The 72,089-nt window shown below is 37.8% G+C and overlaps 2 protein-coding genes across 4 annotated transcripts; both read right to left on the bottom strand.

Annotated features, from left to right (window-relative positions):
- Positions 1-34,525: 34,525 nt before the first annotated feature.
- LOC113292597 (LOB domain-containing protein 16-like) lies at positions 34,526-35,714 on the bottom strand. Its single transcript, XM_026541481.1, has 2 exons — positions 35,279-35,714; positions 34,526-35,115 (listed from the first exon to the last, which is right to left on the bottom strand). The coding sequence occupies exons 1-2, from the start codon at positions 35,570-35,572 to the stop codon at positions 34,723-34,725; spliced, it is 687 nt and encodes a 228-aa protein (XP_026397266.1). The 5' UTR covers positions 35,573-35,714; the 3' UTR covers positions 34,526-34,722.
- A 1,893-nt stretch (positions 35,715-37,607) lies between these two features.
- Positions 37,608-47,476, bottom strand: LOC113296851 (poly [ADP-ribose] polymerase 1-like). 3 transcript variants are annotated; one of them, XM_026545207.1, is made up of 20 exons: positions 47,295-47,476; positions 45,685-45,734; positions 45,384-45,570; positions 44,844-45,030; positions 44,261-44,585; positions 43,237-43,432; positions 42,983-43,147; positions 42,751-42,823; positions 41,853-41,916; positions 41,491-41,745; positions 41,124-41,361; positions 40,907-41,022; positions 40,739-40,815; positions 40,441-40,598; positions 39,438-39,632; positions 39,244-39,352; positions 38,934-39,016; positions 38,677-38,814; positions 38,209-38,391; positions 37,608-37,925 (listed from the first exon to the last, which is right to left on the bottom strand). In XM_026545207.1, the coding sequence occupies exons 1-20, from the start codon at positions 47,439-47,441 to the stop codon at positions 37,878-37,880; spliced, it is 2,994 nt and encodes a 997-aa protein (XP_026400992.1). In that variant the 5' UTR covers positions 47,442-47,476; the 3' UTR covers positions 37,608-37,877. The 3 variants fall into 3 exon arrangements, with proteins under 3 accessions (XP_026400992.1, XP_026400994.1, XP_026400993.1); XM_026545209.1 differs by having other exon boundaries at positions 42,751-42,811; XM_026545208.1 differs by having other exon boundaries at positions 44,261-44,582.
- Between the last annotated feature and the right edge of the window lie 24,613 nt (positions 47,477-72,089).

Here is a 72,089-nt window from a genome sequence, read left to right as displayed (position 1 = left end):
TTTGTTGAAATAGGTTGAAATCCTATTTATACAAGTCATTGAGCGCACCTCTGATCTCGTAGGAAGTGCAGGAAGTTAAGTAGTGGAGAAGTGGAGTTGTGCGGAAGGTGGTGATCATCATGTTTCCGTTATGAGGAAAGACTGGTCACACTTTCACCCACTACTCTCATTACTGTTAACCGTCCGTCTCGTAATGGGCGCGTTGCACGCCGCATGCTGTAAGCCGCCAGACCAATACCCCAGTGAGCATCCCCGAGTTTGTTACATGTTTGATGTCTCGAGTGAATGGGTCAAGTCTTGAGACTCGCCGCTAAAATCAGCACATAGTGCTTTTAGGTTAAATAATCAGTTATTTGTGAAATCAATATTTGTATAACATCGCTTATAATCGATGTACATAAAGCATCACTTTTAAACAAGCAGGTGAAAAATAATCAATGTGCAGAAAACATCATTTTTTTAGAGATCGTTTAGTTAGTCGCCATTTGAGCGTCTTAGAAAAGGGAGTGTGACCAACCACTTTTGGGTGATCGTTTGAGAACCCTATGGGTGAGCTACTAGTTGTTCGATCAGTCCTTGTGGAGGAGGGGAGGCCGATGATCACATCGTTACCCTTTGACCTCCTGAAAATAAATCTACACCATCCAACTTGGCTAGCGAAGTTGGATGTACGAGATAATTTGCGGCAGTTTCATAAAGCCGCTGACTTATTTTAGGGTTTAAAGAGCGCGCGATCGCCATACTTTTGGCAAACGGTTTGACGTGCTCTTGGATTTCTATGTGTATTTCAGTCAACCAGGTATAGAGATGGGCCGCCAGTGAACGCGCCATCATCTTATTGGCCACCTGGAAATGGATCCAGGTCGACCGACTAGGCTGGCGAAGATGGACGAACACGATTGATTTGCGGCAGTTGTATAACACCGCTTATTTAATTTAGGGTTTTAAAAGTTGTTGTGTGGGTAAAATACCCGATGGCCACGTGTCAACATCTCAAGGGATGAATATATGATAAGATGATGAGATATAAGCATCAAACCATCCTCTAAAAAGGAGAATTTGTCTAAACCAAGGAAACTGCACAATCGTTACATGAATGACGCGTGTAAGGAAAGGTCTAATCTGCTCAGACGGTCATGTTTGAAAAACAAGACCGCATTTAATGAAGGTTAAAAAAAAGACGTGGGTAGCCCTGCATCGTGACGGAAGGCTCGGACGATTTATACTGCGACCATGGGACGATAGAGCACGAGGTTCTCCACAAAAGAGCAGCACGATCCAAAGAAGAACGAGATAACTCGGAGGTAGAACCTAACAAGCCATCACGAGGGACAGTATAGAACCAGTCCAAAGAAGCCAGAGCGAGGGAAGACAGCGCACTTAACTCGGACGATCAAGCCACTACGAGTTTATTTTGCCTATAAATACCAGTCCATGTACAAGAGATGGACAACTTATGTAATCTTAGATGGTCTTTCTACAGAGAATTCCTGAGAGAGATCTAGAAAGAGAGAAAGTGAGATATCTAACAGAGATTTGTAACTCCTTCAAGGGTAAGACCTTATAATCAATAAGAAAACATCTTCTTCTCCGTGGATGTAGGTATTCATGGCCGAACCACGTTATATACTTGTTTCAATCTTTACATTTCATGCTCTTTACATCTTGTTCATATTGAATCTTGTATGTTTAGTAGTTTGTAGTCCTTAATTTCACTTGGATGTAGCCATCAGAAAAGATACAACTACATTTTGGCGCTAGAAACAGGGAGGTATGAAGATCTATTCTACCTCCCTAATAACAACTCTATAGTTTTCATCATCTCCATGAGAGAGATGCTTATTTGCAATACAAAGTAGATTTCTGTTGAAATAAATGAGTAGAGCTCGGACTCAAACTCGATCTTCACGATCTGAGAAGTCTAGAAGAACCTCAAGATCAACAGATCTATGTTTTTCATTAAATTTCTATGAGATTTTTTTTATTATCAAGATTTCTTTGTCTTCCCCAAGAAACTCAGGAGAGTTGTAGATCGGAGTAAAAATGGAGTTTTAAACACTTCGGTGCTCAAACAATCTCGTCCATGAAATAGTTGGGAAGAAATACTAGTCAGTAAACTACATAAGGAAAATATCACCTTATGAGAGTTGAAAAGACAAATTTTTCATGATGTTCTTTATCAAACTCAACAAAATCCAAGATCTCCTTCTTAAGAATCTACATCTAAGTCAAGGGGAAGGATTAATGAGTACATAATCAATCATCAAACTCTAAGTTTGTTCAAAATCAAAAGTTAAAAGATGATGAGAGATATTTCCTAGAATGGGAAAATATGCTCAGTCGTCATACTTTGGTTTCTCCCCTGAAGAGGCATAACGTGTTGAAAGGAGTGTCTTTCTCGAAAAAAGAGAACTGATAAAAACACTTTTTCTTCATCATTAAAACCTCATGCAAAGAGGGAATGTTTTGACATTTTCGATGTCTCCAAAATTTACTGCAAAGTATTCCTGAACTAAACTGTCCAGTCTGAGCTATGACTTAGTAATTGCACGTGAACTGCAAAATTTAGGGTCCCACTTTTCTGAAGAAAAGACAAATTAAGTATTATTGCATATGCTGCGGGGAAGGTAATGGTGACGCGACAATCCGCTCACATGAGCCAAGGTGAAAATGGTGGAGCCCAACCAGGAGGACTCGACGATTTGGAGCCAGGCGAGGCTCTGATGAATGGTGAAGTCCCAGGCGAGGGACAACCCGATGACCAGTATCAGGAAGGATTAACTGATAATTCTAGATCTGAAGGTGAGGGAAACCCCTTCGAGAGACATGGTGATATTCATCTCACTCAACCAGGAGGGTTGAACCGCTTGCCGAGACAAGCAGTGAATGATGAGGCCAAGAAGGACAAACCTTCAGACCTCGGCGATGCCAATGCTGCCATCGCATCCATCCTGAAAGCCAAAGAAGCTCAGGATGAGAAAATGAAGAAACTAGAAAGGCGTAACCGAAGGTTGGAGCGAAGAAACCGCAGGCTAAAACACAAAGCAAAGAAGAAGGTGCCACTCGCTACTGTTGAGGAGATCCCAGAGGAAGAAAACCCCTTTGAACAATTACAAGATGACGAACGAATTGACATCCCTGACACCTCTAACGAGGAAACAACAGATCGCTTTCCTAAGGAAAGCCTAGGTGCACTCGACCACGAGGGAAGCACATCTGAGGGATCATCAGACGTTGATCCCAAACATCGGCGAATCAACGAGATCAAAGCAAACCGTGAGTCCGAGAACCTCGCGGTTACAAACCCTAGGCGAGGGGAAAACTCGAGGTCAACTCGTTCCAAAATTGTATCATATACTGAACAATCAGATGATGACTCAGGGCGATCAAGGTATCGCCACCATGAACCATCTTTCTCGCCCGAGAGAGCTCTGGGAAGAAGAAAGAAGGCCGAGACGAGGCTAAATGATGACCAACTCCAAGCCCGTCTTAACCGACTTGAGGCAATGTATAGAGAGGCCACAGGAAACAAGAGATCAAGAAGCTGGGCGTAGTCGTGCAATAAGAAGGACAATCCCCCTTATCTGAGAATCTGCTAAGGTTGTCATTTCCAAGGAAATGCTCCCTACCGACGTTCACATCCCCGTTCACCGGAACGGGAGACGCCGTTGAATATCTTAGAACTTATCGTATGACGCTAACCCAATTGGATCACTATGATGTGGTATTGTGTAAGTTTTTTCCTTCCAGTCTAAGGGATAAAACCCTAATGTGTTACAACAATTTGCCCAAGGGTTCAGTTGAATCGTTTGCTCATCTATCCGAATTATTTTTAGAAACATATATTCATAATAGCCGAATTCGACCAGAAGTCGACGCGCTATTCCAGATGTCTAGAGGACCAAATGAGTCACTTCGCTCCCTGGTGGCACGATGGAGAAAATTATGTGCTGAGATCGGAAAGATCCCTGAGGACTACGCGATCTTGGGATTTAAAAACAGTCTTAGGAGGACATACCCTCTCTTTGTCCGCATGTATGAAACCATGCCAAAGAACTTGGGACGATTAAGGGAACTTCAAGAGGATTTTGTGGCCTTGGAGGAACTCCAAGATGGAACCTCTAACAAGGTGGAAAAAGGAACCAGTAGAGGAGCAAATATGGTAGAACCACATAACCCTCAGGCGCCGGCCCAAGGAGCTGGGCTACCCAACAGTGGGTCAACCCAGTTCAACAAGCATCAGACTGGAGGGTGGAAAGGGCGAGATCAGGCCCAACAAAAGAAGAGAAAGTTTGTAGAGCCAGTCTACACGAAGTTGAATATCCCCATATCTGAAGTCCTCAAAAAAATCGATGGACATCATAAAATCACTTACCCATGGAACAGAGGTCAGCAGCCAGAGCGAACTAAAAACAGAACTGACTTCTGCGAGTTCCACCAATTCCACAACCATACGACGGACTCGTGTAGAGACTTGAAGAAAATACTTAGGCTGTAATACCATATCACACTCGCCGATCACCACTCATGTGCGATAAGGAAATATTACAGGGCGAATCCACAAATGAAACTTCAGAGGTGATGAAGTTTTCAGTATGGCTAGAGAACCTCCAATCGAGGAATGGATGAAACTACCTATCGGCTTTTCAGCCTCGGAAGCACCTGATGGAGGACGAAACCACAACGATCCACTAGTGGTCACGATGGTATTGCACTACCCGAACACGAGGGCGAGGAAGCACACACTAAAGTACTACCATGGGAAATGCCCAAAATTTTGATCGATGGAGGCAGTACCGTCGAGATATTGTTCTATGAAACATTTAAGCAAATGGGTCTAAGGGAAGAGTGTCTCACACCCTCTACTTACAACATATTTGGCTTCAATGGGTCATCAACCCTCCCAAAGGGTGAGGTAACATTAGAAATCCGGGTAGGAAAAATCCTCACCTTAACCACTTTCTGTGTGGTAGACGTACTATCACCTTATACAACCATCGTCGGGCGGTCCTGGGTCCATGGGATCAAAGGGGTAGCCTCGACTTACCATCAAAGGCTCAGATTCCCTACGCCGGATGGAGTGGTAGAAATCATCGGAGACTCGGGCGAGGCAGAATATTGTTATAAAGTGGAAGTCTAGAATGGCGAGAACAAGGTAAACTCCGCTAGAGCGAAGAAGAGAAGATCCAAACATGCCAAGAACCAGGACGAGATTAATGCCTATATAGACATTACCAATGAGGCAAGGCGTTCAAACAACGAACCTATAATGAATGAGAATCTCTCATTGGACTCACCCATGGGGCCCATACAGAACCTTTCCGACATATGAGAACTCAAATCAAATTTCTCAGCCTCGGAGCCAACCAAAGAAGTAAACATCCAGACACCCGAAAATCTGGGTATGGTAAAAATAGGAACCCTCCTCAGCAAGGAGGAGGAAGAGAAGCTAATACAAGTGCTAAGGGAATATTCCGATGCCGTTGCATGGTGCATGGAAGACATGCTAGGAATAGATCCAGAAGTATGATGTCATCACCTCAAGATCGAACCAAAGCACAAACCCATGCGACAAAAGATGCGTAAGGTGGCACCAGAATACCATGAAACCATCCAACAGGAGCTGAAGAAAATGGAGGCCTCAGGGGTGATACGAGAAGTACATTATTCAACATGGATATCAAATATGGTAATAGTACCAAAGAAGAATGGGGGAGTAAGAATCTGTATCGACTTTAGCGATCTTAACAAGGCTTGTCCCAAGGATAGCTTCCCACCCCATAACATTGACCAACTCGTGGAGGCAACCTCTGGATACGGATTGCTATCTCTCATGGACGGATACTCTAGCTATAACCAGATCCCCCTCGCCAAGGAAGATCAAGAGCACACTGCCTTTTTCACCCCTCATGGTTTATATTGCTATACTAAAATGCCATTTGGGTTAAAAAACGCAGGGGCACTTACCAAAGAATGGTAGAAAAGATGTTTGACGGCTGGATACATAAAACCATAGAGGTATATGTAGACGACATGCTTGTCAAAAGTAAACTTCCCCAAGATCATGCAAGTGATCTCAAGGAAATCTTTGCACAAATGAGGAAATATAATATGAAAATCAATACCGAAAAATGTGCCTTCGGAGTAACCTCAGGACAATTCTTGGGATATTTGGTCACCAAACGAGGAATCGAGGTTGACCCCGAGAAGGTGCGATCCATATTAGAGATGCCATCCCCGGCAACGGTCAAAGACGTACAAAGACTAAATGGTCGACTAGCAGCCTTGGGAAGGTTCATCGCTAGATCGTCTGACAAGTGAAGGGACTTCTTTAATACCTTAAAAAAGGGTGAGAAATTTTCATGGACCAGTGACTGTGAAGAAGCTTTTCAAAAAATCAAAGAACAGGGTGAGAAATTTTCATGGACCAGTGAATGTGAAGAAGCTTTTCAAAAAATCAAAGAACATTTGGAAAACTTGCCAATCCTTCAGAAGCCAGACCCATGAGAAAATATCTATATCTATCTACCATCGACCAATAATTCGATCAGTGCAGTACTTACCCGCATCGACAAGGAAGTAGAGCAACCAATTTACTTCATCAGCAAAACTCTGACGCCAGCAGAGATGAACTATTCTAAAATCGAAAAGATGGTGTTGTCTCTGGTCTACGCAACACAAAAGTTGCGCACCTACTTCCATGCACACACTGTGACAGTCATCACGAAGGCCCTAATAGAGTCTGTACTCGATCATGCTGACAGGGCAGGTAGGATCTCTAAATGGGGAGTCCAAATCAAGCAATTTGGTGTAAAGTACCAAGCCCAAACAGTAATTAAGACGCAAGCAGTTGCGGATTTCCTGGATGGTTTCCCATTAGATAACACTGACGAGATCGAGGAAATCCAAGGAATGGAAGACAAACTAGAGGACCCTCCCGAGCTGCTTTGTTCCGAGGACCCAAGCCGATGGGAAGTCTTCGTCAATGGGTCGTGTAATTCAGAAGGTTGCGGCATTGGAATGGTTTTCACAACCCCAAACGTCCGAAGAATCGTTTACAGCTTAAGGCTCGAATTACCCGCCACCAACAATATAATTGAGTACGAGGCAGTAATACATGCCCTCCGAGTGATCATCGCGCTGGGCATCCATAATGTACGACTCACAAGTGATTCACAACTCATTGTACGGTAGATAGATGGAACGTACCAAGACTCGGATCCATGCTTGCAGTGATACCTCCAACTCGCCAAGCATTACATCGGGCATATACCAAGCATCACGTTCCGCCACTTAAATAGAATCAACAACAGATATGTTGATGCTCTAGCATTCATAGCTTCCATGACAGTAAACCCCGAGGCTACAAATGTCAGAATCGAAAGGGTTCTCCTCCCTTATATCCCCATAGAAGGAAACATGGACATCCTCGCTGTCGACTCGGTAGCACAAGAAGAGATCCCACCCGAGGATGACTGGAGGACACCAATCATAAAATATCTAACTAATGGGCACCTCCCCAACGACCAACTCGTTGCACACAAGATAATATCAAGGTCGGGGAATTATCAGCTCCGAGATGGTGTTTTATACAAACAATCCTACCTAGGACCTCTCCTTAGGTGTCTCTCATTCACAGAAGGCCATAACATACTGAAAGAAATACACTATGGATCCGCATGAAATCATAGCGGAGGACAATCTCTCGCTCACAAAGCGAGGCTCCAAGGATACTTTTGGCCTCGCATGAACGAGAACTCAAAATAAATGGCATAAACTTGCATCGAATGCCAAAAATTTGGCAAGCAAAGGCACACACCTTCAATGGACTTAAAGTCTGTCCTAATCCCTTGGCCATTCGCCAAATGGGGGGTTGATATTGTCGGACCCCTGAGAGCCGGTACCGGACAAAGAAAATACTTAATCGTGGCCACGGATTATTTCACTAAATGTGTGGAAGCATCGGCTCTGAGACACATCAGATATCACAATGTATTTAAATTCCTATTTGAGCATATAATATGCCGCTTCGGTATCTCAGCCGCCATTGTATCAGACAACGGGGACCAACTCCGCGGGAAAAACATCGATCTCCTCTTCAATTGTTTAAAAATTAGAAAAAACAAATCTACGCCCATCTATCCTGAAAGCAATGGCCAGGCAGAGGCCACAAATGAAACCATCGCCGACATACTCAAAGAGAAACTGGATGGATATGGAACAAGCTGGTGTGAACAGCTAAACAACGTCTTGTGGGCCTATCGAACCACCAGGAGGGAAGCAACAGGGATGTCCCCCTTTTCTCTCACATACAGCACAGAGGTAATCATACCAACCGAAGCGATGATACCAACAACCAAGACCGGGGCATGGGAGAAAAACCTGACCTCATACATGATACTTTCCAAGCTGGACGATTTGGAAGAAAACAGAGAGATCGCTCTCCAAACATTAGCAAACTATCACAGAAGGTTGGCTCGGGAATACAACAAGCATGTTCTCCAAAGGCAATTCAGCCCAGACGACAAAGTCTGGCGCGAGATCCCTCCCTACCAACGCGAGTCAGGAAAATTTGCACCCGTATGGGAAGGCCCACTAACAGTCCTCGCTAAGGTAGGACATGAAGCATACAGATTGCTCAAAGCTGATGGCGAAGAGCTTGAATGCCCATGGAACATCAAATACCTAAAATCTTACAATTCTTAATAGGGCCAATCAAAATATCCTAAAGTGGGACTCAATCTCCACTTGTACACAGGTCACAGAACCTTACTAAAATGTACTAAGAGTTTATCAAACTCTCTTTTGAAGATAATAAAATTGCTCCTTTTGTGTTAATTTTTCTCTCTTGTTTCTTTTATTTATTTATTTATTTTTCCTTTGTTTTTTCTTTAACTTCGTTTTCATTTTATTTTTTTGTATGACCTTTATTTTTTCTCATGTGCATATAGATTAAACATATCATGAAAGCCCATAAGCAACTATGGCATGGTGCTAGCCACACCTTCCATTCTCTAAGAATGATACGGGTAATTAATATACCTAAGCTACCTAACACGGACACAGACCTAAGGTAATGCCATCACGATCACGAAATCAGATGATGTCCTCCATAACAGGAGATATCCAGAATCGGGATACTTGCCTCCGGCCGGGGAAATCATCACTAGACCAGGGGAAGAAAGTGCAGCCCACGAGTCACCAGAACTCAGACACAACAATGTCTTACAATAAAAACGACTATTATTTATTAAAACAAATAAATTACATTTACATAACAAAGGACAAGACAAGAAGAATCGCGTTCACACCTCGCTGGGAGCAACATGCCTCGCGGTCCGTCAAAACCTAGTCCGAGTCCAAAACCATCAGCTAGGGCACGAGCAAAATCTCACTTTACATGAATGCCACGGACAGGAGCAATCACCAGAGAACTTCACCCAAACGATGCACCGCCTTTTCACTTCCAACACCAGCCTTCGATGTTACGGCATAAAACATGGGAAAGGTATATATATATATATAGTTTGAAAATAAAGGTAGTATTTTATACCCCAGCACCTCTAGCAATAAAATGTTTCTAAGCCAAAACGCGCAAATACGCACACGGCATAAAGTGTTCCCAAGGCCAATCGTAAGGAGAAACACGATACCAAAAGTGTTTCCAAGCTTACCCGTAAAAAGAAACACAATGGTGAATACAAGATCTCGTAACAGGAATCTCAATCACTAGACAACCAAATAAGGCTAAAGACATTATGCGAAAAGATAGGTCTTTTTGAGAAGACATTGGTGATGATCTAGAATCCGGAGCAGGAAAAGCCGAAGTAACATACAAATGAGAGGACATACCGTCATGATGGAGAAAACATGAACAAATACCTCGACCCCATGGAGGACGAGGAGGAAACAACCTAACATACATAAGAATCTACTCTTGAAAGTATCTGAAGAAAATAATGAAGGGGAAAGAAACTCATACCCTCATCAACAAAAGAACCCTTCTTAAATAGATGTGGAAACCCTTGAAGACCTAACCAGTTTCTTCGAACCTAAGAAGGTCAAAGGCGCGGCAAGCTAGACGATAAGAATCCCGGAGGAAAAGTACAAAAGGAAAAATATCTTGTCCCAGAAAGTTTAAGATAACCGACAAGATTCTTAAGGCGGGATGAAGAAGGCGGACGTGGCGAAAAAGATGAGACATTTACATAGTTTTCTTCCCATCATGCCCTTGGCAAGTTGCAAAGAAAAGGAGCAAAATGTGTGGGTAAAATACCCGATGGCCACGTGTCAACATATCAAGGGATGAATATATGATAAGATGATGAGATATAAGCATCGAACCATCCTCTAAAAAGGAGAGTTTGTCTAACCAAGGCAACTGCACAATCGTTACATGAATGACGCGTGTAAGGAAAGGTCCAATCTGCTCAGACGATCATGTATGAAAAGTAAGAACGCATTTAATGAAGGATAAGAAAAAAACGTGGGTAGCCATGCATCGTGATAGAAGGATCATACGATCTATACTGCGACCACGAGACGATAGAGCACGAGGTTCTCCACATAAGAGCAACACGATCCAAAGAAGAATGAGATAACTCGGAGGGAGAACCTAACAAGACATTACGAGGGACAGTATAGAACCAGTCCAAAGAAGCCAGAGCGAGGGAAGACAACTCACTCAACTCGGACGATCAAGCCACTACGAGTTTATTTTGCCTATAAATACCAGTCCATGTACAAGGATTATGTAATCTTAGATGGTCTTTCTATAGAGAATTCCTGAGAGAGATCTGGAAAGAGAGAAAGTGAGAAATCTAACAAAGATTTGTAACTCCTTCAAGGGTAAGACCTTAAAATCAATAAAAAAACATCTTCTTCTCAGTGGATATAGGTCTTCATGGCCGAACCACGTTATGTACTTGTGTCAATCTTTACATTTCATGCTCTTTACATCTTGTTCATATTGAATCTTGTATGTTTTAGTAGTTTGTAGTCTTTAATTTCACTTGGATGCAGCCATTAGGAAAGATGCAACTACAGTCGCGTGATCACCCTTCTTTGGGCGCGTGATTCAACCCGTTTCTGGTTTTCCGCGGGCAAGTCGATTGACCAAGAATGTAGTTGGGTCGCCGGTGATCACACCAGTACCCTTTTGATTATTCGAGGGAAAATCTAAGCCGTCCAACTAGGCTAAATAAGTTGGACGGTCGTGATATTTTTGAGACCGTTTTTGCCAGTCTTAGCTCGTTTGAGCTATCTTTCAACAGCGCGATCACCCATGTTAGGGTTAGCGTTCAAAGACGTTGCGGGAGTGTTAGATGGAACCGATCGGTCCGAATGTTAGTGGGCCCGCCGACGGTCATCATGATGATCGTCCAGTTCCACTAGGAGTAGGCTAGGCATGCTGACTTGTGCGGCCAAATTGTGTGGCCATGATCGTTTTTAAGACTGATATGGAAAGTCTAAATTTCCCTTAAGGAATTTAAACACGTTCGATCGCACTAACTTTTAATTAAAAGGTGTGTAAACAGGCTGATCTCTTTGTAAGAGGGTGATATAGCATGTGTGAGTATTTACATGCAAATCTTAATACTGAGACTTCGGGAGATTCATGTTACTCCGCTGCGAGTGAACATTAATCGTCATGTCATGCCAATATTGGGAGTTCAGCAGCGGAACATAACATAGGAAAATACTAGGCGCGCTCCGACATTAGTGAGTAATGCAGCTAGGAGCTTAAATACTCATTAGGCTCTATACTAGTGAACAATTCATCGAGGAGAATGAGTTTCAATATAATATGAAGAGAGACATAGACGCTCATCAGATTCTGATATATTCTATAAATTCCCTGTGGAATATAGATATATCAAGGTATACTACTTCTGATGCTGGGTCAGGTAGACAGACTTTTACAGTTTTCGTCCTAAGCTAAAAACCACCATCAACAGAGGCATGATCGTATCAGGAATAAATACGTACGCAAGAAACTTGTGGTAGCACCAATTGAGGAGATGCTCACCCGACATCGGCTGCGCTGGTTTGGGAACCTCTAGCGAAGACCGCCTGATGCACCAGTTCGAGTAGGTCGTATCAGGCGCCCCGAAGGAAGGATGAAACGCAGGGGACGACCAAATCTAACATGGGACGAGTCCGTAAAGAGAGACATGAGCAATCAAAATCTATCATCGGAGCAGGCGTTGGACATACATACATAGAGAGCGGTGATCCACGTGGAAGAGGTAGGTTTCCGGTACGCATACTAACAACCCACTTCTTTTCTTCCTGTTAATTTCCATGCCCCTCAACCAGCGAACACGTAAATGCAACCCCGCAGATTGTATAGGGAGGGAATCCCCTGTAGCACTGCAGTTGGCAGGATTGTGAAAGGGAAACCCCCTGTAGCCTCTGCAACACGGAAGGGTGTAAGTATATCCGTATTAATAGCCGAGAATTCGTAATCCTATTAAAACAGTGATTACTTTTCATCTGGTCCAAAACAAAAACAAATGCGACGCATGTAGCGTCAAGTATTTTCCTGACGTAGTGCGGATTGTGCAAGGCTTGACAAGCCGGCGTAAAAACTATGTTATACTTTAATGAGATACTCTCTCGGCGACCCGGTACTTGCTACTGGAAAAGGCTTTGGATTTGGAAATATTTTGAGATATAGCAAAATTTTGAATTAACAAGGTATATTTTGCACGTAGTGGTAGAATTTAGGTTAGAGTGCTCTTTGGTGAGTCACACAGGGCACTTATAGTCACTTTGAAAATTTGGGATCATGATGTTTGAGCATAGGTAAGGCCTATTCTTATGCACCATGGAAGAATTTTCTATTTGACATATCAGGTGGCATGGAAAATGAGTTGTGTTAGGCCTATTCTTATGCATAAGGTTAAACAATCCCGTTTGACATACATATGGCATGGGAAACGAATTGCGTCACTATGAGAAAACTACTGAGTGACAGAGTTTCTAGCGAACGAAATAGATAATTTCGCCAGCGATAAAGTCTTTATCGCTAGCGCTACCATGAATATCGCTCGATATTAACTATATCGCCAACGTTCGAATTAATATCGCCAACGGTCGACTTTCTAACGCTATAAATACTGCACCATCCCTTATTCCCCTTCATGCCTTCCCTTTCTCATCTATTCTGTTTTTGTTCTTTTCTCTTCTCTAGTTTAACAAAATTCTCTTTAGTTTTACTTCATAAATAAATATGAGTGAAAAAAGAAACAGAGAACTCAAAGGATCTACTAGTACCCTAGCCAGTGGATTAAGTTATGTTGTGGATAAAGAATATGAGTTTCAAAATGTTAGACAAATAGCCGGTGATGGTGCATTCCCTATGCACATATCTGGCCATCCCGAGCCAGTTAATTCAGTCAATCTAAGAGGTGGGTGGTCTGAGTTCTATGGTGTTTGCGTTACTTCCCTCTGCTGTTCAAGAGAGAGTCCGAAGATATCCTTGGTGACATTTATATCATACACAACCTAGAAACCACATGACTCAAATAATTCGAGTTATATTTGAACGATGTTTGAAGACTACAAACACGTTTTTTTTTTCCAAAGATTTTGAATGCAGTAAGTTAGCTTTTTCTTATAATTAAATTTTTAGATTATTATTTTATTTTTTATTTTTTTGTAAAATTCAATAAACTCTTATTATGAATATGTTGTTAACTAGGATCTACACCGTTAGATTTGTACATATTAACGGGAATTCCATGTGATGTAAACTTATTTCCATTTAACATACTAAATTGGGTATTAAAATATAGACGGGAACTAAGAGTTCCCTTATACTCAAATGATGTAAAAGGAAATGATGCATATAGACAAATAAATAAAAAAAAAATATTTAAAGTTGTTGGGTTGAAAAGTTTTTTGCAACGTTATGCTAGGAAAATGAATGAGAACTTGTTAGGAAATAATTAATATTTGTTCCTTGCGCATCATGAGGAGCTCGAACATCTATTTTTGTTGTGGACCAATGTCTGTTTCCAAATGCTAGCTCAATGGTGTTAATCGGTTTTCTTGAAGCATTAGAAGATTTAGAGAAAACACCGAACATATGATCGGGGGTCTCCGGTTTTATCAGAGTTTTACATATCCCTCGACAATTGCTCGACGTGTGTCAAAGATAGTTTTAATGTTTTTTGGGGAGCGTTGGAGGTAATAACAAATATTTTAATTTCACACTATTTATCTATTTATTATTATTTTGACATGGAAAAATTACTAACCAACAATGTTATAAATTCAGTATTGGTGGTATACATATTTTCGTGTTTTGGAACATTCTCTTATCAATCACACCGATGTTTTTGCGGCCATACTGAAGTACAGTTATGATAATTGGCAAGAACAAGCTGAAGATGGTCAATATACTGTTATTGTTCAGAGGATTCAACAGTTGTGTAGAACAAGCCTTAACCTTGTCTCCATGTCGTATAAGTAATCCCTGAATTCGAAGATTGTTTCACCATTTTCTTGTCAACATATGGAGGAATAAACTTCTTATAGATTGGTTCACCATTTCCTTGTCTCTCGAACTATAAATATCGTAAATTTATTAGTTTGTGGCACTAATTGTCAGGATTTGAATGCGGTGATGCTATGTGTTAGTATTCATTCTGAAAACGAGCCATTAGAAACCGCACGGGAGACTTAGGGTGTGGTGACTGGCGAAAAGTGGTACTGGAACGTAAGTGAAGAAGGGACACGAAGGGACCAGTGAGGATACTAGGGTGTCCGAGTCCCTATATCTCTTTACCCAATGCTCTGTCCAGAGTCCAGACCTCCTCCTTTGTGAATGAAGATGGAATATTTCTTGTGGGAAGATTTTTCAACCCAAATCAAGGGACGCGCAAAGAGGAGTGAGGACATAGGGTGTTGAAAATCAGTCGTACACACCCGTCATACCAATCATATGGAGGTGGATGACCTCCGTATAGAATTACGTAACTCCCTTAACACACTAGTGGAGACTGGGGTATTTTCAACCCGCATTCATGACCCTCATTGACGGTCAATTGACCATGGACCGGTCAAGACTGTCTCAGATTTTAAAAAAAAAATCCGGAGCACAACTAGAAGTGCCTATATTGGTCGTAGAATGAATATTTTTATTATTATTTTATTCTTAAGTCAACAACTGACTCTGTGACCGGTGAACCTAGCATTTTCTGAAAAAGCGGGGGTCTAACAACACCACCCAATATTTCGCTTAGCAATCTGTATGGACTAACTCCGAAATACTTTTCTAGAGAATCAACTAGACAGTCAGACTCAATCTAGATAAAAAGTATCTCAAGGAGTTATTATCTCAATCTCTCGATTTGATCTCTACTCAAGAAAATAGAAATCTTCGAGTCTTTATCAAAGAGAGATAACTTGGACGGTACCAAAGACCAATGTTAAAGGATCAATCAACTACAATCAACAATCAAAGGTTGGATTAGAGAAGTTGATGATCTTAACGCACAACTTGTATTATTTCAATTATATAAAATATAATGCGGAAAAGAAATAACACAGACACCAGAAGTTTTGTTAACAAGGAAACCGCAAATGCAGAAAAAACCCCGGGACCTAGTCCAGATTGAATACACACTATATTAAGCCGCTACAGACACTAGCCTACTGCAAACTAACTTCGGACTGGACTATAGTTGAACCCCTATCAATCTCCCACTGATACAAGGTACAGTTGTACTCCTACGCCTCTGATCCCAGCAGGACACTGCGTAATTGGATTCCCTTAGATGATCTCACCCACAACTAAGAGTTGTTGCAACCCAAAATCACAGATTTGATAATAAACAAATCTGTCTCACACAGAAAAGTCTATCAAAGGATAAATCTGTATCCCACAGATAAACCCTAGGTTTTGTTCCGTCTTTAGATATAAAATCAAGGTAACAAGAACCAATTGATAATCCGGTCTTATATTCCCGACGAACAGCCTAGATTAATCAATTACCTCTCAATAATCCTTCCTGACTACACAAGCGGATTATCGAGGAATCACAAACAGTGAGATGAAGATGTTTGTGACTTCTTTATCTTGCCTATCGGAGAACTCTCACGATCTCAAGCCAATCAAAGATTGTACTCGTACGATAGAAGATGCAAGATCAGATCATACAAATACGATAAAAGTAGTATCGGTCTGGCTTCACAATCTCAATGAAGTCTTTAAGTCGTCAACCTGATTTTAGAGAAGAAAATCAAAGGTTAACGGAGATCGACTCAAGCGAGCGCACTAGTATCACACAAACGTGTGGGGATTAAGTTTTTTCTCAAGCTTGATGTCTCCTATATATAGCCTTCAAATCAGGGTTTTTCCTTAGTTACAAAGCAATCCATATTCACTGTTAGATGAAAACCTAATTTAGATTCAAGCAAATATCTCTCAACCGTTAGATCGAAAGACATAGCTTGTCACACACACTTGGGTACACGTTTACTGGGTTCGTGAAAACCATGCCCAAACGAGTATGTGTATGTTGGTTCAACATGATAACCCAAAAGGTCAACCATATGAGCATCTCATATTAATATTGTTCTTCTCCACCATAACTAATTCAATTGACTCAAATGAACTAGTTAGAGAGTTGTTCAATTGCTATGAGATCTTATGTAACTACACAAGAAATAATTGAAACAAAGATGATTTGATTCACAGAATCGGCCCATGAACATTATAGCCACGGTTTGAATAAAACATTCCTTAATATTTAATGTTTCATGTTCAGAGCACATCTTTAGATCATAACCACTTAAGCTCACAAACAAGTTCGCGGACTTAAGTTCATCGGTTGAGTTTTCCAAACTCAGCAGAAATTCTCGGTTCGAGAACTTCCGCCAGTTCGCGTACTTAGCACACAAATGAGTTTTGGAAATCCCAGCAGAAATTCTCGGTCGAGAACTTCCGTCAGTTCACGTACTGAGTCTGCAGACTGGGTTCGCGGACTTGGCAAGCCAATTCCACAATCCTCCCGATTACTCTTGATCAACAAAGTTCGAAAACTTCGGTTCAAGGAATACATGGTAATCTAAACTCTCATTCCAATCATTGAGACATTCTCAGAGGACGCTATGTAGCCGTTATTCACAGACCGATTCACGTCAGAGCAATTCTCAAAGTAATTGAAACTTTTCATGACTTGCGTCACTAGGTGAAGATAAACCTGATCAAAGCGAAACGCTTTACCAACACATGATTTCTAGTAAAAGATAAACATTGAATACTCAGCTCGAAATATCAAGTGTGCATGATCTAGTCTATATAGCATACGACTTTTGTCTCATAATAAGTAGGAGATAGAATAGATAGACTTTTGAGTGATAGATAAGTTCAAGTCTTCACATACCTTTTTTTTGATGAAGTTCCACGGTTCCTTGTGTATATCTTCGTCGTTGTCGTTGAATCACCATGAAGTCCTTGAGCTCAGCTACACTTTTCCTATCCTAGTCTGAGACTTAGCTAATAGGCTAGAAATCAAGACTTATAGTTTTGATCACTAACATTGACAAACATGCTTGATATAGCAACGCATGCGAGGTTGACCGAGCTATGCTCTAACAATCTCCCCATTTGTCAATTTTAGTGACAAAACTATTAATACATATGGAATACAAAAAAGATAAACTTTAGTATCTCCTATTCCATAGTCTAATCTTCAACGTTCCTTGAAATCTTCGTCCTTCCAAGTACTCCAATGATCCCAAAGGTTGTAAGTTTAGTATCACCGTTGTTGAAGATCCATAGCTACAATAATGAGAGAAATCGAGATTCTCGATCATTATTATACAATGTCATAGTATCATTATGAAACATCAAAGTCCAATTGCATCACGACTTTAACAACAATACTATGGTGATATGTATCAATCCCCCTTATTCAATACTCCATCTCGATCATGGAAACCACTCCCCCTTACACAATGATCCGAAAACCATATGTATTTGTAGTGTGACCTACAATATTTCTCCCCCTTTTTTTCAATAAAATTGGCAAAGGTACAAGAATGGGATCATAATGAAATTTCCCCAAGAGACATTTCATGACCAAAAGAAAGAAAACACATCATCTTAATTTAGATGCAATCTTATAGCCGAAGCTAACAACATTCATCAAGGAGTTTTAAGATACAAGATAACCTCTTTAAAATTCCACAACCGCACTCCCTGCAAGATATTACCATTAAGCACAAGTTCAAAAGAACTCTCCCCCATTAGATGTCATTCCCGAGAGAACAACATGAGCGACCTTAATTTCAAGAGAAAAGAAGGATTTTTATTGGACACCAAAAACCATGAGAATGATTTTCTACATCCAAATCACAATCAAAATACTCACAAGTAAACCCATGAATATTTTAATTGGAATATGCAATCAAATCAAAACCACAAAAGTGATCAATTTAATTGAGAGTGCTTAACATAAGTAAACTTACGAGGCTACGACTAAGCCAATCATACGGATATGACAAACAAAAATTTCCAAGTACTCAACATAAGGAAAACCTTACGGAATACACGACTACGTTAACCAATAGAACATGATAGTGTAGCCGTTCATACACTCAACACAAAGAATTATGGAATATATGAAAACTCAACTAGATTAATTACAAGAGAACTCATAATTAATCTAATTAGATTTCACAACCAAACTAATCACCGAAGTAATCAATATAATTGTAAAAAGATTTTGCTCGACAAAAGAATACTTTCGGAGCAACTAACTAAACAACCACACAAGATGATAAATTTAGTTCATAATGATCGACATATAGCATCTCATGGAACAACCAACAAAGCCAAGGTTAATCGACTTAGTTGTAAAGTGCTCGACATAAGACACACAATGGAGCCTTCACGGTAAAACATAATAATGGATCAATGAAGATCAATACCGTGGATAACATTCAAGGATCTATTCTATTTTCCATCATAACAACATAATAGACTTTATCCTTGTAACACAAAAGATTTTATCCTATTTTCCATCAAATAAACGATTACATAGGCTTACCTTTTGTATATGTCAAAAGTCCATTCGTCCTTTCATCAATAAGAATACCGATTCATGGACGACTTTACTTTTGACAAAAATATGGGACTTTCAAGTTCCCGGACGCAAACAATACATATCCCATAAATATTGCAATATATCAAACCATTAAAATACTGCAATAACAATCATCCTCCAAATATTTTTAGAACTTAAAAAAATTAACCTAAAAAATAACATAAGAAGATGAAAACAAAAATAGCTATGTGTAGTCACAATCTTCGTTATTCAAAACGCTAGTTATTCTTCCAACTAATCCAAAAAGAAGACATACTAGGTATCTAAACCAAACCAAGACAAACAAGATAAATTCGTTCAGCAACCAGTGATTGAACAAGAACGAGTTCTTCAGTTGCCTTCCTCAGTTCGCCTTTTACGAAACCAAGATTCCTTGTTGCAATCCCGAGTTGTTCTTGAACGACCTTAAAGTCTTTCATGAGATTTCCCATTAGTTGTGAAGAAATCTGAACAAGTCGTTTGTCTTTGTTTTCATGATCAATTGCATGAAAGCACTGGATATTAACAGGACATAACTCAGCATCATCAACCTTGTAACTTCCCTCCATTGTGCACCGAAAAGATTTTTAACCTTTTTGCTTTCCTAGAACTCATTATATATATAAGAGCTTCCATTAAACCCTAGAGAACCTGACGTTCGTGAGGATTGGTGCGTGTACTAGACACACGGCCCAACAATAGACCACAGAATCCCAAGAAAAAAAAGATGAAGAGAAATAAACTAAAAAACATAATCATCAGATGCAGTACCCTGACAGCTTTCCCAAGATGAAAATCCTGAGACTCATGAGCATCCCTATTTAAATAAAATTTAAAAAGAGATGCAACCATGAACATGTCAAGGTGTAATAAGATGAGCATCTTGCTCACCATTATTTACTTCTCCTTTTTCCTTTTCATTGGTGTCTATTAAATAACCTAAATTAGTTGAGGGAGCATTATCAAGAGAGGATTTAGAAGTACATGTGTCAACAGCATTCCATGTGCTCTTGATATTCCGTCTTCGCTTATTTATACAGCTTTTCAGATCAGACACTCGATTGTTGACGTGTAGAAAATCTGAGTTTGAAATATTGAATCCAGAGTCCTTTTTGAGAAGATTAGAACTTGACCTTTTCTTTCTTATGTTCCTTTTTCTCTTTTCAGACTGATTTACTAGATCTGTTACGCTTTTGCCATCATTTCTTCTTCCTTTGTAGAAATCCTTCGAGGGGACATGGCAAGGATCAACCTTATCACACTTCATCCTTTGATAGCGATAGTCCTTAATTCTGACAATTTGTGATACAGGTTTAACAACTTCTTTAGACATCCATGTAAGAATGTTCCAAAGTTTTTCATTCCTTTTCCGAAGACGACACCTTTGCTCAGAGTGTCCTTTGTTCCCACAGAAATAGCAGTAAAAGGACATACGATCAGTAGTACTCTTACAAGCTGCCATTTTTTGGGAAGAAACCTTGTCCTTGCAGGCTGACACAGGTTTTTCACATGAAGAATTATTAACGGCTCTAACAAAGTTAATCTTACCAGTGCTTGGAGCGTCTATTCCTTTATAGACCAGACCACGTGTATCACGATGTTCTTTACATGCTCCAAACATAGGCGATAGCTTTGTAGAGCTAGTGTTGAATCTCCTCAGATTTTCCTCAAGAGATTTTACTTTCTTAAGGGCAGCCGCAAGTTCAGTTTCCAAGGATTTTTCTTTGGCAAGAAACAAATGTTCTTTGTCATTAAAACATTTACGCTGAGATTCATATCTTGCTTCAGATTCTGCAAGCTTGTCTTTCATTATGGAAAAGTTTCGAAGGAGATTATCACATTCAGATCTTTTTAGGAGAACATCTTCCTTGTGATCTTTGACAGTAGCTTTTAAGAGTTTATATCCGCCATCGTATCCTTTAAAGAGTTTTCCCAGCTTTCTGTTTTCTAGACAAAGAGGGCCAATGTATTTTCTCAAACATGTTGTTGACCTTTTTTCTTTCAGGGCATGATCAAACAACATGATATATAGAGAGACTTCCTCATCAACACTCTGCCCTTCTTCAGAATCACTGTCATCTGAAAGTTCATCCAACTGCTCATCAAGCGATTTTCCCAGTTGAGTGCAGATTCAGTTGAAGGACTTGGGTTGGAGTTACTCTGAGTAATATTCAGATTTTGAATCTTATCCGAATGACCCTGAACTGGTATTGCATTTCTTGAGATGGTACTCTTGTCCATAGAGTCAGATCGCTACAAACGCAGTCTGATGAGGTATTTAATGTGTTTGCCTGCTCTGATACCAATTGAAAAAGCGGGGGTATAACAACACCATCCAATATTTAGCTTAGCAATATGTATGGACTAACTCCGAAATAATTTGCTAGAGAATCAACTAGACAGTCAGACTCAATCTAGATAAAAAGTATCTCAAGGAGTTATTATCTCAATCTCTCGATTTGATCTCTAATCAAGAAAATAGAAATCTGCGAGTCTTTATCAAATAGAGATAACTTGGACGGTACCAAAGACCAATGTCCAAGGATCAATCAACTACAATAAACAACCAAAGGTTGGATTAGAGAAGTTTATGATCTTAATGCACAACCTGTATTATTTCAATTATATAAAATATAATGCGGAAAAGAAATAACACAGACACCAGAAGTTTTGTTAACGAGGAAACCGCAAATGCAGAAAAACCCCGGGACCTAGTCAAGATTGAATACACACTGTATTAAGCCGCTCCAACCACTAGCCTACTGCAAACTAACTTCGGACTGGACTATAGTTGAACCCCTATCAATCTCCCACTGATACAAGGTACAATTGTACTCCTACGCCTCTGATCCCAGCAGGACACTGCGTACTTGATTCCCTTAGCTGATCTCACCCACAACTAAGAGTTGTTGCAACCCAAAATCACAAACTTGATAATAAAAAAATTTGTCTCACACAGAAAAGTCTATCAAAGGATAAATCTGTCTCCCAAAGATAAACCCTAGGTTTTGTTCCGTCTTTAGATATAAAATCAAGGTAACATGAACCAATTGATAATCCGGTCTTATATTCCCGAAGAACAACCTAGATTAATCAATCACCTCTCAATAATCCTTCCTGACTACACAAGCGGATTATCGAGGAATCACAAACAGTGAGACGAAGATGTTTGTGACTTCTTTATCTTGCCTATCGGAGAACTCCCACGATCTCAAGCCAATCAAAGATTGTACTCGTACGATAGAAGATGCAAGATCAGATCACACAACTACGATAAAAGTAGTATCGGTCTGGCTTCACAATCCCAATGAAGTCTTTAAGTCGTTAACCTGATTTTGGAGAAGAAAATCAAAGGTTAATGGAGATCGACTCTAGCGAGCGCACTAGTATCACACAGACGTGTGGGGATTAAGTTTTTGCTCAAGTTAGATGTCTCCTATATATAGCCTTCAAATCAGGGTTTTGCCTTAGTTATAAAGCAATCCATATTCACCGTTAGATGTGTAGGACCAGATTCTCGCAACGATTATGTCTCAGCGAAATTATCAATGGAATTGCACAATAGCGTCGTGGAACGGTTTCAGAAAACAACGTCAGCAAATATCATGAGAAAGATGTGATAGTCTTGCGAAAATTAGAGAGCTTGCGAAGTTAACATTTATAAGGTTGCGAGAATGTCGCAAACTATATCCGAAAATAAAGGACAGATTAGCTGTCATCCACTATGTATTTCCTTATAAATAGTCATTCGAGTTGTAAAGGAGAGAGAGATCTTTTTTGAGTGAGAGACAAGTAAATAGGAGAGAGAAAGTTGAGAGTAGAGATCATTCTTGATTTCTTCATTTTCCTTGTAAGAATATTCAGAAATTAATCAATAAAATTAAGAGTGTAAACCTAAAAATGAGTTGATCAATGATAAAATCATACGAGGGGTGTATTGTAGGATTTCCTGCAACTACATAATGGCGCTAGAAACAGGGAGGATTGAAGATTGAAGACTATTCTAGTCGAAGATTAATATTGAGATTTGTGAAAATTTAAAGTAGTTGATTAAGAATTTTTCATAATTTCTTGAAACACTGTTAGCATTGAAGAAATGGCTAGAAGAAGAAATACATCCGAACAACCAACTACTATTAGAAGAAGCAAAAGAATTGCTGGAAGATAAAGAAGTGAAATGGGAGAATCTACTAGAAGGGGAAATAATAGAGAAAATATAATTCAATCACCAATTCAACAAACACTAGTTCAAGAGAGGAATACAGATTATAATAGAGTGAGCGTACACACTTGGCGATCAAATTCAGCAGAAGAAATAGAAGAAGAGCAACAAAATAGAAATTACAGACAGGAAGAGAGAAATCAAGAAGCAGGTGAAGGAATAATTCATGGAGATAAAGAAATTGGAGAGTTAGAAACATTGAGACGAAGAATACATGAGGAAAGAAGAGCTGAGGCGGAAGAGCGTGCAAATTTAACAAGACCAAATCACGAATTAAGGATGGAGAATATTAGATTTCAGAATAGAATATCGAGAAGTATTACAAAATCATATTCCAGATTAACTAGAAGAGAAATGAGGCAAAATTCACCTACAATCAATGTTGGAAACAAAATTCAGGAAGAAATGTCAAATCTTAATGAAGAATATCGCGAAAATAGAGAAAGAATTGATGATCGTTACATTCCACAAAATGAAACTTTTGATGATAGGAAAATTAGAGGAAATCAAGAGAACGGGAAAATTCAGAGACAAAATAACCAAGATGGCGAAGGAAATCAAGAGGATGGAAGAAGAATTTTACATGTGATAGAAAATCAAAGAAATCAACAGACAATTGAAGAAGAAATTGAAAGACATAATGCTGAACAAGCACGTTTAATCTGCGAACGTGAAAAGTTGAGAGCGGAAATGGAAGAGCAAGAGATTCAGGAGACAATTCGCCAGAACAATCATGACAACCGAGAAAGAAGGCGTATACAAAACTGGAATAATGATAATCTCAATGAGGAGTATGATAGAGTGAAGAGAATGGCTGAAAGACAGCGAATTGAGTTGATAAGAAATGCACAAAATTATGGAGGGGAAAATGAACGACATCATCACTTGCGAATTCAAGATAGGGATGAGGAAGAGAATCGCAGAAGAAGACGAGATGAGGATAATGAAGAAGAGATACAAAATTTCGCAAGAGAAGATAAACGTGAACACAGAAGAAGAGAAGCAAAATTAAAGAGACCAATGGGTCAAGATTCAGGAGTAAATCAACAAATCTTGAAAGAGTTAGAAGAAATGAGAGGAATGCTAAATAACAGAGGAGAAGTAGGTAGAAGACAATTGGATGAAGCAATAGAAGAAGCTGCGAAAACTCCATTTACAAGAGAAGTACAATTAGGAGGAATATCACCGAAATGCAATTTTCCCGCATTAACCAGCATTTTTGATGGAACAACTTGTGCAATTCAACACATTAAAGCTTATGTGAGGTGCATGATACAATGGGAAAATCATGATGCGGTATTGTGCAAATATTTCACATCCAGCTTAACAGGAGAGGCGTTAAAATGGTTTGAAGGTATACCAAAGAACACAATAACCTCCTTCAATCATTTGCATACCACATTGTTGGGAGCATATATAAGTAATAATTCCTCACGACCTGGTATAGAAGATGTGTTTGGATTAAAACAAAGGATTGGTGAAAGTTTGAAACACTTGACTAAAAGATGGAGAACCATGTGTAGCGAAATGGCTGGCCGTGTAGATGAGAGATATCTCATACTATCATTCATCAATGCTATGTTTGCAACAAACCTGTTGTATGTCCAAATTTTCAGAGTCAAGAATACAATTACAATGACTGAATTGCGAGAACTTCAAGAAGAATACATTGCTTTGGAGGAAAGACAAAATGAACTGGAATCATATCCAGTTGCGAATACCAGCTCACAAGCAGCGAATGCAAGCTTATTACCCAAGCTAATAAATATAGTGGCGAATACTTCGCAAGTACAACAAGAAAAGGTGACATGTAACAATCAGCAGAAGTTGGTAGCTATGGGAAGTCGAGATCAAGAAGAGTATGAAAGAGAAATAAATTTCTACAATCGTGGAGGAAATAACAAGATTCAAAGACTCGATCAACCGCAAGAAACTTATGGAGGTCAAAGACCAAACTTTAATAGAGGACAAGGAGGTTATAAGGTAGTATGGGAAGAAATCAAGATGCCACCTCTAAATGCAAGTGTGGAGAAGATATGGGAAGCTATAATCTTGATGGAAAATATACCAACACCTTGGAACATGGGAATGGAACCACCTCTAAATCACAGAAGTCGTGAATTTTGTTCTTATCATCATTTTCATGGGCATACCACAAACGATTGCAGAAATATAAAGAGGATTATTTTGAGAATGATAGATCAAGGAAAATCAAACGACTTTCTGGTAGGGAATCCACAACCTCAACCATTACCACCACCACCAGAACATCACAAACTGAATACAATGAAAAAGAAAGAAACATTCTTCATAGAAGTGGGTGCAAAAGCAAAAAATATATTCTGTCACTCTATCGTACATTCATATAAGACAACTGAAGACTTTCATGATAATGTTTTAAGTCGAGTATTCGCAAGAGATAATAATGCAAAATAAATTATGAATATTGCGAAAATTTCGCAACTAGAGGAATGGCAGAAACAGATAATTTCTTTTACCGCAGAAGAAGTTCCCGAAGGAGAAGAGATGCATGACAATCCATTGGTAATAAAATTAGATATTAATCCAAAACCAAAAGAAGATGAGGATGATGAAGCTGAAGATTCATGGGCAATCAATAGAATCTTAGTCGATACTGGAAGCTCTGTGAACATCTTATTTTATCATACTTATAAAATCATGGGTGGAAAAGATGATGATCTTATACCATCAACATATAAGATATATGGTTTTAATGGTACTGCAAACAAGCCTAAAGGGGAGGTTACTATGCAAATCCCATTGAAGGGAATAACTTCAGAAATATCATTCTGTATTGTTGATGTAGAATCACCATACAATGCATTAATTGGTCGACCTTGGCTACATGGGATTCTGGGTGTAGCTTTAAATTTCCATCAATGCATCAAATTCCCTCACCCCAATGGTGTAGGAATCATAAAGGGAGATTGGGTTGAAGGAAAGAAATGATATGAAACTGAGATAAAATCTTGCGAAGGAAGAGCAAACAAGAAGGAAAACTGGCGACACAAAATCAAGGATGTACAAAGAAGTGATAAGTTGATGGTGGATAAAATCGAAAAGAAAGAAGAAGAGATGTTACAAAATCAATGCTAGCTCAGGATAAAAAGGATGAACATACCATTACCAAGGAAGCAGTAGTAGAAAATCATAAAGAAGCAGAGGAGGGAAAAAGTAATAAAAGCAAGAAATATATGAATGATTAAGTTGTTGTGACAATCTCGCAATAAGTAAAATTCTCAAAAATACATTTGATTGAACAACAAAATTGAGATTGCGAAATTCAGATACAGTATAATGAATTGCGAGACTCTCGCAGAGATAATGAATTTTACAGAAAATAATGAGAAAAGAATGACAAAAAAGAGAAAGAGGCGAACCTTTATGGCGTACACCCTAGTTCGCGAATAAAATTTCGCAAGAGGCAAATGTAAGACCTAAAGTACGTCATATTAGGGGGTACCTGTTACATGGCTCAGGGAAAGGCTACACCGCCACTGAAACCTGAGTCATGGAGATTTGGGGTCAATAAAGCCCATCCGGGAGAGGCACCTTGGATTCTCAACTTAAGCATATGGCTTAGGTTGGGCGACTAAGGTAATAAGGACTCTCCCAAGGAGTGCATATCTGATCAAGGCGCCGAGGTACACGGTTGAGTCAAGAGTGTCGAGGGCGTTTGAAGCGTCCTTGCCATTCTTGACAAGTCTTGGATTATACTGCACTCGGCCCGAAGAAAACTCCACTTAGGGTGCAGTCTCGTAACCATATGCCCTATAGGTAAAAGGGATAAGAGGCTGCGAAAACAACTGGTTGTTGTTAAGACTGGATGGGAGGAGCTAACCTTGTATGGTAGAAGTACGCCTCCTTGAAGGGGCAACCAGGGGGAAGATAAGGACGGCACCCTCCATTAGGGAGCTGATAAGTGTCTTAAGACGCAAATGTCATGAGGCTTATTATTCGCAAGGATAATTAAGGCTTGTCATATTTGTGCAACATTCCTGAAAAGGCAATAATACAAAAGAAAAATATAAGATGAGATCAATGGATTTTCGTATGAAAGTGCGAAGACGTCCTGCGATTTCATCGCAAGACGGCAATGTCATGGGGCTTTATTTTCGCAAGAATATTTAGGCCTGTCATATTGTCGCAACATTCCTGAAGAGGCCATAATACAAAAGAAAAAGTTAAGACAAGATCAATGGGTTATTGCATGAAAGTGCAAGGACGTCCTGCGATTTTGTCGCAATGACAAGAGGTGGCATGATAAGACCTATAATTAGGAAGGCAAAATAAGACCACACAGGAATAGGATTTTGAAAAGAAACAAAATTTACTTCGCAAGAACTTGCGAAATTAAACAATAAGAAAGAGTTTATGAAATCTCTCATTTGGATTAAAATAACAGAGGCAAGTATGGGAATGTATGAAATTAAAAAATGCTATTTGTCTCCATATGAGAGATTTACTCAAAAATTAAAGAATTAATGATTATATTGATTAACTATATTGCAAAGAATAATTGTTTTAATTTATGCAGGCCAAAATGAAAGAAACACAAATATACAGAAAGAAGAAATAAATATACAAGTGCTACAAAGAATCAAAGAAGAAATAAAGACTATTTCTTGGTTAATCCTTTATTATCTTCATCAGACTTATTTCCTTCTTCATCTGCGTCAGAATCCTCATCACCATAAGAACTTCCATCACTATCAGATTCTTCATCGTCAGCGTCACTATCAGAGATAATCAAATTGGGAGTATTCTGTGGGATTTCCTCTAAAAGACAAGGGTAATCAGAATGTGGGATATTATGATCATCACAAACCATCTGGATGGTTTGATTGCGAAAATGCGTAGCATCATTCTTAAAATTTTCAATGGTGATTTTGATTTGATTCTTCAATCTAGAATATTTGTCACTGCGAGAAGAAAGATTCTTTGCGAGTTCCTCCTTTTCAGCTTCAAGTTCTTCAATCTTTTCACGATATCTATTTTCAGAATATGCGAACAAAAGACAACCAATTATTAACTTGATGAAAATCTATAAGAAGCAAAAGATTAGTAAAGAAGAGGAATTAGCAACCTTCTCTGTCAGAAATCATGTCTCTAATCAAGGATGTATGTTCAACTTGGAGACTAACATTTACGCCTAAATCTTTTCTAGCATCATCTAAAATTTTCGCAGCCCAGACAAATTCTTCCTCACTACTTATGAGAAGACGAGAACGAATTTGATTTTCCCTTTCGCAGAGTTCAATATTCTTGCGGTTAGCTTCATCTCGCTCAATTTGAACTTCAAGGAGAGCCTCTTGGAATTTCGCCAGAGCCTTGGCACCTTGGTCAGAGATACGATCTTTATCATCTATGAGACCACTAATCTTGGTTCTCAACTCATTGGTTTTCTCTTTGGAATCAATAAGGAGACGTTTATATCTGTTAGCTAAGCCTAAACTGGATCTATGATCAATTTCTAAGAGGCGAAATTGTGATCTAAGTTCATTTAGAGAAAGAGATGAAATTCTATGATTAGAAAAGATGTTTAAGGAATTGTTAAGACGTTCAAGAAGGGTATCATTATCCAAGACATTAGGAAATGAACGAAGAAGGGTAGCTTCATCAGAAAGACCATAAATTACTGCAAAAAGGATCATCTAAATAAGATAAAACAACAAGATGCTTGCGAAATTATTAACAACACATCGCGAAAACATCGCAGGATGATTTCAGAAACGACATAACAAATGACATCAACTTAAACATGATAAAAGTGTGATGATCTTGCGAAAATTAGGAATGTTGTGAATGTTACATTTGTAAGCGTGCGAGAATACCGCAAGCCAGATCCGAAATTAGGGGAAATGTTAGTTGTATCTCACCATATATGAGTTGTCATCCATTATGTAAACACCTATATAAAGAGAAATGCAAGAGAGAGAAAGGGGAGATAATCAGAAAGAGAGACACACTTTAGGAGAGGATACATTCTGTAGAGAGAGAAAGTATAATTGGTTGTATTTTTATTATCTCCTTCTTCTTCCTCCTTCAAGAACCTAGAGCTTCAAATACTCATTAATGGAGTCTCCATGTAATCAAGATGTAATTACAAATAATCATAGTAAACCCTAACCCCGTGGATGTAGATCAAATTGATCGAACCACGTAAATCTTGTGTCCACTTACAATTTTAGCATTCTTATCATCATTTTTATGTTTAAATCTACAAATTATTATAAGGGGTGTGTTGTAGGATTTCCTGCAACTACAGTAATGGGGTCAAGTGACAGTCAAGGCCTGAGTCAGTGACTCAGTCAGCTGTCTAACTCTTGTCTTACTGAGCTGATACTACTGAGTTTCAGGGCTGGATCGTTTATCGCCGGCACTGAGTTAACTCGCCTGAGAGAAAATCCGGACAGAGTTTCCTCTGTTTCATGGCATTTCCCAGACCAATTTTCAGGCATTTCCTATACCGATTTTCAGGCCTATTTTTGGTCTTCTACTGTTAAGTATCCTAACATACATCTAAGTACTACAGCTGAGCTTCGCCACCATCTTATTTTTCATGTACGGTAACATCATCTTGTTCATCTTGGCAATTTGACAGCAACACGACATTTCTTCACTGCTTTAACGAATTAATACAAACCCATTCTTCCTTCTTGTCTATAATCGTCTCTAACTGCAACCACAATCGACGATACTAAATCTCGGTATCACATTCTCGAATCATCACCGTAATTTAATGGCAGTAGCAAACTCTAGATTCTAAGTTTATCAAATTCTCTTATTAATCATCACAATCAAACAAAACCCATCTCTTACGCGTTCTTTTTATCTCTGAATTCCATTAAATCCTTCTGAGTCTGTCTCTGAAATTCGAACTCCACGGCAAACCCTAGCTTCAATTTCTTCGACAACATCTACTATCCATTTTCTAGGGTTGTAATTTAATTCGAGCAGCACCATACGAACTCATCTTTTCTTCTTTAAATTCTTCAAACCATCAAACCCACGGATCCCTTCTCTGTGTTCTTTCCGGCAATGACTGCCACAACTGCTGCTTCTTTTATTTCTCAATTTCAGTTAAATGAATGAGATGAAAACGAGAAGAGTGGTTCTCGATTTAGGGTTATAGTTTTGGGGCTGAATATGACATCCCATAGTCTCAGATAAGGGCCACCCAGATGGCAGCCCCTTAAGTAAGTTGACCTGTCTTTAATGCTTCTCCAAAAGAGAGTTACCCCTTAACCTTGGTTGGGCTCCAGATAGTGTTCGTCCATGAAATGACAATTTTGACATTTTTACTCATTCTTGGATGACTTCTTCTTCTTTTCTTCCTTATGACTCCAGAGTACCTAATAACTTAAGAAAAACGTAAAATAAATAAATTACAAGAAAAGTAGCAAAGAAAGCATAAACAATAGAAATTGAAATCACCTACTGGTATTCCCAAATCAATGTTAGTGGAGACTGTTGATGGTTCATATGCACTGCATGGAGGTTCTGTTAATGTTTTGAAGCCGAATGAGGTAGATTTTGAGAAGCTGGCATATTATCTGGTATTAGTTGGCGAGTTGTCGATATCCCACCAGATCTTCACTGCCCAATGTGTAAAGATGTGATGAGATTTATTGTATTTACAAGCAAGTGCCGTTTTCAGAGTTTCTGCGGCGGATTTATTAGAAGCAACATTATCTCTAAATCAATGTGTTTGTGTGGATCTACAATTGTGTATGACCTCATTCCTAACAGAACAATTAGGGACACAATCGACAGATATATCGAGTCAGGTAATACTAGTTCAAGGAATACAAAAAGTACAATTACTATTGAAGATGTAGGATTTGCTCGTTCTTCACTGCTAAAAATCCCAGCTCCTCGTCCTTGCACTTCAAAAACTGGAAAAATATCATTATGTCTTAAAGCGGAAATTTCGGATGGCATCGAGATGGTATCTGTTGGGTTGCTACAGCAGGCACATGAAAATGCCCAGTCTGCACTGAGTCTTGCGTTAAAATATTATACTCTATATTCTCCCCATTATTGTAGTTATATCGTGTGTATCTCTTCTTTATTACGTATATTTCTTATGTATTATATATATATATATCTCTGTTTCATTATTGTAATGAGGTCTTTCTGATGTCTATGTTTATCATCTTGATCTATCTGAAGATGAAGCTGAATCAACGAGTAGTAAGGTGCAACATAGTGCTGCATTGGGGCAAGAGGAAGTGCAACAAAAGGACCCTGCTTGTGAGAACAAGAAAAAGAAGAAACCCATCTTCTTTGTGGATGGCAAGCCGCTTTCAGATGGAGACCTGTTTTTGGAACGTCTCAAGCTATTGGAGTCGATTATTGTCAGATGCCTTTTGACACTTCAGCCTATAAGGCTATTACAACCCATACTGGAATGGTATGCAGTTGGGAATGAATGGGTTTATGGCTCCCTATAATGGTTACATGGGTTATGCAACTGGTCCTTATGGAGTTCCCTCAAAATCAAAGCCTCTTTGGTGGTTGTGCTTTTCCATGTGCTCCATCTCAGATGAAAAAGAGGAGCATAGTTGCACCATGTCGTGGGAATGATTGGAGTCACATTGATGCTGAGGATGGAGAGAGGAATTATAAGAAAAAAACAATCATGGTATGTGTCTTCTGTTCCGTGTTACACAAAGTAGCATACGAAGCTGTTCATCATGTTGGAGAACGAGAGAAGAACATAAATCATATTTGATATAGTCTTTGTATTGTATATGTACCTGGATGGATTCCATATTTTCATCAACCTATCTCAAGATCTGCAATTTTCATCTACGTGATCGACAATATAACACTCTTTACAGATTTCATAAGGTTGCATATCAAAATGATATTAATTTAACCTAGACTTTTTCCCCATATGGAGCATAAAACACACCCCCTCTTTGCAAAGGCTCTTTGAGGCTAACCTCCACATACACCGTAGTTGTCACATGACCCCTAGCAGTTTTTTTCCTCCATTCTGAAAACAACCTTTTTCCTATATCTTTACAGATATCATTAACCAACTTCTCATTCAATATGATCTGCTTTAGGTTCTTCAATCGAACACCATATTTGGCTGATAAACTTGTGATCTACAATCTCCATATTTGGATTATATTGTTTCAGATAGAGTAGATAACTATTTATTGACCATGGCCAATTTGAGATGACAGTGTTTTCCTTTCAAATCTGAAGAGGAACAAATTAGTTCCCTTAGATATCATTTGGTATCTTCGATAGCTTGTCCATCTGATTTTGACTTATTCATGGTTCAAAGGATTTTTGGAGGTGATCTTGCCTAGTAAACTGTGGGAAAATTCCTCTGCCGCATCTTTCACCACCTTAGGTGAAGTGATAATTCTCCTAATAGTTCTTGAAGAACCAGCTTCAATATTTGTAGTTTGCATCTTCAAAGATACATTATCCATAATCGAGATTTTACTACTTCTACAAACTTGATCTCTACCTTGCAGTTTATAAAGATAGAAAATTGCTAGGGTTTCGAGCGATGGGAGGATATCTTACCGGGTTACAAAAAGGTTAAAGATATACTAGAATATTTTGTCTACCAAAATAAAGATTTTTTTGGCTGTCAAACAGGATTTTCGGTGTAACAGTTTTGACCAATTTTTGAAAACTATTCAAGAGGGAAAGTTTCCTAAGATTACTTTGGTTTTAAACTAGCGATCGATTTGACTCGGATAATCCACTGATTTTGATTGATATTATTAAGATTAAACATCATAGGAATTTAAACAAGATGATCGAAGGTTAGGATTTGACGAGAGACGATGATATGGAAATACCAAGCTTCATTTACTTTGAATCACAAAAGTGTTGAAAACAACACGACTGTTGGAGAACAAGTACGATTGCGATAACTCAAGAGACCAAACAAGGTCTTGAACCACAACTGGTTTTTACAAACTGAATAGCACAGAGATCAACAGGGAATCTGCAAGAAAGATTAGCAACCCATTAGTTTTTTTATTCAGAATTTGAATAAATTTAAATGTGAAATAACACACTCAAAAACTTAGATTACTACAAGCTAACCAAAATGAAAAAAAAAAACAGCAGAAAAAAGCTTCAACATATATTATAAGGTATAGAATCAAATACAGATCATCACAAAACCATTTAAAATCATAAATCAAGAGAAGATGAAGATTTAAAATTTTAACATTTTTAACTGAGTTAACTCAGTTTCCCCGATTCGTAGAGCTCTCAGTAAATCATAATCTAACAATCGACAACAAAAAGCCCTTATTCTTTAACATTATTACGATTATACTCTATAACAAAAAAAAAAAAACTTATTCTTTGACATTATTACGAACATACCTAAGTATAAATTTGACCCCCCCCCCCCCCCGGATATCTCTCTGGCTCGGTGCTGTCTTCCCATACCTTATACTTCCCCACCCCACCTCTTTCCCTTTCTTCATGAGCGACTGAAAGTTTTCAAGATTGCTTCTTTTTTTCTTTTTTTTTTGCTTAAGCAAAACATATAGATAAGATTCCCTCTCCATCTCCGGAAAGAAAGAGTCGCAGGTTACTGGCATAGTGTGCCGGCGTGCAACACACGTGCACTCTACTTGTTTGTTTAACCAAAATAGAATCTTGAGTTTGTTGATAAGTTGTTGTCTTATTCCACTAGTTTACATGTATAAAATCAAAGCATAACTAGATGTTCAGGGGCACAAAATTTAAACTAGAGATTAACAAAACCCAAAATATGAGACTGCTCCAAATTTCAGCCAAAAAAACGGAAGAGCTTCAAAAGTTCAATCCCTGGCTCTTCACATTTGCACACCTGGTTCAGTCCTGAATCCGAACCCACATATTTCCCAGTTTATTATGCTTTCTACTCTGAAACTGCGGCCTCCATTGTGGATGGCCTATTTCTCATTCCAATGTTTTGAAGTGAATTATGGCACTCTCATTTGATCCATGGCGGTTTCTGTGGATATTGCGGAAGTTGATTGGCAAGCGGATGGTGATCCCAACGCAAATGTTGAGTACGCTCGCCGGTTCAACCAAGACCTGCTCACCGTAGATCTAGAGATTCATCAATCTTGGTCCAAATGTCGTAGAACTCAATCTTTAATACACTCTAAATGACTAAATAAAGAGGGGAAAAATAGAATGACAGTGAAATGAAGAAAATAATGACCATGTCTAAAGTAAATAAATGACCATGCCCAGGTTCTCAGATTACAGTATTATTCTTTTACTTTCTATGTACAAGGAAAAACAACACCAAGCTGATAGCCGCGCATATCATCTGAGAGAGAAAGGTGGGAAAAAGAAGTGATAAAATTCATAATAAATTATTAGAAAATTATTTTACTAGAAATCATTCCTCATCATCCTAAGAGCTAAAGCTTGAAGTTCACCCAATTCATTGTTAGAAATCATTCTTTTCTTGTTACAAGATTGATATGAATGAAGATGTTCATTCATATTATAACCATTATCCCTGCCGCTGCTTGTATAATGCATTCCTTGTATTGATGATATATCCATATTATTACTGCAGTTGTTATTGTCAACTGATTCAAGTGAACTTTGAGGAGAAACCGTTGACCGCATATACGTAGCTGGGTAACTCATATGTTGAGATGTTACAGCAGCAGCAACGTTTTCCATCCAATTATGATTCTCTAGTGACCGTGTGTCAGCGGCAACTTTGTTCACCAACTGTGATTTCACTTGCATAAGTTGAGCTTGTAAACATGCCACCTTTTATCCAAAGGGTCCAACTAGATGTTAGTATGAATTCGACATATATATGAATATTTGTTCCTGTCAGCCTAGATATTCTTCCTGGAGAAGAATTCACAAGACGACCGGCTCTTTAAAACGAAACAAAAATAGAAAATGGTAAGCTGTTTTTGTATATTACCTGTTGCTGAAGTGCAAAAATATGAGCAACACAACCATAGACAGGATCTCTAACTCTTGCTTGAGCTTCATAAGCAATTGTAACAACAGCTTCACACCGATCAGGAACAGGTACATGTAATAACAACTTCGAAACATTACTAGCACCAAAAACCTTATGAATCGCCGCAAACCGAGCCGGACCTTGTTCAGAACAAAAATACGGAGCAAACACACAATCTGACGCACACTTTCTTCTCAAAAATTTACAAGCACCACAAGGTGAACCAGAACCACCACCGTTCCCAGTAGCCATTAGAGATGGATAGAGAGAAGAAATATACTACTGTGAATGAAATGAAGAATATTAGTAGTACTTGAAAACTGAAAAGTCTTGCACACGAGCACACTAGGTAAGGGTGCTTTAGCCTGAACTAAGATTTAGAATAGTAGGTCTATGGCACGAATACATAAGTGGGTCTTGAAATTCTCTTGAAGGGGTCTTATAAGTAGTCAAGTGAGGAGACATGGAAGGCCTCTGTGTAAGGTTCTTAGGGAACATTGATACATCAGATAATGGAACAAATTATAATTAAGCTTTTTTAATTAAAGAGGAGTCACTTAGACTTTGTGTTGATTTTCATTTTGGATTTTTTAATTATTATTTTCATTTTTATATAATTTCTGCGCCGAACACCGCCGCACTTGGGAAGTGATGCCTTTTGTTTGTTTTTTTCGTACTGGTTGATGACATCTGGCCATTTTAATATTGGTTCTCATTTATTAGTTTATGTAATTTTACTTGATTAATTAATTTAATAATTATGATTTTTATCATCTTTTTTCTTTAACTTTTGTGTTCAAAAAAAAAGTCAAAAGGAGTAAGAAGTTTAACAAAGCTTTTAATAATTGATCTAGAAGACGAAGAAGAGACTATTCGTTGCTTCATCAGGTTTCCCGGAGATTTTGTATTAACCCCAGTATTATTAAAACAGTATCAGGACAGTCCGATCCCAAAAACACTTCAAGAAAATTAGATCCAACAAATACAAAAATATAAAGCCATAATAAAGCCATCTTTGACTGATCCCAAAAACACTTCAGAGGGCCAGGAGGCTGCGACTACTAACAAAAGCACTTGAAGAGGGCCAGGAAGCTGCGACTACAAACACCCAACGACTGTACCATTTCCCACCATACCATGACAAGCAGAAATGTTTTTACCGACTTCAAGGCATGCAGAAATGTCTTTTCAAATTCCGGACTGCTAGAGCATTTTCATCACAACCATATTTTAATCAATAAGTTCATATTAAAATATGAACTTTTTCACTTGACAAACGTTTTTGCAACTATAATCAAAACTTATCTTATCGTATGTAAAATAGCTGGGTCTCAAAATGCTAGATAAATACTCAAACAGATAAATACTCAAACAGCGCACAACCAAGATATTTTCCCCAACCAGGACATCAAATATAAAATGGGAGGTGTTGCAAATGACCCTAGGACTCTAGGAAACTCCTGAAAATCTAAGCAATCTGCTTCACTATGGATATAAAAGAACCTATGAAACCAGATAGATAGCCCCCACGAGCCCTAACCTCCACATGAGTACAAGACTACTCTGAACGAAAAAGTCTAAATCTAGTTACAAATGGGACCCAAAACTCAACATATTGGGGTCCACAGATGGGGGGTTACATAAATACTAAACGTGCAAGATCTGTACTAATCTACGTTGTGGTTACCAGATTACATCACATGCTTTAGTAACAGGCATACGCGTCTATTGACTACTGCAGATACAAGATTACTAGTACTACCACATAGTTATAACCATACCAGACTGTCAATATATAATAATATAAGAAAAAGAAAAGCCAAACAAGGAATCTCAATTCAAGTGCCCCTTCCCCATACACGAACCTTTGATGCCGTTTAACTTCACAAGATGAGTCAGTAGCTGATGCACATACAATGTATATTGGCACTATTTGAACAAAATGATTCTGACACGGAGTATGTATGGACCTACTTTTACTAGAACTAACCTTTCTTTTCATCTATATAGGTCCAATTGTCTGCAATCTTAAACAATTAATACTACAACTCTAAGTATGGAAAATATTGGAAATCAAACACAAGCTTGCAGCTTGTAAAAAGCTGTACATGCTGTGAACCTGGAGGGCAGTCCCGCTAAACAAAAAAAAAAACTTTTTGTTAAGACAATGTAAAAAGAGGTATTCTGGAAGCACCTTGCCAATAATACCCAATCAGAAGGTCTAATGACGTTTTTTGTGTCAATATCATATGTTCTCAAGAGCCCAACCGAACAAACTCATCCAATTGATCAAATGTAAGTCTCTTTTTTTTGTTTTCATTGACAAGAGAAGTACTATTTACATATACACAAACTTTTTGTAAGCATTCAAAACAGATTTCGACTGATAGATCTCCCAAAACTCCCAAAATGAGATCTTACCAAAACTTGGCATCATTCATACCCCCAAAAAATGGATCTAACTGTCATCCAAAATCCAGTTTCCCACACAATCACAAAAGTACTCTTACCTTGGAATGACCGGGAAAAACGATCAGCAACCTATCTCAAGATCTGGTCACCTTTTGTGTTTAAACCTTACCTTAAGCAAGAACTGCATTTTAACCTGCAAATCAATTAAACAAGAAATTTTTTTATCAAGCATTTATTTAGGGTTTGGATGAGAATCTCCTATAAGAATTTGATTTAATGTTATATTCCTTGACAGGGTGAGCATTTGTTTGCCAGTTGCAACCAACTACCAAAGAGATGGTGCTTGCAAAACTGTTTGGTCCTCAAAAGTACATTTTTATTGAAATTTTTTTTGACAAAGAAAAGAGATCATAAATGTTGTACCAAACTAGTATACACAGCAAACGACATAATGATGTGGAGAAAAGCAAACTAACCTGGGCTGTATTATAAACGATATATTCGTTGTACATCAGCTCAGAGGCCCTAACATTTGATGCAACTGGTTTCCCACAAGGAACAACCACGTCATCCCTCCATTTCACGTGCTCTGATTCCTTTGGTACCATCTTCCCCAGCCCTTTCGTTGAGTGTTTCCCTCCGGGAGGTTTATCCATATACTGATCAGAAAGAAAAAGGAAATCGAAATGACAATGTGGTATAGACAATATTGATAAACCTTTCATAATCACTGTCCAGTAAATGGCTTATGGAGCATATTACACTAGACTCCCGCACGAATAGCCTATACAATACTCCCACCACAAAAGTTCCTTCTGAGTTAAAACCAAGCTATTCCATGTTTGCATGCTTAATAACACATCATGCATGTAACAACTGGGAAGTTACATAAATCGTAACGCGCATGCACACACTAATAAAGATAGACGGCAAGATCAACTCACCGAGGCTTTCTTGAGCTCATGCACCTCTCCCAGGGCGACTTCACTCAAAAGCATTAAACCCACTGGATTCTTTTTGTCAGTGAAGCAATACTGAGCACTCTTACTCACCAGATCGGCGAAGTAGACTCCTTTTCCAAACTATTAATCAAAGATGAGCAAGATAGTGTCAGTATGTAAATATTACGTTTGAAAGAGAGACAGAAAGAGAGAGAGAGAGAGAGAGAGAGAGAGAGAGAGAGAGAGAGAGACAGACAGACCATATAACCAGTTGCTGGAGCTTCTGGAGGAGCTATTCTTAATCCTTGACTGAGAATACCCACAAAGTTTGTCAAACGTGAACCTGTTGACCACAAATTCATCAGCTTTGTGAAAGTCGGTAGCCTATTCATTTCTTGACACAACTTAAGGGTCTGGATGTTGGAAGTCAAGAGCAGTCTATTACTTAATTGCTTGACAATTCCTAGAAAGGACTGGGTAGCGATTATACAAGAGTAGACGTCCTTCGCACTAATTTAATAGAGTAGACGTCCTTCGCACTAATTTAATCTGCTCTGCAGTTTAACTTACCATGCCAAAGAAGCATCCGATTCTTTAGTTTCTGTCTGTAGGGAGCAAACTTATCAACCTCCCCTGCTCGTTCAAGTGTAAAAACATCTTCCAGCTCGAGACCCCAATCCTGAGATGAATCACAAAGATCGTGAGAAAAAACTCAAAATTGGGAAGTGATACTCATCTAATGCAACAAATACGGTGTGACCCACCATGTGTGTGGGGGCATGAGTTGTATGGAGATACTTCTCGACCAGCTTATAATCATCACTGTCATGAGGCAGTGGTTTAATGTTACAGTGGAGCTTCTTATACTTATCATCTAAGGTCTCGTCGTCGTCGTCACCGTTGAAACCAACCAGCTTCGAAGCTATTTCAATGTCCTGAAGAGCTTCTAACATTTTCACCTACAACATAGAACATTCAAAATTCATATAAAGATAATTGTATGCAGCAGCAGTGCTGGGAAAGGACATCGAACTTTGTATGAGAGATAAAAACAACTGCTCGACAAGATTCTTTAGCATACACAATAGTATTAGCAATCAGAATAATAGTCTCCCCAGTAGCCTAACCAACCACTAGCAATAAAAACTGATAGGCATAAAAACCAACTGCTAAATGACTAGCCCAAGGACATTCTCTTCAGCTGATAGAATAACTAGAACCACATACAAAGAGTATGGATTATTAGCAAGTCCGTGTAGACAATATTTCAGGATGAACTCCTAGATGAAAATCAATTACTTTGTACAATTAGACTTAATATGGTCTTTTTCATTCTAGTCATTGATTGCTTCCAGAAACATTCAGCAACAGCAGAAATTATTAACTATCCAGATCAGTGAAAGTTGGCTTCACAGGGCCGGATGTTCTGGACCACCTGCATCACTGGAATCTGATTTAATTTTCAAATGCAATGTGGCAAAGAGGCCCAAACATACCCCCAAACTGTGGAGTCTACGAGTAGGAAATGATAAATTTGTGTTTTCAGGTTCAGGTTTTTGGTTCATTATGAAAATAAATAATCTAATCCGCATACCATGACAATCACTCCCCCGAATGATTGATAACGACAAGTAGTCACAAGAAAACAGACAGGGGAAATATAACAACTCCATTTAGTACACATGACATCAGTAGCACAAACATCATCATTTGAAGTTGATGCCATGGTCTATGGGAAGTGAAAATATCCAAGATAATGGGACAGACCTTCAACTTAAAATCATCTTCGCCTCTGATGACATGGGGATGGATTGAAGGAATCACAGTGAAAAAGCGGTTGCTGGCATCTACAAGCAAACTCTCTTTCATAGAAGAGTCACTGTTGCCACTCAACAGATTCTGGATCTCTGTTAATGCCTCAAAACCTGAGAAAAGAAGTTGAAGAGGAAAGTTTTTTATCACAGTGCATAAAAGCTCGAAAATAAGATCGAAGCAAGTACCACTGCTACACCCAAGGAATTAGTGTACAGCAGAATCATACAGAGGAGGTTATAGAAGAATATACCCTTTTGAATGTTACTTTTGCTCAGCTTTCCCAGAGGCATTTCTGACATATTTATCTCAAATTCCATCATGGCATTCCTGTGTAAATATACAACTTCCGTTAGCGCACCTGGTCTTACAATTTATTGTTTCATACCAACTTAAAAAGGGAATAAAAGTAGCTCAAAACCTGTATGTTTCTACATTAAAGAGCATCTTCATTAGTTCAACTAGAGGAGGAGCAAGGTGGCTCTTTATCTCGTTGAAACTTTTCTTTTCTTTCAATTGTTTGTTGACTCCATAGTCCTACAAAAACAAAATTGTATATATTTACCATTGTGTAGGAAATGTACCGCAAAGAGAATGTGGGAATGAAAAAAAACTCTAGCAAGACAAAAACAACTTACAATATCTAGTGGGAAGAATCTTCCAGGTTGCTTCTGAAAATTATCCTTCTGTTCCCATGATTCCCAGGTATTTCCTGTCTTCTCCAGGAATAAACGCTTGAATTCTATAATTGCATCAGATTTTGACATCTCTTCCAGTTTGGTTCCACCAATCTTATCATTTCCGACACGTCCCCACTTACGGAACACGTGACAGTCGGACCCTTTATCATCTTGGATTACTTGAAGAATATAATAACTTCAAATAACAAAACATAGGATGTGATTAATTTACACATAAGAATAAACCAAGGGAGTAAAATATTGCTCGGCAAGAAAAAAAAGAAGAAGAAGAACGGAATGAACTTTGAATTAAGTCAAAACTAACCTGTTAACTCCAGTTGATAAGTCGGACATGTTTAAGGTCGTATTATAGATACTTCTCCCATCCTCAAGAATGTGGCCTGTATCTTGCAGACCAGATGCTTCATGCACCGCACTTCTTCCCTTGACTTTCACAGTGACAATACTTTTAGAAGCCTTGCCAACAGCTTCAACTTTATATTGATCGAATGGAAGCCTCTTCTGCCTTTTCATACACTCTTCAATGTAACTTGCTCTCACAACAGAAACTTTCATTCTCCTGACCAGATTAGACAAGAAAATCTTGTCATCATAGAAGTTGGAAATTTCGATGAAGGAACGAGAACTAGAAATACTTCAAATTTCAGACTTAAATAGAAGCCCTACCTTGCTTTTTTAATCTCGGGATCTTCACCATCTGCCTCACCACTCACAACTAGGCAATCAGTATCTGCAATAAGATGCAAGTTTACCACTTTAGCCACAAATCTTACATCTTCATATGGAAAAGAGGGTATCCCAATTTAAATATATTTAATATTCTGAGGTGAATATGAGCATTTCTTTGGTGCTCCAGCACATTTTTAGAAGGGCAGGATCCGCTAATCAAAATACCGCGGCACTTAATATCAGGCCCGGTCCTGGGGTTGTCGTGGCCTAAAGCAAATTTTATTTTATGGCCCTCTGTTGGGGAAAAGGAAGCTCTAAAAAGGAATCATTAACCACTGCTAGTTAGAAAAGCATTCCAAGAATGATTGCCCAGTAGTTGATTGTTTTTGTACAGGTTTTACAGCAAACTCGTCAATAATGGATGCAAAAGCTAAGTTTCCATACATTTTTTGTGCATGGATAATCAAATTCATAATATTTGTGACATAAAGAGGATTTTTGACACATATCTATGTGCATCCGTACTACATATCTATGGATAACAAGCAGTGGCGGGAGCTTGACTAGCAGTTAGAGTTACATACAACAACTCATAGTATGTATGACACATCCATGCATTTGCATAAGGATAAATGGGCAGACATGTAGCAACTAGTTTATTTAAGTTGTAAACGGAAATGAAATTCTCCCATATTAGAGTAGCTAAGGCATATGTTGACTTTTCTTAATTTGTGGCCTCCTCCCATGTGTGGCCTCAAGCAATACTTTGCTTGCTTTACTGGGAGGGCCGGCCCTGCTTAACATGTTATAATCTATGTGAAGTACTAAAGTTAGCAGCATCAGTCTCTATCCAACTTCCATTTTAATTTCAGTGCGTGAAGGAAAAGGAACACACCTCTCTTAACCTTCGGATGTATCAGCACACCACCACCCTCAATTTTTCGCTTCCATTCCTCCTGCACAGTTTTCTTAATCAATAGTAATATATATGAGCTAAGTAAATGAAGCTTGTCAAAACAGATATTAAAGGGTTTTCTGGTGCAGCTGCTTCACATTGCCATGTATACAAATCATAAAAGAATAGAAACAAAGTATAAGAACGGTGAATCTAAAGAGGCAACTTCTACCATGGATTTTTTTGGAAATCCAGCAAACGAAACTTTGAGACCTTCCAACGTTTCAACTTTTGATGTCTGAGACAGGACATTCACAGCTTGATTTCCCAAAGCTTTGTTAGAAGATGGGGGAGGTAGAACCCGAATAGGTTTCCTTGCTTTTTGAGACTTGAACCACTACGACCAGTGATACAACGAATAAATTATAAATTTAATCTTTAATCAATTGTATTCAGAACAAGACACATGTTAATCACGTTGAGTACCTGGCAAAGATATTCATTACTTGTTTCTTCAGGAATTCTCCATTTCTCCTTGACACGCTCAGGGGAAGTAGTTGAATAAGAGCACTTGCTCCATGCTGACACATAGCCATGGCAACGATAATTACCTCCAGAATAATGCAGAGGACCGGAGCAAATAGGGCATTTAGTCAGTGCACCGAACAGCATCCCGTCAGCACTTGAACAAGAAAAAGTAAGTAATCAGAAACAAGATCAGGTTCCATACCTGTTTACATGATTAAATGAATTCTATGTGGGGCCCACTCATTTGCAAATTTTAGGTGACAGTGATCTACACCTCGAAGAGAACATCCTTGACATTCCACAAAATGTAAACGTATCATCCTAAAGGTAACTGAGCCACTTGATTGTAATGATATAATCGATGGATGACAAAGTTAGGTTGAGTTTTGGCGAGGATGTCCTAGTCAGCATATACAGCATTGTCGCCCTGAAACAGCACTAAAACCTTCCCCATGTGTGCCCCACCGGGAATATCACTTTAAGCAGGTCAAACGAGAACATCTCCAATAAGGTATTAAACAAAGGACCATTCACATTTATCAAATAGGAGTCGAGCACCATGTCTACACAATTCTAGAGTGCCTACACTAATACAATGGGAGTGCACGGGCATAGATTCCAAGCACAACAGAAGCTCCTTGGCAGTTCTTTAATAACCAAAATTTATGTGACGCAAGACCTTTATATAATAGCCATCTTACGAACACATGTGCCGATCTAAAATTTATAATAGGTGTGCAGGAGCATAGTCAGAAACCGTATGTATTAAGCAATAGTATCAACTATATACAAGCAGAACTAGCAAATGATTATGCCCTACTGTGACAGGAGTTCTCATAGATCAATTAGTTTACAACCTGCACTGCATAAAAGACATGTGAACAGCAAGAGGAAGGCATGCCGTGATGCTTGCTCATATGAAAACATGGAGACAGTGGTAAAATTATGATAAACAAAAAAGTCCTTGCTCAGAGATCTTTACCAGCGATCACGCAAATCAAATTCAGATCCAGCTGAATCTTGCTCATTTGCCTCAAGCATTTCTCGCAGCTCCGATGTCGCCACATGCTTTTTGAGATCATCCTTAATGGCCCATATTTCTTTCGATTGAGCTTCTAGCGTGGTTTCCAGATCAGAAGCTGGCTGTACAGCTTTACTTCCATGTTTTTCACTAGCTCCCCTGCTAGAGGAAACACCTTCTTCGGGTTTAGGAATTTTGAGGACTTGGTCACCAGCAGCAACCATTTTACGTTTTGTCCCAACCTTTGCAGATTGTTCAGCATGCTCTTCATTCTTCTGCCTCTCTGCTTCGGATAATGATAAATATAAAATATCAGAATTGTTCCACACGTAGATGATGGCACCTTAATGATGAAATACTGTCTTTAACAAAATTATAAGATATTTCTAAACGACATTGCACAATGAAGAATTGAAAGAGAAATGGAGAAGTTTACACGGCCAGAAAGGCAATAGGCCCCAAAATGAAAAGCAGTCTCAGGTGCCCTTTAAACCAAAAAGGTAGACCAACAGAAAGATAATGAACCATACAAATAATAGCATACCTTGTTTAACAGTGGAAGCCCCCTTTTGATTCAGTGCACGTAAATTTTGTTGTTCGGAAACTGAAAGCTTATCCCACCCAGTAAGCTTATCCACTTGGGTGGAAGGAGATGATTTCAAGAAACAAGTGGCATGGTGCCATTGCACACCCCTTGCACCTGGCCCCTCAGCCTTAGTTGATAAGCGCACCTAAGCAAAGACCAAATTGAATCATGGTTTGAAACAAAAAAAGATTGGCTCTCTAGTGAAGAAGTAAAATTTAGGTACCCAGGACGTAAGTTCAAAACTCCTCGCACCGCAACCAATGTACTAATGCAACCTCAGAATCAATAACTTGTACTTATGATAAAAAATAATAATTTAAAACTACATTATCAGCTTGCACATCAGTGATTCTCGCACCAAGTCTAGCAAGTAAGCAGTAACGGTTAACTTACAGAATTACTTTCAATAAAACAAGAACTAAAATCTATAAGACACAGTCACAGCATCAAAATTTATAACCAGCATATTAATAAAGATATATAACTGCAAAAACCAACCTCTCCCTTCGGAATTTTCTCACTGCAGTGCCTACATGCAGCACGTCCAGACGGTGATACTTCAACACCACATTCACTAGTAGTGGCAGTTGGCGCACTCGAAGAAGATCCAACACCTTCTACGTATTTCCTTATCTTCTGCTGATCTTCCCATCGAAGCGAGTCTAACCCTTCAACATCATCAGGACTGAAAGCATAATTTGAACAAGGTCACTGAGTTAGTTCTAGGAGGGTAACACGGAAAATAACAAGCATCCCGTTCTTCAATACATCATGATAACCATTAATAAGAAAAACATACGATTTGATCTGGTTTGCTTTCTTGAGTATGCAACTAGCGTGGTTCCACATCTGGTCAAAGAAAAGAGTTGTGTGCATGGGTAAGATCACTTCGTAAAAGAAGTATAAAAAACATTAGAACAATAAGTATCTTAAATAAAAAGTACATAAAACATTAGAACAAGGTTAGCAAGTATAAGTATCTTAAATATAAAGAACGGAACATGGAATTATAATGCCTCATAACATTCTTCATACTACCCAAAAATGATTACGACCTCCTGAGAATTGAGCTACAAATTCCATAAGAGCTCAGACGAAGAAATACCTCCGACACCCTAACCATGTTGCCCATCATGAGAAAAAGTCGAGTTCCATTCTAGACTCTAGACATCTGTAAGACCCACAGAGAATGAAGAAAACCCAGAAGAAGGTTTAGGTAGAGCTATTATAAAGCCCATATAACACCAAAAGAGTCTCAACACAATCTACTTAGAGATGACAACTCCAAATCAACCAACTAAATTATTTCCAGGATCATTGGCAGACTCACCATCATGCTAACTTAATTTTATCTAAATTGTGGTCAGGGAAGAATTGTGCCTTTTCATTTAACTACAAAAAAAGTGAAAACCCATGTGTTAAGTTAGTGTATCGCAAGACTTGATCTAATTTCATCCTGTCTTCTTCAACTAATTTAGAACCAGCAACAATATCTTTTCACGACTTTCCTCCAGTCCTAGCTAGACATGTCAGATCACATTCAACACCCCTCTTCACTTTATTAATTACTATGCTTTTCTAAAATTTCACACTTCTGGCTTAATAACTTCAAGTATGTCAATAAACCGTGATTCCTGACTTTGAACATTCTGCTCTAATAACTAACACTGGCTTATAAAACAATCATCTAGGCAGTTTAAAGTTATTGACAAAATAGGCAAATACCACCAGGATACTGACCCTTTCCAGAACAAAAAATAGACTTCATAAGAATATGGGTATTATTAACAAGATCACGGAAAAAGGTTGCTGTAAAATACACTTCAAAATCATTGTTTAATGTCGTATCTCCCTATGTATGTGGTTATTGAAGTATCTCCCTATGTATTTGGTTATTGGAGCCGAGATTGCATATATTCAAAGGTTAGTGTACTTAAATAATTATCCACTCTAGTACCCCAACTCCAGACAAATATTGATGGGTTTATTATGCACTCTGAAACAACATACACCAATGTCTGACTACATTACAGTAATTACAATGTGACATGTTAATCACGGCTTGCCGTAACTAAAATACAATAGGCATGGTCCTCAAAGCATAAATGTGACAACAAGATGCCAATTTCAAGATTATCTTACTCTTTCTTAAGTCTAACAAACACGAGAAGGGCCAGTTCTTTAAAGTTTAAACTACAGGGATGATCATCAAAAGGCTACTACATCCAATGTAATTCATACTATTTACTAAACCGACCATAGTTGAGTATTACAATAACATTGATCTTAAACCTTCTTTAAACCCTAAAACACCATTTTCAAGGCACGATAACCGAGAATGAAAATAAAGCAGAAAAAAAGAAAGAAAGAAAAACAGCGAATAGGGTTTCACAGGAGATAATGACTTACAGGCATGAATCCATCAAACTGTGTAGCTTGTACCATTTTCCCTAATCTAAGTATTTCTTTGGCAATGGGACTCTTACAGGTTTTGCATGATGATCTCCCTGACTTCGCATATTCAGCCTTCCATGGCTTCTGCGGTGGCGTCGACATATCTTTACTCTCTCTCAGTCTCTCTCTGTGTTGGTTGTCTAGAGAAGGAAATGGGTTTTGTGAACAAGAAAAGCTCATTAAAGATTCATTAATTAAATAAAGAAATTGTTTTATACCGTAAAAAGCTGGTTTGCATTTTGCACGCGTGTTGTGATCTAGATTTTCACCTTTTTTACTCTTGTCTTTCGGATTTTACTAGGCCTAGGGTAATAACGTTGTGTCCCTGAAAAGCCAAACGTCATCCGGTGGATAGACACACGTATTACCCAATAAAAAAGTTTGATTTTGTGCACATTTTCTACTAAGTGTTTTTAAGTTCGGCATCATCTTGGTTTGATTTTGTTTTTCTAAGGAATTTTTTATAAAGTGCACCTGATTGAGGTACCGATTTAGTCAAGTATTCTGGAGATTTAAACATCTTTTTTGTATCTATTCGATAATTTGTTTTTTCGTCTGGGTTGGTCAATATTAGTTTAGTTTATCACTATTAATTTATTTATTTACTCTTTACTTATTGTCATGTTCACCTTTTACATCATTTATCAGGATCGATCAACTCCTAAAAGGGTTATATTTTCCAAGTGTCTTAAGGTTTTTAGGCTGGTGGAAAACCGACATTCTATAAAGCTTTTCGTGTTCGTCGAGCTAGGTTCATAAGCATTACACCTGCTTTCATATTCGTCGAGCCAGGTTCAGGATCGTTGATTCGCTTTCACGATCGTCTAATCATTTAGCCTCCCTACTAAGAAAATGTGGTTAAGGGGTAAATAAGACTTTTAATAGGTGACATAACTGCCACCTAAAACTTAACTGGATGGATACTTAACAAAAGTTATAAAAACGGGGATACTTTCATTTAGTATAATTCAAAACGAGGGTACTCCATCAAAATCATTATAAGAAAAACATTCAAGAAAATCCATAAAGTTATTGATTTTGTTAATAAATCGGAGAGGGTGGAATTAGACTAATAGCTCATGATTTTGCAAACTCTTGTTATGATACAAAAGGAAAATTATTTTATAGGGGTGACCGTCGAAAGGAAGTGGATCAGTTAGAATGTTTGGCGTTAAAAGAAGCAGAAAACACAGCGTGTAGCAGGAATCTTAAGAAGTAATTTCGAGTCGGATAATGAACTCCTTATTAAATATGGGGATAAGAAGCAGACCCCTCTTTCTTTCTTGCTCCATCGTGGCTTTGGCTTATGTACACTGGATCTTCTTTATGAGAACCGAACTTTCGTATTTTAGTTGAGCAAACATATTTTAGGAACCTTTCTTATTGAGTAAGTTTGTCTCTTATACTTTAGCCCTCTCCCTTTTTTAGAGCATGAAACACAATTATAGTAAGTGGGGTACACAACTCCAATTTAAGCATGAGGATAACGTGCTTTGATCAAGGAGGCCTTTCTTTAATACGAGTCATGAGACAAGGTTCCAGACAATGCACTAGTCCAATAAGGAGAAATATAAGCACGAATCCCGAAAATAATTTGAGCTAGGTCCATATGCTTCGAGTACTTTCAGCACCTCTACGGGCAAGAAAGTTATACTCTGCCGAGAGCGGAAAATGGACGGTGGATCTCATTGGTTGAAATGATTGAGTAATAATGTTGCAGATTCTTTAGTTAAGAAAGGAAAAACTGTCGACTTGATTTTTAGTACGTTGAGTATTTTTCTCAAGATATTTCCAACTGGATATATGAGCAAATTCCTTCAGTATTAGTTGATCATTAATAAAAAAACTGTTCAGAATTAAAAATAAAATAAAAAAAGAATTCATTGTATTAGTTAATCATCAAAAAAAAATATTGCTAACGAATGTTCAACTGCAATATCAAATTTCTTTTGTTTTTGTTTCCATTGTTATTTAACGAGAAATAAAAATTTTAACATGTGATGATAGAACTAATTGTAAATATCTTAACAAGTCATATTATATATATATATATGTTGGATTACACTCTTTAAAAGACGTGCAGATTATTTGATCTGTAAACTTGATGGCGTAGCTAGGATTTAAATATTGGAGGGGCAATTGAGTTCTTTCTCTAGGATTTAGGCTTAGTTTGGTATTGTTGCAGCTTTTGTAAAAGCACTTTTATGTTGTGCGTTGTTGTGTTGTGCTGTGAGAAAAAAGCAGTTAGATGTTTGGTAAAAGATTAATTAAAGTTAAAGCTGATTAAAAAAGAAATCAAAGTGTGTTTGGTAAATATGAGATTCAACCATTGTTGTTGTAGCAAATGACAAAAAACAGACATTTCACTCAAAATAGTTTTATTCAATTTTATTTGGTTTAAAAATAATTAATTTTTAACTATTAAATATAAATATATATAATATCAAATTTACTAATTTTCACTATTGTCATGATTGTTAAAAAAAATATTTTACTTAACCCACTTTTTAATATATATATATATATATATATATATATAATTTTCAAACAAAAAAACAAACTAAAATAAAATAATTATTTAATATTTGTCTTCATTTTTATTATTGACAAATTAAATGAAATAGTATACAAAACAGTTTGAAAATAAATATAATAATGTTTAAAAAATAAATTATAATAAATAAAAAATTGATTGTATATAAATTTAAGGGTAACTTTTTCCATTTAAAAATAAGGTAGGGATGAAAAAGATAAATTAAGCATTAAGTTTAGGTGGGACCAAAGCTTATGCTTTTGTAGCTTTTAAAAGCTCCTCCTCCCCAGCTTTTAAGGCTTGGTTTGGTATTGCTGCGGCTTTTAAAGAAGCACTTTTCTGCTGTGTGTTGCTGTGTTGTGCTATGAGAAAAAAGCAGTTAGACGTTTGGTAAAATATTAATTAAAGTTAAAGCTAATTAAAAAAGCAATCAAAGTGTGTTTGGTAAAATATCATATTTAACCATTGTTGTTGTGGAAAATGACAAAAACAGGCATATCTCTGAAAATAGTTTTGTTCAATTTTATTGGGTTTAAAATAATTATTATTTTTTACTATTAAATAAAAATATATAAAATATTAAACTTACTAATTGTTACTACTATTATGATTGTTAAAAAAGACTATATATATAATTTTCAAAAAAATATCAAACTAAAATTAAGTACTAATTATTAACATTTGTTTTTATTTTTATTTTTATTTTTGACAAATTAAATGAAATGGTATCATAAAATATTTTGGAAATATAATATAATAATATTTAAAGAATAAGAAATAAGAAATACAAAAGATTGATTTGTATATATAAGGGCAATTTTTGTCATTTATAAAATAAAATAGGGACAAAAAGGATAAATCAAACATTAAATTTTGGTGGGACCAAAGCTTATGCTTTTGTAGCTTTTAAAAGCTCCTCCTCCCCAGCTTTTGAAAATTGACGAATCTAGGAAGTGTTTTGGGTAAAAAGCACTTTGATTTTTTTTTACCAAACACCAATTTCAAAAATTATTAACATATATAAGTTTTGAAAGTGCTTTTGGAAAAATAAAAGCATTACCAAACTCAGCCTAAAAGTTGAGGGATTTGGGAAGTGCTTTGGATAAAAAGCACTTTTAATTTTTTTTACCAAACACTAATTTCAAAAGTTATTGACATATATAGATTTTGAAAGTGATTTTGGAAAAATAAAAGCATTACCAAATCCAGTCTTAAACTTTGTCCTTTTCTCGTAAGGGAGAAAAAATAATTAAATCCCAGAGTAGTAGTAGAGTTTGACATGACCAGGCCTATCTATGGTTTATTAGCACCTCGAGCCTCAAGGCATCAGATTATAACTTTGTTTAGTTTTGAATAATACTTTATGTACACATGAGCAAACATTTGAATAGTATTATTATCAATTCAATCAAAAAATATCCACATGTAATTTCCAATAGATGTTTCATAAGTAATTTGAGATGAACTATATGTTATCATTGAGGCAACCTTAGAAGCGGCTAAAAAATTCCAGAAAATACCTCAAATTAGTTATTTTAGTTTGACCGGAAAATACTAGATTTAAGAAAATTATCAATGATTTGGAAAAGATAATCTCCACTTGATTTTGACTTGAAATTCTTTTGGGGGCCACATACTATCACTTAGATTATATGAGGAAATATATTCGTTTTCCTAAAATCTTGGGGTGGCCATTCATATGGCTACGCTAAAAGTGTATGTGTCTCCGTCATTGTGTATATATTCCAAAATAGCAGTCCACTAGTGTTGTGGCTTGGATATACACAATCCAATCCAATAATCTGCGGATATGGTTTCCCAATTTCAATTTATTTCTTCGTTCCCATCAAGTATAATATGTATTTGAAACTATCTTCTCCTAGTTTTAGAATACACATTAGTGTAAATTTTTTCCCAAAACCAATTATACGTCCTCCGAGAATTATGTTGTTGGTACAGTTTATTACTTCCAAGCATAGCAACTCTGTTGAATATTTGATTATTCTTCTGTAAATACTAGTATCAACTTCTCAGAGGATTACTAATTTCGTGAATATCTTTATTTCTTTAGAAAATACATATTTTTTCCGAATAATTATATGTTCACAATTATATGTTCACTTTTCATATCAAACTTCCTTTTAGTTTCTAATGTTATGTAACGAGAAATGAAATTTTTAACATGTATGATAATGAGACTAGTGGTGAATTACTTAACCAGACAAATGTATATATGTTAGATTAACACTCTTTAAAACATATGTCCGGAATTTGATTATTTTTTCAATAACAATACTATTAACTTCTATAATTTACCGAAAACTACATTTATATAATCGAGTAACTTATTTTTATTAGATTTCATTTCCATTGTCCATTAAGTTATTTTTACTATAGTAGAGCTTTCACGGTATATTGTAACTCTTTTATTTTAGATTATGTAAGATTTGAATGAAAAATCTAAATTACATACTTAATTCACCTCTTGGTAATGTGTAATTGTTATCGTTTAAAAATTAGGGGGTTGCTTCGAGGGTTAATTCACTTAATGGAGCAAGAGCTGCCAATAGGAAAGTTCACTGCCAAAGATGTCGTTTTCTTAGAATATGACCAATATATTTAAATATTGCAGGTGAAGACAAGCCCGGTCATAATTTTTCCTCTTTAGCGAATATGATCACTAATGAGTTCATTGATGAGGAGCCAGGTTTTGCTATGGGTAATCCGGTTATCTCATCATTTCTCAGATGCTTAACAAGGTAAGAGTATAATATATTATTGCCTTCGGTACCAAAAATATATGAATATAATTGGGTAGCTATTGTTTGTTGGGGTTTAGCATTTTACGAGGTGGACGCTTTGTTATCTTATATGTCAATTATTAGTTTTCCAACTTTAAGTAGTGTACAATATGTGTTCATAATCGCATTTGATGTTGTAAGTGAGACTCAGGCATATCCAAATTCTCAAAATCAGTGTTGATTGACGGTCCTTATTTATTCCAACATTGTATACATACACAAAAGTTAGTAAGTGTTTGGTTATGTTGTTCATAATTTGTGTTATTGATAGAAACCTATAAAGTTCATGAAAAAAATGATAAGAAGAGTACTACAAATACGTATAGAGAGATTGTAATAAGTTCGACTGAACAATCTTATACCTTACCTGGTTGTGTGGATAGTGAGTGCAAATTTAGCATGTAAGAAAAAATGTTTGTGACTGATAATTGTTACGAGTATAGTGACTTCAAGTTTCAAATTTTCGAGAAAAAAAAAATTACAAAAAGTTACAAAACTTTATGTTAAATAAAATCGAAGGCTAAATTTCAACTAATCATAAATGTATCTTTATCATAATTTGAGATATTATAATGACTATGTTCTACTAGAAAATACCACATGAGGCATACAATAAAGTAAGTACGTAAGTAAGTAAGTAAGTAAGTAATGTGCTTACTCGAAGATAAATTTCGCAAGCAAATGCAACAAGTAGATCTCCAGTCCACAACATTCAACTTAAATCCAACATGATGCTTTATATTTTATTAGTTGTCAAAATAAGAATTACACAAATACTAATCATGTTTAACCAAACATATCGTCCAAGACGTATAATGTGTCAGATATGAAACTCGCAAAACCACAGTGTTGTAAGCAACTTTGAGCATACTTTTCACAAACCAATTGAATTTAAAGTTTGGATATTTTAATTGCATACAAAAGATGAGTTTATGCAATTTCCAGATTGGGGTCAAATATTGAAATTGAATTTTAATTTCTAACTATAGGTCGTTATAAATGCATATTTGGATTTCTAACTTTAGACTCTTGTGATGGTCTTAGTAATTGTTTATCCTCTAAATCATGGTGATGGTGATAATTTAATATTATTTAAAGGTTAATTATGTTTGATGTAAGAAAATTAGGAACAAAAGTTATGAAAAATATTCCCAGAAGTCTCGTTCCGACTCGTAACACCTTGATTTCGGATCTCCATCTGGATTTAACCCTAACCAAGAACTCGAAGTGTTACACAGGCAATCATAACCAAATATAAAAGAAATAAATAGTAAGATAAAAAAAATAAAACTACTTATCTCGAATAAAAGTTTGAATCTCTTCTGATGCACATATTCTAAATATCTATGTGCACAATCAACAACATCGCTGAGAAGTGAGTCGTTGCATGTGTGGTAGTCGATGCCTGAACATACATATTAATAAAGACAATTATCCTTATCATTGGGAAACTTTTCCACACAAGTATGCATATCATTCACTGTAAGATCAATAGTTAGAGATATTTTGAAGAAAATTGTAAGAGCATTGTTCGGTTGAACCCATAAGTGTTGGTATGTCAAGGTTGTTGTCAAATTCAGATAACCAAGAATATATGTCTATTTATATTCTACTAAAGTAAGTCTCATACTAAAATTAGATCATGGTACTTGAATGAAGAACAGTGAAAATATCTGCGAGAACTTCATCAACAAAGGTATGCGAAGATTGACTATTATATCTTCTGAGATAATGTCGTATGGATTTAGTGTATGATAAATTACAAAGAATAACTTTCGAGTTACCCAAAATCTTATTTTGATCATCATAATTCTTGTTTGTTCTAAAGGTTTGTCTCTTCTGTTATACGGTCGTTCAAGTACTATTGATTGAGGAATGAGATTGATAAAAACTATAAAATGTTCTTCGTCTCAGACTTTGTAGTTCCGCAAGATTGACATTTAAACTTGATTTAGATTAATTTTGTGAGGTATAATTAATTAGAATCCATTATGCATCTCCAAAACTTTTGAAGTGAGTAAGTTATCCTAAATTGGTAAGGTTTGCTTGGTGTTAGAGCATTGCTCGGTCGAACTCACAAGTTTTGTTGTCTCAAGCTTGTTGTCAATGCTAGATGCACAAAACTACATTTTGATTTCTAGTTTACTAATGTCAAGTCTAGGACTAGGATTAGAGTATGACAGTTGAGTAGCATATATCACTGAATAACTCACGAAAATTGAAGACTGAAGATCAAACGAAGACATTTGGAGAACTTCATCGACAAATGTATGTGATGACTGAACCATCCTATTTACTCATGATATTTACCATTATATCTTATGAGACTATGTCGTATGATTTTAGTAGATTTAATAAAACAAAAAAGAAATTTAAAGTCAAGCTTGTCTTGTTGAATATCTCTAAATATGATTCAAGCAATGAAAGTTCATAAATCATTAGCATCTTAGTTAAGAATAATTATTTTTCAAGAACTATTTTTGTTTTAAGTTGACCATTTGGAAATTTCACAAGCAATGATATTTCATATCTATGGTGATTGAGAATGTTTTAAATCTTTGGGTTTAACGATTAAATATCATCAAAATTCGGTTCTTTCAATAAATTGGTTGGAAGTATCGCTACAATCCGAGCTCCAACCCCTTTTTGAATAATTACTCCAATCCTATGAAAATGAAAATCTCCGACCCGAACATTAGCATCATGACTGTCCATGAAATTACACAACCTTTTCAGGAAATCAATTGTTTCACTACCTAACTCACCAAGGTAAGTAAACGCCAGTGTACCAAAACTATATCCCTGAGTACTACACTTATTGAAGTACTTTGATTGCTTACGAGCAACAACACCACTAATGGCTTGGCCTGGATTGAAGGAACGAACAGGGAGACACCTGTAACATCCAAACACGTATCACGACCCTTATGGACATAGTGTAAGTACGCATATCCTATACAACTAAGTTCCGGAACAAGGTAGGTAAGCATAACCAGTACGCTTACCTTAAGGTTCAGTTTGTGTAAAGAGGGGAGGTACGTATACCCAGTAGCGTACCCCAAGGGCATGATTTCGTGAACGGCTAGAGGTATACAGACTCAGTACGCGTACCCCAGCATCATGAGTTCACGAACTGGTCTACAGTATGCGTACCCCTACACATACCTACCCAGTATGAACTATGCATATGTTCACCAACTATTTTCACAAATATGCTTGGCATTGCTACAACTCTCATAAACACTTCTAAGACAACTTTGTTCACTAAATCACTTTATGTTTGTGAATGATGGTTTAAGTCTTGAGTATTAATGAACATAATTATGCTTATAAGTACTTAAGGAATATTTTTCATAAACTTTATTAATTGTACATGGTTTCAATACCTTGTATCATAGTGTAAATTCTTTTATGTAATATCAAGACGCATTTCTCACATGCTTACACGAATTCTTAATAAGAATTTCATCTAAACTGAAAAAGTGTTTGCATGAATCTCAGGTTATCTTAGCTTAGATTCAGATCTACCTTTTGAAAGTCTATAAATAAAGAGACTCAAGCAACAACGAATTCAAATACATGACACTTATGTGTCCTAGTTGCTTGCTAAATTCGTCCTCTATGAAACCTAGTGTTGATGGTGGATTTTCTACAAAGGTCAAAATCGTAAAATCATGATACTGCATGTTTCTGACCCGGCTTCAGGAACACATGTGACGATTCATATTTTATGATCCGTGAACCGTTTCACGATCTCTGGCTGAGTGAGTGTTCCTCTCAAATCCATGATGAATATGTTTCTCGAAAGACCTCCCCGGCTGAGCGTTCGATGCTGCGGATTTCATCTTGACCTCTATGTAGAATCAAATAATTGGGTGGTTCTCTAAACATAATTGTTTGTTAGAGGGCTTAACGCCTTCAGGACGTCGACACTTCATGTCGTTCCCTGACTACATAGAGAGACCCACCTATACATAGAATAACGATTGGGCGGTTCTCTAGACATAATTGTTTGTCAGAGGGCTTAACGTCTTCAGGACGTCGACGTTGCACGTTGTTCCCTGACTATGTAGAGAGACCGTGTATAGATTCAGGCGGCTCTCTAGACATAATTAGAGGGCTAAACGTCTTCAGGACGTCGACGTTGCACGTTGTTCCCCGACTATGCACCTTTCAGAACGAGTATGATGCTTCAACTATCTCATATATCGATTCTGCAAATAGATTAATTCTACTGTGACATTCATCCACTGAATTCTTAGAAAATAATCTATTATATCTTATTACTTCGTTACCTGAATCCCCCGGTTGGATTCATGGATTAGTAATAGATAACAATTTTATCTCATTACTCTGTTCCTTGAATTCTCCAACTAGATTTCATGGATTAGTAATAGATACTCATTTCATTTTATTACTCTATTTCATGAATCATTTTCCGCTGAATTTCATGAATTAGTAATAATTACTCAACAATCGAGCATCTGGACTATCACCGACTGAGTAAGCCCCAAGAAAATGGTGCAGTGTACTCAACAATGATGCACGAACGAGCACCTAAATGCACGAACGAGCATTCAAAATTATGGACAAATGAGGAAACCCACACAAAATAGGAGAGAGAAAATAATAATAAAAAATAAAAGAGGCGCCTAGGGACCAGGCCCACCGACCGGTCGATCATGCTGCCATGGCCGGTCCCCCACGCCTCTACCTTTATTTTTCTTATTTTCTTATTTTATTTTCATGATCTCATGAAGACTCCTTCATTCAAGCAACTTTCCTTGTTTGAGCAAAACTCACGGTTTCTCCATATTTTCACGGTTTCATGAAAAATAATAAAAGTAGGGAAAGGTGTCACGGGACCGGGCTACCTAGTCGGCCAACCATTCCCTAGCCGTGACCGGTCCCACACCTTGTAATTCTTCATTTTCCATAACTATTATTTCCCTCATTTCATGAAACTCCTTCGTTTGAGCAAAACCCTGGTTTTTCCAAAATTTCTCAAATATTGCTCAAACCATGAAAAAACCAAAAAGTCAAATGGTCACATGACCGACTAGGCTATTCACGAAAATATTAAAATACTATTATTATTTTAATATTCTCAAAATATTGATCAAACGAGCAAAGTTCTACTTCCTCATTCGAGTAAAATCAAGAATTTCAGTCAACGATTAAACTCTTCTGAAAACCCAAAATATTGCTCAAACACACATCAGAAATTACCGAAACTCTCAGTACTGAGACAAGAACATCATGGTGACAGAAATGCTTCCTTGACCGACCAAGGACGGCCCTAAGGCTTGCATGGAGCCGGTCCCACACATCCTTATAATTTTGACCTAATTTTCTCAATTACTCATATTGGGTCCAAACTATTTCCGACCAACTTGGAATTTGCTTGAACGACCATCAACTAATCCCACGACCACCAAGGGCTGGTCTCATGCCCTGTTGGTCGGTCCCTCACTTCTCCATAATTAGGTTTCATCACCTAATGCTCAGACGAGCACTATTCTAATAAGTGATTAAACCAACATTTAATCATCCTTTCACCAACCAGTCAACAAAGGAATTTGGTGCACGCTCAGTCAAGCGCTTGGGCGCTACATGGTCGTCCATCACCCCATGTAGCCGGTCACTCCTTCACTTAGTGGCCTATTTTCAGTAAATCATCAATTGATGAACAATTGATCAAAATTAGGGTTTCGAACAAATGCTTGCAAATCACGATTTTGAATAATTTCAAGCACTAATAAATTTATGTTGATCCAGCAATCAACATCTAGATTAATTATATAATATTTGGTAGGTTACCAATATTTTAATTAATATTTTATTGGGTCATGTTACCAATAATTCGTCGAATTGATCAATACTTGCTCAGATGCTCGAATATTGATCCAACTATCAATATTCAGTAATTTGTCGCATTGAGCAATACTTGCTCAGTTGCTCGAATATTGATCCAACTATCAATATTCAGTAATTTGTCGAATTGAGCAATACCCACTCAAATGCTCGAATATTATCTAACTATCAATATTCCGCTGAATATTGATTCAACTTAACATTCAACAATTCGTCGAATTTACAATATTTGCTCAGACGAGCAATATCAACATCATTCAAGAACTATACATGTTCAATCCATGAACCACTGAGAATTCGTCAATCATGCAAAATTAAACAAATACTTAGACTCACTATCTAATCAAGTCAACAACTGACTAATCAAATACATGTCTGCTTTGCAGACTCCACGTTCGTGAGACATCAATCAGGTCACATGGGGGATATCTGTTAGGGTTTTGGTATGGCGGCCTAAAACACGTGTGTTCATCCACGATGAGAAATGTGAGTAAGTCGCGAAAGCGGTTGAGGGAGTTAGCAAAGCAGTGGGTGGACGATCAATCAAGTCTCCACACGACATGGAACTGAGATTACCACGATCTCTCACTTCCCCATTCTTTCAATAAATAAACCGTCACACTTACTGGGATCAATATGTTTACTATTCTGATAATATAAATAATTCTAAAATCGATGACTGAAAGGACAACAATTCTCTGGATGGAAACTTATTCACAGAACTCAACACTCAGCAGTTCATCAATTTGCAGAAACCCACAACAAATCCACAATCCTTGATCATCATTGATCCCACAATTCTCAGCTTCCCTCCTACAGATAAAATTATCTCCCTCTTCGTGACCGAATTGACTCTAGAAAGGCCTTTGACTTGGTTTAGGCCGGAGTCCTACAAATTGATCTCTCGAACTCAAAGCACTCACGTGCAGTGCATCTGTGTGAGGTTAAGCAGTTTGCTCGGTTGAGGAGTCTCGTCCGCACGGTCGTCTCTTCACTTTCCTAAAAAACCAGCAAATTGTTTTCCCCATCAACAGATTGGCGACCACAGTGGGAGACTAATCTCTCAGTTGCAATCTCACATTTTCACAAAATGGTTGATCTTAGGTCAGGTTCAGTTACAAATCCTAACACAAACAATGCTAGCACTAGCAACAACGGTGGTATTCCAGAAACTATTACTGCTTCCAGCAACGGTGCTGGTGATATCACTCCTCCTCAAACCAACACTGGAAGTCATCCTCTCTTCCGCCAGCATCCTAAGGAAGTCAGAGAAAATCCACCCACCATAGATGATCTCATGAAGGTCCAGGAAGTTCTCGTCAAAAATCAAACTGATATCTCTACTACTCAGAATGAGCTATGCAATTATCTCAAAACTCTCACATACAAAATGTCAGAGAAAACTAAGGAAGGGTCAGATAAAGGAAAATCCAAAGAAACAGACCCTGGAGTTCCAATCCATGTGGTGGATGATGATGAAGCCTGCAAAGCTGCAGAAAATCCACCGGAGAAGGAGTCTGCAGGTTTCATCACTCGTGAAGATCTGGAACGCTTCATGGAGGCTCGAGGAAAAGACAAGACACCATCTGTGCATCGTCATCAACCTCCATATCCTACTGCCACACAAAGGATCCCTCTCCCGAAAGGTTATACTTCTCTAACGTTCACATTTTACAATGGAACAGGAAATGCTCGAGAACACGTCTCTCGATTCCTGGAGGCGTTAGGAGAGCACGAATACAACCTTGTCGTTCGTGTGAAGGAATTCTCGAAATCTCTGACAGGCCGAGCATACACATGGTATAATAACATTGCACCTAGGAACATTGCTAGTTAGGGAGAAATGGTTAATGCCTTCTACAAGAAATACTTCCTCGTCTCTGAGCATGTTACTCTCTCTGACTTGGGAAGAATGGCTCAGAAGTACACTAAACATTCGAACGACTATGTGAAAAAATTCAGAATCCAGGCTTTGGATTGCCATGACCCAAATGTCACTGAGCAATAATTGGTGGATTTTTGCATCAACGGAATGATCCCAGTCTACAGAGCCTTGCTGGAAAATCTCTGGTTCCAAACCTTCTCGGAACTTCATGAAGCGTACACGTGGTCAACAACTACTGCTCCAGCCCTACTAGAAAGAACAAAAGTTGCAAAAGTCGAGGAGCCGCGAGACACCCGAAGCAGTGCCAAGCGCCTGATTATCAAACAATACAATGTTCAACCTTCCATGAATGTTGCTGAAGGAAGCAAGAGGAAAGATGATGCAAAAACATAAGAACGTTCCTCCAGCATCTCATCCTACAAAAGCACCAAGGAAGGACAATCAAACTCGAAATACACAAGCACCAACTCAGCGTCAGCAGAATGACCAGGAAGAACCAGACTTTCCTTTCCCCATTGAAGAGGTGATCGAGCTATTGGAATTCTGGATCCAAGATGGTCCGATCAAACTTCCTCATGTAAGGAGAGAACCGACAGAGGAGGAAGTGAAGAATCCGCGCTACTGCCGCTTTCATAGGTATGTCAGTCATTCGACAAGTGATTGCAGAACTTTGAAGCGCATATTCAAGGAAAAGGACGATTCAGGAGAACTGGGGATTGAAGGGGTACACAAGAATCCTGTCCCAATTAGAACCTTTACGCTCTCTGAACAACCAGTCAAAGAAGCAGTTCAATCATTAATCGAACATGTATGCGAATTGCTTTATCTTTCAAAGGCTCAAAGGGGAGATATGTTCACGACTTTGAGCCACATAGTGTCTGGGAAACGACTATCCATTCCAGAAACGCTCCCTGAACCTCCAGCCACTGACAAAGATATGTACGACTGGGGACTTCGCACCACAGTACACCTGAAAGGAAATTAATTCAAGCGAGTGTTGGTCGATGTTGGCACTGCTGCCAATATCATCCCTTTGAAAACTCTCAGAGTTGCAGGCATCACTCGACAAGAAGCCACTCATCCTCCTGTCTCAGTCAGAGATCACGAAGGAATATCCAGAGACGCGTATGGTTATATCTTTCTCAAGATGAAAATTGGTTCAACCTGGGCGGAAACCAAATTTCATATAATCAGAGAAGATCCATGATATGACATGATCCTCAAACGGACGTGGATTCATGCTGGAGAGGTAATCACAACACCTTAAGTTGCATATTTCTCTGTTGAAGAAAGCTCTGATTCGGAAGAAATAGAAGACGATCCATCATTCGAACATCTGGGGAAAGTTCAAGCTTTGATGGAACTTACACGAAAACCTGAAGAGAGCGCACATGAATTCGTTAAAATATTCCATACTTAGGCAAGTCTTATTCCCCCTCATGCGTCCATATTATAAACTTTCAAATATGCTACCCCGGTCCGGGGACTCAATTTTACTCATAACCAAGCTATCACCAAACGTTATGAGTGGTTAGTCTCGCATCAGCAATATTTCACCAAGTGGTTGGACGCAGAGCCTTTTCGAATCCAGCGTCTCACTGACACAGTCATTGTTAGAATAATGACCGAGCACGACAATCAATATCCTATGTACTCTCCCTTGCGTGAATGTCCACATGTGCCGCAAGACTGGAAAGCTCCACAAACATGGGATCTTACTGTATGAGGAATTCCGAACCAATAGAAGATATTCAGAGCACGAGCAACCAAGCCTAACAAATTTCATGAAGGGGATTTAGTTCTTAAGGCAACTAAACGTAATTTCCATTCCAGAAGGAGCTCTAACTGGGAAGGGCCTTTTATGATTGCTAAGTCGGCGGTTGGAGGATACCACAAATTGGATGACATGAAGGGCAAGACGAGTATACCAGTGATACAGGAGAATTGGCTCAAAGCCTTTGATGACTGAGACATCCGGCATCTTGGGATGTTTTATGTTCAAGACACGAACACTTGAAATACCTAGTATTTGCATTTTAGGATTTTCTTTCGCCTGTATTTTCAATTCCTCCAAAATGTTTGTAATACTTGCATTCAGTATTTGAATTCAGCAATTTATCAAAGTTCTTTTATTTTAAGAAAATCTCTATCAACTCCAAAAAGGAAATCCTCAATCACTCACTTATTCAAAACCAATCAAAAAATCAAAACCAAAATAAAACCTCACATCTCTCAGAAGTTCAAGATTCAAGAGATTATGGAAAGGAAAGCTAAAGGAATCCGGCAAAGTAAGATTTCTGGTTCTCTGCATTCTCCAAGAATTGCAAGGCTGTTTTATCCAACTCCAGATTTTCAGTCAATTCAACAATCTTAGCCATTTTCTCCACCACGACATCACTGGTAAAAGGTATATTGTTCTCTACTGCGTCCTTGATGGTGTTGATCCTTTGACGAAGCCACTTCAAGTTGAAACCAAGTTCTTCAGATTTCTTCAAGTTGTACTCCCAATTAAAGAGTACATCTTGAGTAATAGTACTTCTCTCCCTGGTCCGTATATCATCTATGACACGCAAGATAGTTCCTACTTGCATTGTCAAAAAGTAACTGCGTTTTGGGTCCTTGGGGACAACAATGTGACCATACATTTTCCACAATTTCTCATACATATCAGCATACCTTATGGGAACGCTAAATCCACCAACTGATGTGTGATATGGGAGTGACTCTCCGATTGGAGGATTACAAAAAATCCCTGCATTAGGGTATTCATGCACTATTATGCGGTTCTCAATTATCGAAACAACTTCAGCAGTTGAGGGAACAGTTTCTTCTATTGTTGGAGCGGCTTCTTCAATTATGGGTCCGGTTTCTTCTACCTCTAAAGTGGTGATAACTTGAGCATCATTCTCTTCAACAACTTCTATAATATAATTTTCATGACCCTGAGGTGCAGGATTGGTAATGCCACCATTTTGAGCCATGTTATTCAAATCATCATCATTGGTTCCATTATTCTCAACTTCGGCATTTGGCACCTAATACGAAGATTACATGAGATTAAAGCATGGAAACCAAAGGCAATCATAAAATCCAGCATGTAAGTGAACTAACATTATCTAAGTTCTTTACTATACATCCACACACATGAGAAAATAGTGTGAAAGTCATAAAACACGTTTTTCTAACAAGCTCGTCTGAAGAGATTTTATACTGCCCTGTATAAGACGACGAACTGGGATCAATTGGTAATGAATCTAAGATTTAGTCATATACCATTCTCTTCGTATGGATGTTCTCTATAACATATAAAAATTTCATAGCAATTGGATAAACAAGCGAAGAGATGTGGCCAAAACATTGGACTACATGCCAGCTGAAAATTTTCCGAAGGTCTCCTGGAAGTTTACTGTTTCGCCGATTTCGTCCCCTAAACATGCTCAAAAAGCTTCTTCGTTAAAGCTTGGAAATTTTCTGGGCATGAGAAAGCATGGGTAGATCACGAAATTCCGACATCGGACGAAGATTCTACATCATTTTTGCTAAAAGACTGAGTTCTGAAATTTTCTGATGACATATTTCACTAAAAATTTTCATTCATTCGTATGGATTCTCATTCATTCATTCACAAATCATCAATATTATACTTATATGAAGAGAATACAAAATGGATACTTACTTGAGGAGTTTCCAAGTTGTTCGAAGGATTAATGTGGTCGACACCAACATTGGGAGCACCATTACCTTCATTCGGTCCTGATTCTTGAAGGTTCACCACCATTCGAAGACGAATGAACAACATGGCCGTGTAGGTTTTCCACGACAATCTCCTCCTGGATATATCAGCAACAATCATTATTATTTTATTCAAGAAGTATCATGATTAATTATACAAATGAATACTTACGTCGACTTCATCTTCATCGCTGGACTCATGGGTTGTTGGCTGAACAAGACGGAGACCGTCAATACTTGATGGAGCAAAATTCTGGAACAGCAACAAATATTGTTTTCACGATCCTAATTATACGGACAAAGAAAAGTCATGATAAAAAGAATATTAACAACTCACCAAAGAAGCGACTGGGGACTGCACATTATTCGGTATCATCCTATAATTCCTTCTACTTCTGCCTTCTCCACCCTGGGGACTGTCTTGCACTTCTGAGAAGTCTACCTGAATTCGAGATCTCACAACACAGTCTCCCTACAATAAAGTTAATAAAATAATTAAGATGTGATTATCATGTCTTAGCTGAAATCATAAGGAGAATATTTACCTGTGAACATTCTCGAGGCGTTTTTCTTTTATCACCACTAGAAATATGTTTCAATATTGGTCGATCAGAGATCATGTTAGCATGAGGAAATTTTGTACCAGAGACTTAACATCCATCACAAAGTTATACAAGTGGTCAAGTTGTTGGCGCTAGAAGTCTATATAGCCTGGAGTTACATAAGTAGCTCGGTCGGAACAAGGAAACAAGTAGTCATTTCCTTCCACGTGTGTGCAATCCAAATGAGATTTCAGATGCTCAACCGATGGTTTATTCATTCGATGACCTGGAGAGCCACAAGCATAAGAAAGCAGCAATGGTTAATGTAGCATCAACAGGTTCTTCAGGAATTTTATCTCTCGGCCACCAGTGCTTCAACCATAGAGCATAGAAAAATTTGGGTGACTTGTTGAAATCATGCATCGTAGCTTTCAAAACATCGGATATTGCAGTTTCCTCGGCTGAAATCTCTTCAGAGAAATTACCAGTAATTGGAAGATGCAATAACGCGACTACATCTTCCAAGGTGATGGCGAATTCTCCCCATTTGCATATGAAAGTATGAGTACAAATGCACCAACGAGCAAGCAAAGCCACCATACCTCGTATATCATGATGGATGACTAACTCTCCAGCTGCTTGAATGGCTCGTGTCACCTGTGCACGATCCAGCATATTCCTTACACGACTATAACCCAGCATATGTCTTGCCCATCCAGAAAAATCCGTCAAAGGCTTTCAGGAAAGCTTTAATTCCACATGTGAAGCCGAATAGTGTTTCCCTTGTAAACAGAACCGAATTATCGCCTGAGGAGATACCAATTTGTTCTGAGTAGTACTCTTGGGATTTATGAGGATCCGAAACGAGGAACCTGAGGAACGTACTTCGGGTCTATACAAAAACACGAAGAACTCATCTTCAATATTAAAAAATTCTTAATTCTAGGAGTTTCTTCTTCTTCCCTAGAAGTCCCAGAATCATCATCTCTGGAAGATACATCTGTAACATCCTCACTGGAAGCTTCCTCCCTAGAAATATCATCTCTAGAAGTGCCATCATGGGAATCAGTCATCTTCGCAAAGTTGTTGTAACATCCATATGCAAACTTCATCAGCACGATGAAATTAAAGCACAACAGAATAATTAGGATGCTCACATCAGTGTCTACAAAAATGGTAATTCTCAACTCTTACCTATTTACGGTTTCGCTAGCTGTAGTGATAATAACGTAAAACTTCAAAAACTTGCTAACTCCTTCAACCCTGCGAAGACGAGCAAAAAATTCATTATTTAAAAGTCGACACATGACTTTTCACAAATTATGTGTAATCTCTTCATGTGAACATTAACTGATTTTCTAGCGTGTGTACACACACTATAAAATCACAAAATTCATACAGACATTGTTTCATTACATACAATTGTTTGCTTCCAACAATTACTTAAAAATCAAAATTTGGTTTTTTAACAAAAATTTTAAGCTCACGTAAAAACAAATCATTTTTGACGTGAGTAAATAACTCACGGAATTTTCAAAAATAAAATAAAATAATAAAAAATCTCTTCTTACATGAGTTATTGTAAAAAAAAAATTATTTTGCTCAAACGAGCGTTCGCTTATGAAACGAGGGTTTTTTCTATTTTTGTAAAGGTCCACATATTCCAAATAAAATTCTGAAAATTCACAAACAAAATTTTATCATGAGGTGCAGGTTTATTTCAAAAACATCTCTAATACTAGAGATTATTGTTTATTACTTTAACTACGAACGTACGTTCCTAAAAGGTATTTGTGTGAAAGTTCGCACTTTGAAATTAAAATTTTGATTTTCATGAAACCTCATAAACAAAATTTTCTCTACTGCAACTAGGCCATGTCTATTCGAGAATATATGTATCTCTTTCATATTAGGGATTATTACTCGTTCATAAACTAATGAACGGACAAGCATATGTTTTCTAAAACAAATCTTCATAAAACTCAAGCATACACATACCCATATGAAATTTTGTTTTACGAACAATTCATGAACGAACAAACAAACAAAAAAAAATTCACGTACCTGGTCGGTGCCGGCCGGAAACTGGTCGGACGGTGGTCGGTGGCGCCGACGACTGGTAATTCCAGCGTGAATATTTTTTCTCCTCCAGCTGCTCAAATGTGGAAGTGGTGAAAGAGGAGAGGTGGTTGGTCAATATTTTTTTTCTAGGGCTTCTTCCCTTTTATATCAATTGTATTTCCAAAACCTAATAAAACATGTATTTCCTTTTTCGGGCTCGCGCCCATAAACGCTAAACCGACCAAAATCGGACTTCCGACCATACAAATCAGCAGTGCTTCATCTCTCCATGATCACGAGATGACACTCTATCATACCATCAGGTTCCTTACCTGAGCATTTGCTCGTACATGACATCATTGGAGAAAATCAGGGATTCTGAAAATGCCTTTGTACGACCGAGGTTAACTGCTTATCTCGTCAACTAGAAAATCACCATCTAATGCTTACTGCAGAACATGACTGTCCCTCACTAAGCAAGGGGACTTAATATTGATGGTGGATTTTCTACAAAGTTCAAAATCGTAAAATCATGATACTGCATGTTTCTGACCCGGCTTCAGGAACGCACGTGACGATTCATATTTTATAATTCGTGAACCGTTTCACGATATCTGACTGAGTGAATGTTCCTCCCAAATCCATGATGAATATGTTTCTCGAAAAGCCTCCCAAGATGAGCGTTCGATGTTGCGCATTTCATCATGACCTCTATGTAGAATCAAATAATAGGGAGGTTCTTTAGAGATAATTGTTTGTTAGAGGGATTAACGCCTTCAGAACGTCGACGTTGTACGTTGTTCCCTGGCTACATAGAGAGACCCACCTCTACATAGAATAACGATTGGGCGGTTCTCTGGACATAATTATTTGTCAGAGGGCTTAACGCCTTCAGGACGTCGACGCTGCACGTTGTTCCCTGGCTATGTAGAGAGACCGTGTATAGATTCAGGCGGCTCTCTAGACATAATTGTTTGTTAGAGGGATAAATGTCTTCAGGACGTCGACGTTGCACGTTGTTCCCTGACTATGCACTTTTCAGAACGAGTATGAACTATCTCATATATCGATTCTGCAAATAGGTTAATTCTACCGTGACATTCATCCACTGAATTCTTAAAAAATAATTTACTATATCTTATTACTCCGTTCCCTAAATCCCCCGGCTGGATTCATGGATTAGTAATAGATAACAATTTTATCTCATTACTCCGTTCCTTGAATTCTCCGACTAGATTTTATGGATTGGTAATAGATACACAGTTCATTTTATTACTCCGTTTCATGAATCATTTTTTGCTGAATTTCATAAATTAGTAATAATTACTCAACAATCGGGCATCTGGACTATCACCGACCGAGTAAGCCCCAACAAAACGGTGCAGTGTACTCAACAATGATGCACGAACGAGCACCTAAATGCACGAACGAGCATTCAAAAATATGGACAAACGAGGAAACCCACACAAAATTAGGAGATAGAAAATAATAATAAAAAATAAAAGAGGCGCCTAGGGACTGGGCCCACGGGCCGGCCGGTCATGCCGCCGTGGCCGGTCCCCCACGCCTCTTCCTTTATTTTTTTTATTTTCTTATTTTATTTTCATGATCTCGTGAAGATTCCTTCATCCAAGCAACTTTCCTTGTTTGAGCAAAACTCACGGTTTCTCCATATTTTCACGGTTTCTCCATATTTTCACGGTTTCATGAAACATAATAAAAATAGGGAAAGGTGTCACGGGACCGGGATACCTAGCCGGCCATGCCCTAGCCGTGGCCGGTCCCACACCTTGCAATCCTTCGTTTTCCATAACTATTATTTCCCTCATCTCATGAAACTCCCCCGTTTGAGCAAAACCCTGGTTTTTCCATATTTTCTCAAATATTGCTCAAACCATAAAAAAGTCAAATGGTCACATGACCGACTAGGCTATTCACGAAAGTATTAAAATATTATTATTATTTTAATATTCTCAAAATATTGATCAAACGAGCAAAGTTCTACTTGCTCATTCGAGCAAAATCAAGAATTTCAGTCAAAGATCAAACTCTTCTGAAAACCCAAAATATTGCTCAAACGCACATCAGAAAATACCGAAACTCTCAGGATTGAGACACGTACATGATGGTGACACTGGCATGCTTCCTTGACCGACCAAGGCCGGCCCTAAGGCTTGCAAGGAGCCGGTGCCACACATAATTTTGACATAATTTGCTCAATTGCTCATATTGGGTCCAAACTCTTTCCAACCAAATTGAAATTTGATCGAACTACCATCAGATGGTCCCAAGAGCACCAAGGTCCGGTCTCATGCCCTCTTGGTTGGTCCTTCACTTCTCCATAATTAGGTCTCATCACCTAATGCTCAGATGAGCACTATTCTAATAAGTTATTAAACCAGCATTTAATCATCCTTTCACCAACCAGTCAACAAAGGACTTTGGTGCACGCTCACTCAAGCGCTTGGGAGCTACATGGTCGTCCATCATCCCATGTAGTCGGTCACTCCTTCACTTAGTGGCCTATTTTCAGTAAATCATCAATTGATGAACAATTGATCAAAATTAGGGTTTCGAACAAACGCTTGCAAATCACGATTTTGAGCAATTTCAAACACTAATAAATTTATGTTGATCCAACAATCAACATCCGGATTAATTATATAATATTTGGTAGGTGACCAATATTTTAATTAATATTTTATTGGGTCATGTTACCAATAATTCGTCGAATTGAGCAATACTTGCTCAGTTGCTCGAATATTGATCTGACTATCAATATTCAGTAATTTGTCGAATTGAGTAATACTTTCTCAGTTGCTCGAATATTGATCCAACTATCAATATTCAGTAATTTGTCGAATTGAGCAATACCCGCTCAAATGCTCGAATATTATCTAACTATCAATATTCCGCCGAATATTGATTCAACTTAACATTCAACAATTCGTCGAATTTACAATATTTTCTCAGACGAGCAATATCAACATCATTCAAGAAATATACATGTTCAATCCATGAACCACTGAGCATTCATCAATCATGCTCAATTCAAAAAAAACTTAGACACACTGTCTAATCAAGTCAACAAATGACTAATCAAATACATGTATGCTTTGCAGACTCCACGTTCGTGAGACATCAATCACGTCACATGGGGGATATCATTTAGGGTTTTGGTCTGGCGGCCTACAACACATGTGTTCATCCATGATGAGAAATGTGAGTAAGTCGTGAAAGCGGTTGAGGGAGTTAACAAAGCAGTGGGTGGACGATCAATCAAGTCTCCACACGACATGGAACAGACTTTACCACGATATCCCACTTTCCAATTCTTTCACTCAATAAACCGTCACACTTACTGGGGTCAATATGTTTACTATTCTAACAATATAAATAAGTCTAAAATCGATGACTGAGAGGACAATAATTCTCTCGATCGAAACTTATTCACATAACTCGGTACTCCACAGTTCATCAATTTGCAGAAACCCACAACACATCCACAATCCTTGATCATCATTGATCCCACAATTCTCAGCTTCCCTCCTATAGATCAACTTATCTCCCTCTTTGTGACCGAATTGACTCTGGAACGACCATTGACTTGGTATAGGACGGAGTCCTACAAATTGATCTCTCAAACTCAAAGAACTCCCGTGCAGTGCATATGTGTGAGGTTAAGCACTTTGCTCGGTTGAGGAGTCTCGTTCACACGGTCGTCTCTTCACTTTCCTAAAAAACCAGCAAATCGTTTTTCCCCATCTACACCTAGGTTTCCTGTAAAAAACATATTTAGGTTTACAACTTAAATACCTCACTTAGGGATACATGACGCTAGGTTCTACTATCTTTTACCAGATAGTTCGTGTATCTAATCTTGTTCTTATTTATTGTCGAGGTTTTTGTCAACCTCGTATCATGAACGAGATAAATAGAAATCGCAAAATTTTCTTCGTCTCGGATTATGTGATTCTTCAAGATAGATATCTAAATCTCATCATCTTTGGTCGGTTTAAAAATGTTTTTGAGAGGCGGTTACTAATCCAGGCTTTTCAGCTAACTGAGTGTAAGTCGTACAAATTTGTGAGGTTTGCTAGCTAGCTTTGTCTATTGCAAACAGATTTCCAAGCCTTGATCTAAACAATCTAAAGGGAAATCAAATAGGCTTATCTATAGAGGCAGATTGGTATCAAAAGTATTCACTTAGGCTGAAGCAACTCTTAGGATGTAAAGGATGTCAACTAAGGAATCAATTGCGTAGAGCCTTTCGAGGTTCAAGAGAAGTAAGGAGTACGACTGCAACTGAATTGCTTGGAGGGTTAATTTGGTCTCAAGTGAAGTTTTCCTTGTTAACAAAACTTCTGATGTTTTATGTTTTTTCTTTTCCGTATTATATTATTTCATCTTTATAATATGCATGAATAACATAAGTAGTGTTTGTTCTATTTAGGTAATTTAAATCCTCATTAATTGTGATAAATAACGAGACTTGTTCTTATTGAATTTATATCTTGAAAGATATATAACAAGTTTCATACTTGACAGAATGCAAATCCTCTTGATTGGGATACGACTGATTAATCTTGGATATTGATTTGTAAGATCACCCAAGAATTCTTCTACACAATCAGGTTCACGGACTTTGTTGTCTAGTCATATTAATTGTGGAAAAGATAGTAAAAAACATTATATCACTCTCTCTCTCTCTCTCTGTATATATATATATATATATATATATATATTGTTCAAGGATCTTTAATTAGATATACTTGCAATTGTATTAGGTTTTGTCCATACAGGTTGCCCAACGAAAAATTTGGTAGTGTACTCGGCACCCTCTTTTTTCACTTGGTATATTTTTTTTACCTGAAGATCTCTCAAAGAAAGCATATTCATATTACCTTGATTGAAACATATAAGAAGGAAATCAATAGATCTCGTGTTAGAGGCAAGATAACTTAAGTTTTCACTTAGTATGAAGCAACTCCTAGGTCTCTAAAGTGCGCCAGTTAGGGGAATCAAGTGCCTGAGTCTTGCGGGGTCCAGAAGACGTAAGGATCATGACTGAAGCTCAATTGCTCAGAGGGTTGATTTGGTCTGAATTATGATACAGCTAGATTAGTGTTTGTAGCGGCTTAATACAATGCGGGTATTCAAACTGAACAAGGTTCAGGGTTTTCCCTCCAGATTGACTTTTTCTTTGTTAACAAAATTCTTGTATGTGCGTGCGTTTTTACCTTTTCCGCATTGAAAGTTTTATTTCTTTTAACTGTTAAAAATACTACAGAGGTACATTCTCATATCAACGTATTTTTTGAT

The sequence above is a fragment of the Papaver somniferum genome, chromosome 7, assembly GCF_003573695.1.
Source record: "Papaver somniferum cultivar HN1 chromosome 7, ASM357369v1, whole genome shotgun sequence".
NCBI classification, from domain to species: domain Eukaryota; kingdom Viridiplantae; phylum Streptophyta; class Magnoliopsida; order Ranunculales; family Papaveraceae; genus Papaver; species Papaver somniferum.
The sequence above is the reverse complement of the archived record's forward strand: the minus strand, read 5'-3'. Positions and strand labels throughout refer to the sequence as shown.

What these genes read in the sequence shown, in the direction of transcription:
- LOC113296851 (XM_026545207.1), bottom strand. Translation starts at nt 47,441, where the DNA reads ATGTCGACGCCACCGCAGAAGCCATGGAAGGCTGAATATGCGAAGTCA. An exon ending in GATTTCCAAAAAAATCCATG is followed by an intron (nt 42,824 to 42,982) that starts GTAGAAGTTGCC and finishes CTATTGATTAAG; the next exon opens with AAAACTGTGCAGGAGGAATG. An exon ending in TTATCAACTGGAGTTAACAG is followed by an intron (nt 41,362 to 41,490) that starts GTTAGTTTTGAC and finishes TGTTATTTGAAG; the next exon opens with TTATTATATTCTTCAAGTAA.
- LOC113292597 (XM_026541481.1), bottom strand. Translation starts at nt 35,572, where the DNA reads ATGGCTACTGGGAACGGTGGTGGTTCTGGTTCACCTTGTGGTGCTTGT. An exon ending in TTTTTGCACTTCAGCAACAG is followed by an intron (nt 35,116 to 35,278) that starts GTAATATACAAA and finishes TTTGGATAAAAG; the next exon opens with GTGGCATGTTTACAAGCTCA.